The sequence below is a fragment of the Arvicanthis niloticus genome, chromosome 3 (assembly GCF_011762505.2).
Source record: "Arvicanthis niloticus isolate mArvNil1 chromosome 3, mArvNil1.pat.X, whole genome shotgun sequence".
NCBI lineage: Eukaryota > Metazoa > Chordata > Mammalia > Rodentia > Muridae > Arvicanthis > Arvicanthis niloticus.
In genome coordinates, this window is record NC_047660.1 from 67531151 (window position 1) to 67601642 (window position 70492).

The window sequence follows — 70492 nt, forward strand, 5'->3', positions numbered from 1 at the left end:
GCTCCCAGAGTCTAAACCACCAGTCTGGCAAGGGAGCAATCCATGGCTCCAGCTCTCTATATAGTGGAGGATGGCCTTTTTGGGTATAGGTGGGAGAGGAGGTTCTTGGTCCCTTGTAGGCCGGATCCCCCAGTGTGGAGGAATTCAAGGACGGGGAGGTGGGAGCAGTTGGGTGGGTTGGGGCATATCCTCATAAAATCAGGATGAGGCAGGATGGGATAGGGAGTTTCTGGATGGGTGGGGAAATGTGGAAAGGGGATAACATCTGAAATGTAAATAAAATGTCCAAAAAAAGAAAACAATGGAATTTTAACATCAATTCATTAGGGACAGAAGCTATGCAATAATACTTCTTTTTTTTCATTTTATTTTATTTACATTTAAGATGCCATCCCCTTTCCCCATTTCCACTCCCTAGAAAACCCCTGTCCCATGCCCCCCTTTCCTTTTTGCTTTTATACAATTTTTTTAAATGTTAACCAAAGGATTTATAAGTTTGGTAATGCTCAATCAGAAGGGTAATCCAATACCCAACCTAGATATAAAGACTATGTTTGACTGGTAGAGACCTGTGAACATCTGCCTCCATGCCCCCTCTCTCTTTCTCTCTCTCATCACCTAGCTTCTCCTCTCCTTCATCTTCTCTCCTTACTCCATCTCTTCCTCTCAGTACTCCTTCCCACTTAGCTCCTCCTACATATCACTCTTCCTGTTAAAGTAAAACTTTTCTCTCAAAATACAGTTAGAGCATACTTATTCCTAATTGTACCAGTGAGGTATAAGATAGTTCTAATACCCAGTCCATCATTTTGTTGACTAACCAGAACCTCTGTCATCTCTTCTAACTAAAACACTTACTCTTAATTTTGATCCTGGCTTTTTTTTTTTTTTTTTTTTTTTTTTTTTTTTTTTTTTTTTTTTTTTGGCTTTATAATGAATGTCAGCTGAAAACTATCTACTCAGATCTTTTCTCTCAAAGTAAATAGCCAGGATTGGCTATGAGACTATGGGTCTTCAACCCTGTCAGAAATCCAGAATGACTGAGTTAACTAAAGTTATGGGAAGCACTAAACATAGCTTCTAAAACTTAGCCAATTTATAGAGACCTCTGAACACCTGAGAAGCCCCTATACTACCGAACATTGGAGCATCAAATCTTCAGCCTTCTGGCCCAGAGTCATCTGACAGACCTTAGTGATGCAGGATTATTAGGGGCTGATTACTCTGGGCAGATATAATCAGTCGACTATTCTGCATGTGTGTCCTCTTCAGGACAGTAGTTAGTCTGTAGATGGAAAGAGGCAATTCTTGCCTAGTGGCTGTCACCACACAACTGGCATAACTCCAAGGATGCTCAATTTCTTCTTAGAATCCACAACAGGAAGCTGTCAGGAGCAGACAGGTCTCTAATCAGAATGGACATTTATATAAATTTTTGTAGCGTCAATTCTATGGACTTCTGACGTTTTGAAAACCAACTATCCATGTAAGGTCACCTGGACTGTTGTCTGTTCACTCCTCTTGGCTATTTCTAAATAAAATATGGTTAACCTCCTAACAATTAACTCAAAGCCATAAATTTGCTATAGTCCCTTAACTCATAGGTTAACCATCCCAAATCAGTTAAAAAAGTTAAGGAAGGACTGGGTCTAGGCCTTGTATTCCTAAATGTGTTATACAAGCACATTGCCCATGAGAGTATCAATATTCATCTCACTTTTATATTAATAAGGAGCTCATACCAATGAAAACCTTAAATTTGAAATCAAAGTAAATTTTGTACCATTTAAGAAATTATAACTTCATCTTGATAATAATTATACAGATTTCTACCAATAGGTTATGGCTGTGCAATAAGTCCTAGCTAATCCTTCCTGTTCCAAAACCACTACTTTTCCCTAGAAAGACAGACCACTATTAACCACATTAGTCCCCAAGCCCAGGGAATAGGGGCGCTGACTCTTCTGTAACTTCTTCAGGCTGATTACGGGCGTTGAGATATTAGAAGAGGGGAGGGGGGAAGAGTAAGTTGATAATCCTCTGATGCTGTGTCTTCACTGAATCCAGATGGAATTCCAGGACATCGGAGGTTTGGGCAGGTCTGCTCAGTATGCTTGATGAGTAGATAAACCAAGGCTGTGTATTCTGCAATATACAATTCTCAGAACAAGTTTTAGTATCAGGGAAAAAAAAGAAAAAAAATTCCCCCCCCCGGGGGCTGACATTTTTTTAAAAGATGTTGGTTCTAACAACTTTTCTTCCCCCCCCTTTTTAAAATTGGTTGTAATATTTACATTTCAGGTTTTATCCCCTAACCCCACTTCCTCCCACCACCCAGAAACCCCCCATCCCATCCCCCTCCTCATGTTTCTATGAGGCAGTGACCGCACCTATCCCCCCAACTATCCCCTCCCCACCCTCACATTCCCCCTCACTCTGTGTTTATTTTTTTAATGGGACCAAGAAACTCCTCTTCCACCTATGCCCGACAAGGCCATCCTCCCCTGCATATACCTCTGGAGTCTTGGGTCCCTCCCTATGTGTTCCCTGGCTGGTGGTTTAGACCCTGGGGGGGGCTCTGGTTTTTGTTGCTTTCCTCCTGGTGTCTCGAACCCTTTCTGCTCCTTCAGTTCTCTCTCTAAGTTCTCTATTGGGAAACCCCTGATCATATCAGTGGTTAACTGTGAGCATCGTCCTCTGAGTGTGTTAGTCTTTGGCAGACCTCTAAAGGAGACAGCTATATCATGTTCCTCAGATTATGCACTTCCAGCCATCCACAACAGTGTTTAGCTTAGGTGGCTGTACATGGGATGAATACCGAGGCGGAGTGGTCTCCTGATAGCCCCTCCTTCAGTTTCTGTCCCATATTTTGTTTCTGTATTTGCTCCCTTGAGCATTTTTGTTCTCGTTCTAAGTAGTACTGAGGCATCCCCTCTTTGTCTTCCTTCTTCATGAGATTCATGTGGTCTGCTGGTTGGGTCTTCGCTAATCCTAGCTTTGGGGCTAACATCCGCTTAACAGTGAGTAAATACCCTGTGTGTTCTTTTGGGATTGGGTTAACTCACTCAAGATGATAATTTCCTAGATACATCCATTTACCTAAAAATTTCTCGAATTCATTATTTTTAATAGCTGAGTAATACTCCTTTGTGTAGATGTACCACATTTTTTGTATCCATTCCTCTGTTGAGGGACATCTTGGTTCTTTCCAGCTTCTGGCTATTATAAATAAGGTTGCTATGAACATAGTGGAGCATGTGTCTTTATTACATGTTGGAGCATCTTCTGGGTATATGCCCAGGAGTGCTATAGCTGGATCCTCAGGTAATGCTATGTCCAGCTTTCTGAGGAACCGCCAGACTGATTTCCAGAGTGGTTGTACCAGCTTGCAATCCCACCAACAATGGAGGAGTGTTCCTCTTTCTCTGCATCCTCGCCAGCATCTACTATCACCTGAGTTTTTGATCTTATCCATTCTGATTGGTGTGAGGTGGTATCTCAGGGTTGTTTTGATTTGCATTTCCCTGATGACTAAGGATGTGGAGCATTTCTTATGGTGTTTCTCAGCCATTCGAGTTTCCTCTGTTGAGAATTCTTTGTTTAGATCTGTACCCCATTTTTTAATAGGGTTATATGGTTGTCTGGAGTATAATTTCTTGAGTTCTTTGTATATTTTGGATATTAGCCCTCTATCGGATGTAGGATTGGTTAAGATTTTTCCCAATCTGTTGGTTGCCGATTTGTCTTATTGACAATGTCCTTTGCCCTACAGAAGCTTTGCAATTTGATGAGGTCCCATTTGTCAATTTTTGATCTTAGAGCATAAGCCATTGGTGTTCTGTTCAGGAACTTTTCCCCTGTGCCTAGGTATTCAAGGGTCTTTCCCACCTTCTCTTCTATTAGTTTCAGTGTATCTGGTTTTAAGTGAAGGTCTTTTATCCACTTGGATTTGAGCTTTGTACAAGGAGATATGAATGGATCGATTTGCATCCTTTTACATGTTGACCTCCAGATGAACCAACACCATTTGCTGAAAATGCTGTCCGTTTTCCACTGGATGGTTTTAGCTCCTTTGTCAAAGATCAAGTGACCATAGGTATGTGGGCTCATTTCTGGATCCTCAGTTCTATTCCATTGATCTTCATGTCTGTCTCTGTAACAATACCATGCAGTTTTTATTACTATTGCCCTGTAGTATAGTTTGAGGTCAGGGATGGTGATTCCCCCAGAAGTTCTTTTGTTGTTGAGAATAGTTCTCGCTATCCTGGGTTTTTTGTTGTTCCAAATAAATTTGCAAATTGCTCTTTCTATCTCTATGAAGAATTGATTTGGAATTTTGATGGGGATTGCATTGAATCTATAGATTGCTTTTGGCAAGATGGCCATTTTTACTATATTAATCCTGCCAATCCAGGAGCATGGGAGGTCTTTTCATCTTCTGAGATCTTCTTCAATTTCTTTCTTCAGAGACTTGAAGTTCTTGTCATACAGATCTTTCACTTGCTTAGTTAGATTCACTCCAAGATATTTTATATTATTTGTGGCTATTGTGAAGGGTGTCATTTCCCTAATTTCTTTCTCAGCCTGTTTATCTTTTGAGTATAGGAAGGCTACTGATTTGTTTGAGTTGATTTTATATCCAGCCACTTTACTGAAGTTGTTTATTAGGTTTAGGAGTTCTCTGGTGGAAGTTTTAGGTTCACTTAAGTATACTATAATATCATCTGCAAATAGTGAAATTTTGACTTCTTCCTTTCCTATTTGTATCCCTTTGACTTCCTTTTGTTGTCTAATTGCTCTAGCTAGGACTTCCAGTACTATATTAAATAGGTAGGGTGAGAGTGGGCAGCCTTGTCTGGTCCCTGAGCAATAATACTTCTTAAACTTCAGTGTGTACAGCATCCAACTGGGAATCATAATATTTCAGTTTCTTGATCATCAACTTTTGAGGCAGTGTTGGCATTTCTAAAACACACTCAAGTGTGCCAGTTCTTAAGGTTTAATGAACAGTGTGTTGTGCATACAGGACTTCTCAATAGGGAATGAAGATGAGGGAAGCTTGAAAATGAATTTTCTGGCTCACTTCTTCATGCTCCATTCTTATTCATATACACAGACACATCAAACCTTTTTAGAAAAGAAACTAGGAGCCTGTGGTTTATCCTTTTGAAATATTCAACAGAACACAAAAGCAAAATGATGACTGTTACATTTTTTACTAAGTTTTGTGCTAACTTTGGATTCACCATCGATTAATTCAAGGACTATGTGTCTAATCTTCTTACCATAGCCAGTCAACAAATATACCAGCATGAGTCTATTGAGAAAAGATAAATATATCTGATCATATCACTCAGGTTCCATCACAAAATTCAATAGTAATTGAATAAAAACAGTGTTTTAAATTGGGAATGCACTCAGACTAATTTTTTTCTAGTTGAGCTCAGAAATTATCATATTTACTTAAAATGCTACAACTTTGGACAGGCCATTTACTTTACTGAGTTCAAACTATGCTAAAGCTTTTAATAAATCTCTTGGGGAAATTGTATTGCCTTATAATGAAATGCCATTATGTATGGTTGGTTTTGTCAATAAAACATAGCAAATAACATTTCTTTTCAGTTTGTTATTGAGGCTTGGCTATGACATGACTGTTTATGTGCTTTTTCAAGGATAATAACGCCACTTAAAATATTTTTAATTTTGTTATTCTAGAAGTCCTACAAAAAGTAAACTCTTATTGTTATTATCTCATTGTGTGTTAAAATTAATTAATAGCAATTATCCTGGTTAACAGTATTCATAGATATTTTGCATTTATGGTGTTTAAATACCAAAAAACAATCTTTTGGCAGAAAATTTTGTTTTTTTTTTTTTCTGAAGTCCTGCATGAGGTTAGACTTGCAGTAATATTTCTGTGAGAACCAAAATCTGTCATATCAGCAGTATTTTAGCATTTCTTAATTGTATAAAACAATACACACCAAAATTAACCAGGCCTAAAGTCAATATAACTCAACAAAGATCTATAAAGTTATAATAGACATTTAAAACAGTAGCCGTGGAGCTTTGCAGTCAATTTTATACTTTCAGCACCAAATATGTTTTATGCACCTATCTACTGACAAAGGCCAAAAAGATTCCATGATAGAATTTGAACCAGAAAAGCAATTGGCTGAAAATCCTGATTCAAAATTCATGTAGAGCAGACATATGACAGCATTCCTTTACCAGCTGCTACTAGTTCCAGTTCTATTGCCCCCTAGAATGGGAAGTCTTTAACATTTCCACACAGGCACTTTTATAAGTGTGAATAGATTTGAACACATGGTATGCTCAATCAAGCTGAAGGCCAGTCACGACTAAAACAGGGTTGTCCTTACCAGAGACATTACAACTGGTAAGGAGTTTTGAAAATCCAAGCAATGGTTCTACTTAATTTAATCAATACTTGATAGCACATATTTCCAAAAAATGAGGGAAAAGGGAATTTTTGATTTTTGCAATAAGTGAAGTAAGATTTGATCTATTTTGACAAATATAAAAGAATATCTCTTAGTCTCTTTTAAAAGATTTTGAAGTGAATGAATGAAGAAATTAAGAGGCAGAAAAGTATAGGTAAGACTAAGCATGAAATCAATGTAGAATGTGTCTACTAATTTACAGCAGACAATTTAGGAGACAGTAGGATATATCAGTTAGGTTCTAGTTGCTTGAATACTACTATACCAAACAATTTAATGCTCAAACAAAAGTTCAATATCACTCATAAACATTTTTCACCATGTCAAAATAAGATTCATAAAAGGCCTTTTCTTATGAATGCATCATATTGTACAAAAGGATTATTATTTGGTATAAAAAAGATATTTCCATTTGCAGAATCCCTGAAGTCATGGATGGCATGAAGAGACCCTGGAAAGAGATAAAAGAGCAGTAGATTGATATTGATACTGCAAGTTGGAGGAGGAAGCAGTTGGTAAATCATGCGTCTAAGACAGATAGGAAGTATAGACAATCTCCTTGTGATTTTGATCAGCACTCAATTGAATTTTAGGCCTACCAAATAGAAGGGAACTCATGCCTGGTATTATAAACCTACCCAACTAACTATGGTTGGTGAGGCCATGTACCTGAAAGAAAATTTAATATTACCACTTTGTTAAAGCATTATAATTCTCAGTTGCTTTTGAAATACCTATCCATATGTTCAGAGATAAGCATAGCTCTTAACACACATATATATGTATAAGTATGTATGCATGTGTAACAATAACAGTTAAGGCATAATAGGTTTCAGACTTCTGAGGGCATGTGAGACATCATAGTAGTTGCAAAGGGGAGAGGATAGGATGGAAATTATATAAATACAGTCTGCATGTACAACATTCCAAAAAAGAAAAATGAAAAAGAAGCATGCAATTGATTGTAGATTTTGCAGGGTATCACCATGAAGAGTATTTGAATATTTTAAAGAGGCACTCAACTTTTAAAAAGTTGAAAAGTTTAATATAATATGGAAACCAGATCTGGTACTGGGTGAGGGAAAAGGACTGAAGCCCCGAGGACCAGCAGAAAGAATGGAAACAGGCAACCTAGGGAGGTAGGAGGTTGGGGGGGGACCCCAGAATGCAACAGAGATCTGGGAGGTGAGAGACTCTCAGGACTCAAAGGAAGGAACCTTAGATGAAATGCTGGGCAGTCTGGAGAGGGAACTTATAGAGTCCACCTCCAGAAGGAAGACAGGGCATCAAATGAGGGAGGATGTTGCCATCCCACAGTCAAAACTCTGACCCATAATTGTTCCTGTTTGAAAGAACTGCAGGGATGGAAATGGAGAGAAGCCTGAGGAAAAGAAGGTCCAGTGACAGGTCCAAAGTGGGATCCAACTCAAGGAGAGGTCCCAAGACCTGACACTATTACTAAGGCTATGGAACACTCAAAAAACGGGACCTATCATGACTGCACTCCAGAAGACCCAAGCAGCTGAAAGTCAGATTCAGATATTTGCACCCAACCAATGGACAGAAGCTGCTGACCCCTGTGATTAATTAGGGAAAGGCTGGAAGAAGCTGAGGAGGAGGGTGACCCTGTTGGAGGACCAGCAGTCTTAATTAATCTGGACCCCTGAGATCCCTCAAACACTGGACCACCAAAAAGGCAGCATACATCAGTTGATATGAGGCCCCCAACACATATACTGCAGAGGACTACTGGGTCTGTGTTCAGTCAGAGATGATGAACCTACCCCTCAAGAGACCAGAAGCCCCCAGGTCAAGTGGGGTGGGGGTTGTGAAATGGGAACAGCCCTGTGGAGACAGAGGGTAGGTTGGAGGTATGGGATGTGAAACAATCAGAAGGTGGATGACGGGGGCGGGTGATAAAATCTGGAGTGTAAAATAAATAAATAAATAAATAAATAAACAGACTGTTTTATATCACTATATTAACACGAGGGTCTAAGAATAAACAAAGGAAATGCTATTCAATAGCAATGTATTTATAGGTCAAGCTGACAAGTGATCATATATGTATTGGTTATGCTTTGTCTACTTGACATAAATTATAGTCTACTAGAATTAGCCTCAAGTGGATTGGCCTATGGCCATATCTATGTGGCATGTTCTTGATTAATGATAACTGATGGCTGTGGGAGGGTTCATCCCCCTGTGGGTGATACTATTTCTGGGCAGGTGGTCCTGAGTTGTAGAAGACAGCAAGTTAAGAAAGCCATGGAAAGCAAGTCAGTAAAGTATGCTCCCTCATGGTCTCTGATTCAGTGCCTGCCTCCAGTTTCCTACTTTAATATCTTGTCTTGGTTCTACAGAATGATGAATTATAATCTGTATATAAAGTAATTCTTCTCTTTCCTAAATTGCTTTTGGTCATGGGGCTTACTATAGTAACATGAAATATAAGTATCACAGGCATGGACCACCATGCTCTTATATTTTGTTTTATGAAACATCATCTTGCTATGTATCCAAGCTCCCTTTAAATTTTGATCCTCCAGTACCACCTTTCAAGCTCTGAGATTATAGACATGTTTTAAGGTGTGTAGTCCAGTATTTTTATTTTTAATTTACATAATAATTATATGTATTAGTGAGGTACAGAATGATATTCAGTATATGAATACAGTAGATATAATCACAAGGTAATTGGGATAAATATTATTTGAAATGTTTATCACATTTTTATGTTCAGGACAATTAAAGTCTGAGTCCTTTTGTTTGAAACAGAATTAATGCTTGTCAGACATATTTATTTTATTTACACAATCAAAGGAATATGTTGAATAACTATCCAACTGAACCCCACAAACACTAACCATATTGCTTCTCCTTAAACTTCTTAGTCTCTGATAACCATTATCTAATTCACTTTTAAAGAATTTTCTACACATAAGTGAGAACATGAAGTATTTGACTTCATATATATATATATATATATATATATATATATATATATATATATGTGTGTGTGTATATATATATATACACATATATGTATATATGTATATGTATTATCTTAGATAGGGTTTTACTGCTGTGAACAGATACCATGACTAAGGCAACTCCTATAAGGAAAAACATTTAATTGGGCCTGGCTCACATGATCAGAGGTTTAGTCTATTATAATCAAGGGGGTGAGCATGACAACATTCAGGCAGGCATGGTGCAGGAGGAGGTGAGAGTTCTACATCTTCATCTGAAAGTCAGTAGGAGAAGACTGACTTCCAGGCAGGGTCTTAAAGCCCACACCCACAGTGACACACCTACTCCAACAATGCCACACATCCTGATTGTGCCACTCCCTGGTCCATACATATGCAAACCATTTTTTGTTTGCTTAAAATTCCAACTTTTAAGGTTTTAAAATCTTCTGCAGGGCATGTTTCATATCTTTGTTCCTCAGACTGTATATTACAGGATTAATGAGTGGAGTAACCACAGAATAAAATAGAGTCACAAGCTTCTGCATTCCAGCTTCATGCTCAGATGTTGGGCTCAGATACATTATCATCACTGAGCCATAAAAGAGTGAAACTACTGTGAGATGAGACCCACAAGTGGAGAAGGCCTTTTTTTGTCCATCTCTTGAAGGAACTTTGAATACAGCTCTCAGGACCAATATATATGATCCCATGATGCAGAAAAAAGGAATAAACAGGAGCATAGAACTTATAATTGCCCAGAAAAACTCCATCAGTGGGGCTCTGGAACAGGCAAGGGCCAACAAAGGGCCTGGGTCACACAGGAAGTGGTCTATAATTCTGGACCCACAGAAGGACATCTGGGAGATGATGATGATGGGAACAGGGAACCAGAGGAAACCAAGCACCCAGCAACTGATCACAAGGGTGTTGCAGAGGCGCCCAGTCATGAGAGCAGGATAATGTAATGGTCTGCAGATGGCAAGGTAGCGATCAAATGCCATGACTGCCAGGAAAAAGCATTCTGTAGAACCCAAGGAGAAAAAGAAATAGAACTGCAGGAAGCATCCAGAGAAGGAAATGACCTTGGTGTCAGAGAGGAAGTTGGCCAACATGTTGGGGACTGTGGAGGTGACATACCAGATCTCCAGGAAGGAGAAGTTGGCCAGCAGGAGGTACATGGGGGTGTGTAGTCTCTGATCACAGCACACAGCACAGATGATGGAAGCATTGCCCATGAGGGTAAGGAGGTAGACAATGAAGAAGAGGACAAAGAGGAGGATCTGCCCCTCCCTGGGGCAGGGGAAGCCCAGGAGGATGAAGCCAGTGATGGTGCTGGAGTTGCTGGGGCTGCTGAGGACTTTCATTTGTCTGTGCTCTGTGAAAGTACCAGAAATTGTTGAATATTCTAGAAAGAGCTAAGGGAGTTTAAGTTTTGCCAAAACAAAACCAGAATAACTTGCTCACCATCAACTCGATACTTATTGTAATTTTACTGTTTTCTAGGTACTTTTTTCTCTAAGCACTGGATATTCATCAACTAGTAGAACAAGTTTAAGTCCCTATTCTCTGCTGCATAACAGACACTTCTTTTTTCTCTTCCATTAGCATAAATAGACTAGATTGACTATTTCCTCATCAAATGCCGTTGCAAGCATAAACTGATATAAATGATACAGCAAAGAATATTGTTTTGGGTGTGATGGAAAACACACATGATCCTTATTTTTAGAAATACCTCATAGTTAAGAAATATGAATGAAAGCTACTAATGTTTGTACTTACCTGTAGCCCCAGCACTTGAGATGTGGAAGCAAGAGTGTTAGGAGTTCAAGGCCAACAACTGTGTACTAAGTTTGAGGTGAGCCTGGGCTTAAGATTCTGTTTCAATCAAACGAACAAACAAAAAACAGAAGACAAAGAAAAAATAAGTAAGTACATTGTAAAGTGAATTATTTTAAATGTAAATTATGAATTAATATTGCTTTATTTCTTTACCTTTGCTAGTCCCCCAAAACTAGACAGAGAAACCAAGATTTGTTTCAAGCTGCACCTCAATAATTGGACAGTTAAATAGATTAAATCTCTATGCTGATCCAGCTACTTCCCAGACATTACTCTTCAGGATGCTTGTGTATTATTGTTGGTCTGGCTCTTTGGGTTTCAGGTGTGTTCCATGATCTCTCTCTGGATCCCTTCCTCATGGTTCTCATTGCAATTTCTTCTCACCAATGAATCTTCCTCCCTCTCTCTCTCTCTCTCTTTCTCTTGACTGGTGGATGTTCTGCCATATTCTCCTTTCTACACAGCCATTGCATGATCATCAATCACACATGAATGGACATAAATCATTAAGTGTTTGTATTTGTGGTTTAACTTAAAAAAATGACAACTTAAAAAACCATCTCATATAATCTATTGCTTAACAGTGGCTGTGTGGTTTGGTATAAGTAATTTTTTTAAACCAAATTTTCTAAATTTTCAATGTATGGACCATCATCTATTTTGACTATTTATTTTTGAAAGCATAGTTTACTGAGTAAATATCTGAGGACTGTCTTTTTCTCCTGTGTAGCATCTTACTTCTATTTCTCTTGAGCTTCATATACAACAACATAGATGTCACTCTCACAGTCTCTGTTTCCAACCTGTGCCTAGATTCCATGGCTGGTCTCTCTATGACACTCTGTACACCTCAGGTTTAAGCCTCTATTACTGCACCTCTGGATTGTTACAAATTCTTCCTGAATGATCCCTCTGGTTTTTCATAGTCATGCTACAGTCATACTGACTTTTCATAATTTGATCAGAAAACATCATTTCTTAGGATTTAGTAACTTTCCTTCCCTAGTGTAAAATCTAAGCACTAATTTATAGTGCATAGGCCCCTACATAATCTTGTGTTTGCCTAGTTTATTGATTTTCTCATTTTTATTTTTCTGGTCTACTTCCCCATTTCCCAATTATTTTCAGCTCCATAGGACTTCCTTCTCTAGAAGATTCCTATTTCTTTCCTGTTTAGGTTTTTTTTTTTTTTTTTTTTTTAAAGGTTTTCTCTTTGCCTGGAAATCTCACCTAATCTGCTTGTTTATTTTTATTTTTTATTTGTTTGGTTTCCCAGTTAGTATCTTCTGAAGGCTTTCTTTGTATTTCATTTCTGTTGCAGTGACAAAAGATTCTGAGAAAAGAACCTCATAGTTGGATGTTAGAGTTGATCACAGTGGAGGTGTCAGGGCACCAGCAACTTGAGGCTGCTGGTTCTATTACTTCCACAGTACAGAAGAATGCTATGAATGCATTGATGTCAGTGTTTAGCTCACTTTTTCCAGTTATACACAGTTTAGAATTCCTTGTCTATGCAGTGGAACCACCCACAGTGGCATAATCAAGACCCCACACACTAGACATAGACAGCACATTATTGAGACTCTCTTCCCAGATAATTCTTATCAAGTTAACAATTAAAGGTAGCCAGTTCTAAACAAAATTCTCAATAGAGAAATTATAAATGGCTAGGAAACACTTCAAGAAATCTTCAATGTACTTAGCCACCAGAAAAATGCAAATCAAAACTATTTTTGAGATTCTACCCTACATTTGTCACAATAGCTATAATCAATGGCATGGGTGACATCATCATGGCAAAAATGTGTAGCAGGGGGAATACTCCTCCATTCTTGGTAGGAGTTCAAAATTGTACAAGCATTATGGAAATAAAAATGCTGTTTCCTTAGAAAATTGGAAATCAATCTACTCAAGACTTATGTATACCAGTATTGGGCACATACCCAAAGGACACTATATCCTACCACAAGAACCATTGCTTATATATATTCATTATAGCTTTATTCATATTAGCCAGAAATTGCAAATAACCTAGACATACATCAAATGAAGAATGGAAAGAGAAAACGTGGTATGTTTATACAATGAAGTATTACTCAGCTATTAAAAACATGACAGCATGAAATTTGCAGGCAAATGTATAGAACTAGAGAAAATCATCCTGAGTGAGGTAACCCAGACCCAGAAAGACACATATAGTATGTGTTCACTTATGAGTGGTTATTAGCTGTTAAGTAAATTATGATTAAGCTACAATCTACAGACTGAGAGATGTTAGGGAAAGAAGTGGGCTTTAGGGGAGACCCATGGATCTCCCTGGGAAGGATAAATAGACCAGATTTTGTGGGTGGAATGAGGGTAGGTGGAGATGGGAGCAGGAGGGATGATGTGGGAGGAAGAAATGGAGGGGGAGATTGAGGGGAGATACAGCTGGAATTGGGGAACGTTGTAATGTGGGGGTAAAAACATAGAGTCGTGGAAAGTTCCTGGAATCTATGAGGTTTACTGTAATAAAGATTTCTAGTAATGAAGAATATGGAGCCTGAATTGGACATTTTTTCTGGCTTGACAAGGCTTCCAGTGGTGAGACTGGGTTGTATTTTGTTGACTTTTTGCCTGAGAGGGTTCCAGTGGAAATCCCTAAACAACTCAGGCTGATGCCAGAACACAAAGTTATTCCATGATAACTGACAGTAGGACCCCACTTCCAAGGACAACATCCACCCAGCACATTGAATGTAGAGAGGTTGAGCTGGTTCCTGCATAGAACAATCACTGTAAGGTTCTAGTCTCTTTGGAGTGAGAAGATACTCTGTAGGCTATAGAAAGAGAGGTCTGATACCAACCCAGCCACAAAACCCTTGATTTACAATCTGTCCTGACTGTTAGATATGCTGGGCCAGTGGTGGCACAGAACTTGTGGAAAAGGACTACCAATGTTTGGTTTAATTTGAGACCTATGCTAAAGACCTATGCTAAAACTAAACATGACTGGAAGACAATCAATCATTCAATGAAATGATTCCTAACGATGTTCTGCCAACTCACTGGTGCCATGTCCACTTGTAGTCAGAGAGGCTTCCTCCAACAGCAGCTAGGTGTGGGTGCAGAGATGGGCAGACACCATGCAGAGAGAGTCTAGAATGGAGGTGTCCACAGGGTCTATCACTTCGGAGCTTGGAGAATCCCACAAGGGAGAAGAGGAAAAAAGTTATAGGAGTCAAAGGGGATGGAGGCCACCAGGAGAATCTTGGTGACCCTGGTTAAATCCAGTGGGCCATACAGCATAAGAATGTGGCAGGAGGACTTGTTCATAAGAAGGAGTTTGTTGAGAAAGAAAGGGGATAAAAGAAGGGGGGGAGTTTAATGTGAACAGAGTGCATTATATACAAGTATGGAATTGAAAATAATAAAATAATTAAAAACTCTAAATATTTAAATATATTTGTAAAAATTTGCATATTACACAAAATTTCAGTGTGTCTCTGATCATCAAAGATCTTTCTGATCTACCTTTTTTTTTGTTTGTTTTTGTTTTTTTGAGACAGGGTTTCTTAGTGTAGCCCTGGCTGTCCTGGAACTAACTCTGTAGACCAGGCTGGCCTCGAACTCAGAAATCCGCCTGCCTCTGCCTCCCAAGTGCTGGGATTAAAGGCGTGCACCACCACCACCCGGCCTGATCTACCTTTCTAAACTTCTAGATTGATGGTTAAATAATTAAATGATCCCACTTTTCAAAACTGACTTAACTTATACATCTTTAGCAAAAAAAAATTCCCATAATTTGTCTCAATCAAAGATCTGTCTCTTTGGGAAAATGTTGGATGTTTACTCATAAAACAACCACATGGTGTTTTATAAAAATAAAATATATACATATAAAGGACCTAGCATTGCTATTACAGGGAGACATGCACTATTATAAGAGGCCTTAAATCATTATTAAAAGTTCAGAATTGGTTACAGAATTTCCACCACAAGTTCCTGGGAAACAAATAACTACATGAATAAGAATTAACATAAGGTGACTTCATGGATCGGAGAATACTCCACAACAAAGACTTCCTTCAATATACAGGAAACAATCTTGTAAGGTACATGTAACCACTTCCTATGCTACAACATTTCAGGAGAAAATCCCTTAGGTTTGGATTTATTTCCTTAAACTTGTATCAGTGTCTTCATTCTTCATTTCAAATCCACATAAACTTCAGAAAACCTGGGTGATATTCATCTTCAACGACATTAACAGTTGAGTAGCCCAAGTAACCAAAGTAAAAGCCCCTCCTCTTGCAACACTTCTGCTCGATCTTATTTTGCTATTGTTCTTTAACCCTTTAATATTTAGGTTTTCAAAAACTTGTCTAAGATATTTGAATTTCATTTGGTGTTGAGGCCCACACTGCCTGGCTTGGGGGCCACTGTGTCCCACCTGAGCTACTTCTCCGGTCTTCGGGTCAGGGTCTAGCGAGAGAGAGAGTGGGGATGAAGGGGAAGAGACTCGAAGAATGGAGACAAGACAAAGGTTCTGATCAAATCTCAAGTCTCCTTTATTGAAGGAAAGTCTGGGGTATTCATATGCTTTGCCATGTGCCCTGTAGGTTTGGATACCTCGTGCGCCTAGCAGGTATGTATGGCGTGGATAGCACGTGGGCCTTGCAGCTGGGGCCACTAAACAGCAAAAACAAGATATGTGGGAAAAACAACATGTTTATCAGAGTGTGCTCAGCTGTTGTAGGCTGTTGAAAAACAAGTCAGGGTATATGGCTCGAGATGGCTGCAAAGATGATAGCTGCTTTTTGCTATGAGTTGGCTCCCAACAATTTGGCATGCTCCTAACTAATAAAAATTATGCTAATTTTGTTTTCAAAGTTACATTTATATCTATGTATTTAGTGTATGTATGTGCTTGTATGCACATATATGCACATGCGTCATATATGAGTACATACATGCCACAGTGCACATGTGCAGATGAGAGGACATCTTACAGGTGTTGATTCTCTCCTTCCACTGTTTAGGTTCTCAGAGATCAGACTCAGGTCACAGAGTATGGAGTCAAGGTTCTGAGAAACACTAGGACACATTCAAACTTTTGTCACCTTAGAATTACTTTAGACCCCTTTAGAAATGCTCTAAGATTTGGTTGATCTTTTCTACCCAAATGGTACAAAACAGTCTCCAGTAACAATGTTCATGGTATTTTATAACTTGAGAGCCCATGCCTGTATTTATTGATTAGGTGATAGTTAATACTTTTAATTGTTATTAATAAGTTTAATAATAATATTTGCTAGTAAGGGTAAATGTGAAATAGTACAAAGAGACTCCTATTGTAGTACAATTTCCCTTTCCAACTACACAATAAGATGTGGTTAAGCCACAAAAGCCTGTGAAATCTTGATTTATAAGACTGGCTTTTTGTTTCTATTCTTGTTTTATGACATAAGACAATTTTGTTAACAAGTATTTTAAAGTATTACCTTTTGTTATTTGAATTTTTCTGAAATATACACAAATTAAAACCTAATGTATTACTAACATAACAAGATACTTAAAATTATCAATCACAAATAAGAATTATAATAACTTAGATATTATGGTAAATCTCCCTTAGAATTAGAACTAATTATTCCTCATGAGTTCATAAATATGGAATCAAACTTCCCAGAATGCAAACTAGAACTAAAAGACAACAAATTATTTCACATACTCTAAACATCAATAAAAATATTTCATGAATTACAAATTACTGTAGGCAAAGGGGAAATGTACAATCTAATCAAAAACTATGATTGGCCAGCCAAACTATCTGTTTTCCTCAACTAAAATCCTTACTTCTTTAGGTCATCTCATGTTCTTGGCTATCTCAACTTTAGACATAATATTTCCATTTTGCCATTGGGAAGTGTTATGTCAGACTAAAAGTGTGGAATAAAAGAAAATTCAGACACAGACCATGAGGCTGATGAATTTGATATGATTCAAGGATTAATTTCTTAGTGGATTTAATATTTCTCTTTCCTGAAGATTACTTTCCTGGCTTATCAGCCCCTCTGTACCAGACAATAGGAATGAGCTTTTCTAATGCTATGGGACAAAAAATATTAACTTCTCCATGCCTGGAGAGTCTGATAAAGGTGTGTTTGATAAATGACTCAATTTATAATTTTTTTTATCATGCAATCAATGAAACATCAAGTAAGCATTTTCAAAGTGTAACGTGTATTTTTAAGCAATCTGCATTTGTGTTTCTACGTTATGGGTATTTATGTAGAGTAGAATAGTTTTTATCTGTATTGAAGTGGCAGCTGTGGGTTTTTCAAATTAATACCATGCCCTGTGTTGTTTTGAGCAGCTCCCTCTCAGTATAGTTTGTCAAGCATAAGCTTTAAGAAACTCTTCTGGGAAATAGGAAATTTGTGGAAGATTTGAATGTTAATAAAATTAGATATGAGTTGAGAGAAAGGTGTTTTCACTAGACTATTGTTATTCAACTTTTGTCAGTTGGTGCTTAAATATGAAATATTTTTTTCTGCTAACACATTGTTGTGAATTGACATGTTCTTTCTAGTGTTGACCACTTTATGTTGAGTCCTAGGAAGTGGGACATAAAATAGGGTTTCAGGGCTCTGTGTAATTCTGAACAATAATTTAATGCCCTGGGTCTTCTTCATGGTTACTCTCTTTTCCCTTAAAGCTAAGTCCCAGAAACAGAGTAGGGCCCAAGCTTTATATTTTCACTAGTTAACTTCTGACCAGTCCAGACAATAAATATAGTATATTCTATGACTTCACTGGTCTGAAAAGAATGTGTGGAAGGGCACATTTTTTTAAAGCTAGACCATTGTGGTTCAAGGGCAGCCTCTGTGCTGTCTCTTTTAGACAAGTTACAACTTCTTTATATGTTGGATTCCCCTTTAGAAAATGTAGAGTGACAGTTTTGCCCATGTCATTTGTTTTGAGAATTAGATAAATAGTATTTTAAGTGTCTGGCAGCCAGTTAGTGCTCTCTTTTGTACATATAAAGTTAAACTCTCAAGAGTATCCATCTGTATAGAAATCAGAGTTGCTTTGGAAAATGAGACCCCAGCATGGATTATGGCAGTTAAATACATAATAGTGAAAATCTACAAGCAAATACTTATTTTCTCTTAATTTCCTCTACTATCAAGTATATATAACTGTATTTTAGTATTTTCCTCAGTTAACCACTACATTACCTTCTTTTTTGAATTGGAACAGAGAACATCAAGAGAAGCATCTTCCATAGCCTCTTCTAGGATTTTTTTAAAGGCAGAGGTAGCTGATTCTGCAATAGCCAGCTTGAAGATAAGGTGCAAAACTATATCATGAAGATAAGGGGTGTATTTTCTTTAAGATTCTGGGATTTTAAATAGGGAAGGCTCTTTGCTTGAGTATTCTTTTATTCTAGAGAACAGTATCAGGACACAGCTCTGTAACACTTATTCCCTCGCTCACTCCAATCCTCTGGGCATTGTGCCTTAATTTCTAATTCCTATTTTCACCCAAGGGTAAAAAAGTACTTCATTTTGTTTGGTCTTAATCTCTCAGAGGTCTTAGATATGAGATTATTAAATTCATCAACCATCCACCAAACCTTTCCTGAACACTGTCATATTCTTGCTAAGATCAGGATATTGTGGTATTGGTGCTACAGAAGTTTGTTAATCTTATAATAAGTTAACTTCTATTGTGGCTTTTGATGGCAGATCTTCCTTCATCCTCAGAAGAGATTCACTGGGGGACAACTGGATGGGTCTGTGAAGTTTAATAAAAAAAAATCCCACACTCTGTATATCATTAGAGGGACTTCTCCCTCCTTGCAACCAAAGCTCCTGAATTACAATATTCCCACTGGAGAATTCTCCCTCTTGTGGGAAATTTAGCAGATCCAAGGATGCTCACAGGATCATACTAGGGTCATTCTGCCACAATGTGCACAGAAGCTTTAATTTGGGGTAACTGAGTTTCAAGACTTCTAAATTCCAAGTAAATTTAAATTTTCCTTTTTTAATGCTTAAAACATTTTATTTTTAATTTGATTTTATTTTTGTTTACTTATTTACTTTTTCATTATTTTCATATGCTTTTATTAGTTCTTTGAGAATTTGTGTAATATATTTTGATCATAATCAACAATATAACTACTACCAGATGTATCTACATCTCTATTCACACATCTTTGTGTCCTATTTTTTGAACACATTAATGCCATTTATTTATTTATTTATTTAATTTATTTATTTATTACTTATTCACTTTACATCCTGCTTACTGCCTCACTCCCTGTCACCCCTTCTACAGTCATTCCCCCATTCCTTCCTCCCCTTCTCCACTGAGCTGGTGGGGACCTGTTGGTATCCCCCAACCCTGGCATATCAAGTCACTGCAAGGCTAGTTGCATCTTCTCTCAGGAAGGCCAGACAAGGCATCTCAGCCTTGTGGAATTTTGAACAATAATTTTCAAGACCAGAAGAACATACCTTACATACAGGTAATAGCTTTTGAACTAGGCCCCTACTCCAGTTGTTCGGGACCCACATGAAGACCAAGTTGTGCTACATATGAGTGGGAAGGCCTAGGTCTAGCCTGTGAATTTGGGTTGGTGGTTTAGTCTCTGAAAAACTCAGGGTTCAAGGTCAGTTGACCCTGTTGGTTTTCTTGTGTAGTTTCTGTGTCTCCAGGGCACAATCTTACCTCTTTTTCTTCCACAGGAGTCCCCAAGCTCCAGTCACTGTTTGGCTGTAGGTGTCTGCATTAGCTTGAGTCAGCTGCTAGGTGGAGCCTCTCAGAGGACAAGCATGCCAGACTCCTGTTTGTAAGTATAACAGAGTATCATTAAAAGTGTAAGAACTTAGTGTTTATGCATGGGATGGGTCTCAATTTGGGTCTGTCATTGGTTAGCCAATCCCTTAATCTCAAGTTCCATCTGCAGTCCCTGTATTTCTTGTAGACAGAATAAATTTTGGGTTGAAAGTTTTTTGGGTGGGTTTGTGTCCCTATTGCTCCACTGGGGTTCCTGCCTGGCTACAGGAGGTGGCCTCCTCAGGTTACATATCTGCAATGCTGTGAGTCACATTTAAGGTCACCCCCATTGATTTTTGGGCACTTCCTTTATATCAGGTCTCTGTCTAGTCTTGGAGACGGCCCCTTCTCCTCAACTCCGTAAGTTATGCATTTCCATTCATTCTTGTGGCTATCTGGCCATACCTCCTCTCTCTTCCCACAACCAGTCCCTACTCCCCCATTCCCTTCCCCATCTCCTCTCCTCCCTAGTTCCGTCTCTCCATCTGCCTTCTTTTTAAAAAAATTGGGTATTTTATTTATTTACATTTCAGATGTTATCCCCTTTCCCCATGCCCCCCCCAAGGCCCCCTATCCCACCCCACCTCACCTTCTGTGAGGGTGTGTGCCCACACACTCCCACTTCCTTGCCCTCGAATTCCCCCACATTGGGGCATCAAACCTTCACTGGACCAAGGATCTCTTCTCCCACCAATGCCCTATTACTATTTTATTCCTCGTCTCAATGAGATTCAAACATCCTCACTTGTGCCTTCCTTCTTTTTTAGTTTCTTTGAGTCTGTGAAGTGTAGCTAGCATGGATATCCTATATTTTATGGCTAATATCCACTTATAAGTGAGTACATATAATGTGTGCCCTTTGGGGAATGGGTTACCTCACTTGGGATAATATTCTCAAGATCCATCCATTTGCCTGAAAAATTCATGATGTCTTTGTTTTTAATAGCTGAATAATATTCCATTGTGTAGATGTACCACATTTTTTAATCCATTCTTCAGTGTCTTTCTAGTTTCTGGCCATTACAAATAAAGCTGTTATGAACACAGCTGAGCAAATATCTTTGTTCTATGGTGGAGCAATTTATGGTATATGCCAAAAAATGGTATAGCTGGATCTTGAGGTAGTTTTTGAGAAGCTGTACAAAGTGGTTGTACAAGTTTACACTCACACCAGATGGAGTGTGTAGGACTGTGAAAGACAGCCTGGTTCCTGGTTGAGCAAAGGTTAGAAACCAGGTTATCCTGAAGGGATGGAAAGCATTTTGGCCCGCTCTTGGGTACCTGGCTCCTGTCACGTAGCTACAGTCCCATCACAGCCCTCCATAAACTTGTGGCCATCAGTCATGTAAGGGCAATGCCCCAAGCCCCTCCACAGGTAGAGGACATGACCTGTGGTTATGTAGTCTCAAGACAGATCTCCATTTTAAGGAGGTATCTGAAGGCCTGAAGGACTTAGCCAATAAAATCTTCTTCCCAGACATTCCTCCCTGCAAGGCATTTAGCCTCAGGCCTGCCCTGAGAAGTGGGGTACTGTTTTACTCATCCACTTTCCACCATGACAATAAATGTCTTAAAACCATGGACTGTTTCTTCTCATTGGGATCTGCTGTGGGGAGCCACGGAGAAGGCCTTCGCCTATAGAGCTGCTGTCTAATCTCCTGTACAAGGCCTCTCTGTGCTCCCAGCCATGGCTGCAACCAAGACAAAACAAAACCCAAACCCACTGCCAATGACAAGCCAAGAACTCTCCCCCAAGGAACCAGCCAGAGCTCCCCTCTTTTCCTCCGTGGTCCTGGGCTAGATCTAGCCAGCGGGTCCCCACTCCATTCTCGGCCCTTTCGTGGTTCCCAGTGGTATCTGGGTGCCCAAGAGCCTGAGACCCAGATGGTTCTGGCCTCCTTGCAGGCCTGGAGACCTCTGAGCCAGTTCCCGCTGTCCTGCGCCTCGGACTGCACTCTCCCAACCGCAGAGCAGTGTCCTGCTACCTACAACCCAACACCCACCCAGTTACAGGATGGGGTAAGCGCAGCCAAAACTCCCGAGTCCTGTCTCCCTGAGTGACCTGAGCCCTCTGGTGGACACGGGACCCCCACTAACCCTCCAGGAGTGCTCCACATCTTAGCCAGCATGTATTATTTCTTGAGTTTTTGATTTTAACTTATTCTGACCAGTTTAAGATGGTACGTCAGAGTTGTTTTAATTTGAATTTCCCCGATGATTAATTTCCCTGATGACTTTGAACATTTCTTTAAATGCTTCTCATCTATTTGAGATTTTTCTGTTGAGAAGTCTCTGTTAAGGTCAGTTAACCCCATTTTTAATTGGGTTGCTTAGGTTGTTGCTTCTTTTCATTCTAGAGCTTTCAGGTGCCTTTAAATTACCAGTGTGAGAACTTTCTAATTTCTTCATGGGGGCACTTATTGCTCTGAATTTCCTCTTAGCACTGCTTTGATTGTTTCCCATAACTTTGGGTATGTCGTGCCTTCATTTTCATTGAATTCTAGAAAGCCTTTAATTTTTTCCCTGATGCAGAGATCATTGAGTAGAGAGTTGTTCAATTTCAAGGAGTATGTAGGCGTTCCAGTGTTTCTGCTGTTGTTGAAGTCCATCTTTAATCTATGGTGGTCTGATAAGATTCAAGGCATTATTTCAATTTTCTTGTATTTGTTGAGCTTGCTTTGTGGCAGAGTATATGGTCAATTTTGGAGAAGATCCATGAAGTACTGAGAAGAAGGTACATTTTTTGTGTGTTTGTGAAATATTCTATAGATATCTGATAGGTTTATTTGATTCATAATGGGGGCGGAGGTGCAGGGGAGAACCTCTAGAAAGTCACAGAGACCTTGCATGTGAGAAGCACCCAAGACTAAAAGGGGATGATCTTTGCTGAAATGTTCAACAATGGGGAGATGGAACCTGAAGAGACTACCTCCAGTAGATAAACAGGGCCCCCAGTGGAAGGATAGAGTCACTAACCCATCTTCAAAATTTTTGACCCAGAATTGTTCCTGTCTAAAAGAAATGCAGGGACAAAAGTGGAGCATAGACTGAAGGAAAGGCCATCCAGTGACCAGCCCAAATTCAGATCCATCCCATGGGTGGGCACCAAACCCTGACACTATTACTGATGCTATGTTGTGCTTGCAGACAGGAGCCTACTATGGCTGTCCTCTGAGAGGGTCTACCAGCAACTGAGACAGATGCAGATACTTACAGCCAACCATTGGAGTGAGGTCAGGGACACCTATGGAAGAGTTAGGGGAAGAACTGAAGGAACTAAAGGGGATGGCAACCCCACAGGAAGACTAACCATGTCAACTAACCCAGACCCCCGGGAGCTCCCAGAGACTACATCACCAACCAAGGAGCATATATGGGCTGGTCTGTGCCCCCCCCATCCCCCCTTCCCTGCCGCACATATGTAGCAGAGGATTGCCTTGTCTGACCTCAGTGGGAGAGGTTTTTCCTAATCCTGTAGAGACTTGATGCACCAGGGAAGGAGAATGCTGAGGGAATGGGTTGGGGTGGGGGGTGGGTGGCAGATCACCCTCTCAGTGGCAAAGGGGAGAGGAGTGGGGTGAAGGACTCTGAGAAGGGGGACGGAGAGATGGGAGGGCAACATTTGAAATGTAAATAAATAATTTTTTTAAAAAAGAAAGAATCCCCCTTTCTCTCCGCTTCATAAAAGAGCAGGCTTCCAAGAGATGACAGCCTAATAGGAAAAAACAAAATACAATTATTTTTGATTGAATTTATACCCAATTTTTGTTCTTTATTTTTATTTATTTTTTGAGTTTTATATATGTTCTGGACAATAAGCGTTTGTTAAACAAATGCTTATACAGGATTTTCTTCACTTCTGTAGAATGTTTCGTTCTATTGATTGCTTTTGTTCCAGTGCAAACTTTTTAAATTCAATGTATCCAATTTGCGAATTCTTGATATTTTTCTTGAGCTATCAGATTTCTTTTTAGAAAGCTAATTCCCATGACTATACATTGAAATATTTTCCTTATTTTTTTCTATAGTTGTCTCAAAAATTTCAATCTCTAACCTACCTTGAGTTTTTAGTAAATAACGAGAAATGGGAATTTAGTTCCTTTTGTCTATATACACATGTCCAGCTCACTTGGCATCATTAGTGCTTTTGTAGCATAATTTTTGGGCTGTTGTGTTGAGAATCAGATAGATAAAGCTGCTAACATTTATTTTTGTGCCTTCTAGTCTATTCCAATGGCGTCTTTACTTTGTGCAATTTCCATACTATTTTTGTTATTGTAGCTTTGCAGTATAACTTTAAGTCAAGCAATGTGGTATCTTCAGAATTGCTCTTTTTACTCACAATTGCTTGGGTAACTCAAGTTTTTGTATTACCATATGAATTTTGGGATTAGATTTGATATTGATTTGAAAAATGTCATTATAATTTTGGTGGAAATTTCATAGATCATGTAGATAACATTTTATAATATGACCATTCGAATAATATTAATTCTGCCTATTCACAAAGAGAACATTTTTCTTCATACAATGTTCTCTTCAAATTTTTTTCATTATTTTATAATTTTTAATAGTGAGGTCTCTCACCTCTTTGGCATTTTTGAGGGAGAATATTGTGAATGAAGTGATTACTTTTTGTTTTCTTTCTCATCAAATTTGTTGGTATGTAGAAAAGATACTAATCTCTGAATATTCATTTTGTTCCTTGATACTGTGCATTCACTCTTTCTTAGATTTAAAATCTTTCTACTAGAATCTTTGACTTATAGGATTCTATTTGGAGGTGGATGTGTTTATGATCAGTAAGGAAATTCACCTGTGTTTTTCTTTATTTCTTCTGTTTTTATCCATCTTGTTTTGGTATCAGACATCATAGCGTGAACTTAGAGATGTTCTGTTAGAAACTCTGCATGCCAAGCTTTATTGTATTGCACTTGTTGTTATTGTATAGTGACATTTTCATCTCTTCTGATTAATGCTGGCTTAATATCTGCTTTATCACATATCTCACTAGATAGAGACGTTGGGACATGACGTGTGAGGGGCCTGTAGTTTGAATGCAGACAAAGTAGGTTATGGCTAGACCCTGGAGGTTGGTGGTTCACACAAGCAAAGGTGGAAAGACTAGTACAAATCAAATTCTGATACAAAACATCATACTAAGATTTTTTTTAAGAAGAAAATTTTAATTTTTAGTGAAGCCTGTGTACATAAATATCACTGAACTTTGTTTTTGTCTGTTCCCCACTACTATCTCTCCTCCTCCTTGTTGGTCCCTTTCAGAGTTCCTATTCCATGCTCCCTTACATTCTCTTATTCTTCCTTTAGTTTCCATTTTGATTGCTTCCTTCCCTCTTGTACCATTCATTTAAATATTTTACACCACACACACACACACACACACACACACACACACACACACACACACACACACACACACACTCTCTTCTGTCTTTGTGAGTCTGGCTTATTTTGCTTAACAATATGATCTCCAGTTCTATCGGTTTTCCTGAAAATGACACAATTTTATTCTTCCTTATAACTGAATAAGATTCCATCATATTAAACTGTACCACAGTTTTAAACCCAGCAGTCTGTTGATGGACACATAGGCTAATTTTATAACTTGGCTACAATGCATAATGCTATAATGAACATGCATATAATTACTTTCTTTCCTGGGAAGCCTTTTTCATGCAATCTCACTTGTGAGCTCTTGACTTTATCTCTGAGCTCTTGGCATACTATCCACAAAGTTCTTTCTATTTCTGTACTGTGAAGAGTTTCCTTGTGTTTTCTTCTGAAAGAAGAAACAGAGTGTTAGGTCATACACTAAGATGTTTGATTAATTCTGACTTGATTTTTAGGTTTTTATACTATTTTCAAAACAGGATTAAAATTTTATTCTCTTACATAGAAATTCAGTTTTTCCAGCATTATTTTGTTGAAGAGACTTTATTTTCTAACTTCTTTGAAAAAAATCAAGTCACTTTTGGTCAACGGTTCTAAACCTGGATTCTATTTCGTACCACTCAGCTATCTGCCTATATTTATGCCAATGCTACATTTTTACTCTAACTCTGTGGTAAATTTACTGGTTTTATTTTTATTCTTCTTCTTCTTCTTTTTTTTTTTTTAACTAAAATAGGATATCCTTTGAGATTTCTAAATATTCTCTGTTGTACTTAATATTTCACATTCTAACACTGGCATTTTATTTGTCTGATCTGGACATTTACATATTTCAAAGATATTAATCTTTTGTTTATTATTTAGTGTTATTGTGATAGATTTTTTTGGAGGACAGAAATATAAGTTTGACTAAAGGCATAAAGGTAACTTTTGGAGTAATGTTAGTAGAAAACTTTAGGTTTTGTCTGAAAGTTATGATCTACTGTTACTTAAAAAGGCAAATACTAGAAAAGATAATACACTTAATTGTCTTTATTGAAAACAACAACAAAAGAGGTTTTCTTATCTTATCTTTCTTTTTCTTTTTTCTTTCTCTTCTCTTAGAACATTTATACTTTAGAGAACTTGTAAACTCCCTCTAGGGGGTGGGAGTATGTCTTTGAGATATAACCATCAAAGAGCATTGTGCTCACTTCTCAGCTTCTGTACATACAAGATCTTAACTTGTCACAGATAGCTTTATGTTTCCTTTGTATAAAGTCAATTAGTAAATACAGATGTAATCCTACCTACTAGCTAAATATAGGTTGATCTCTGCTCACACACTTTGCTGTCAGAGCACTTAGAGGAATATACATTTTTTTATTGATAAAATGTATGAAATTTATTGTAGTCTTAGTATATAAAAGTACAGAACTTTTTCAATGTTTATAATCATTTAGTGAATTCTTTGTGATACACATTATGGTTTAACGCTTATTCAGAAACAAAATTATTTTATTTCTCTTCTGCCTAAAGGGAGAGATTTTCTGTGTCAGCAGATTTGCTTTTAGATACATTTTTATTTTCTCAACAAATCAAGCTTCTAAAAGTTGACAGTTCTATCATTAATATTTAGTGGTTCCTAATACTTCTACATATTCTAGGAAATGATAAAAAAGAATAAAATCCCAAGTGAAATCACTTGGCTTCTTTTCATTTTTGAGACAAGCTCACGTTTCAGACCTTAGACTGGCCTCAAACTGACAATCTTCCTGTGTTAGCCTCTGGAGGTCTAGAATTACAGATCCATATCATCATGACTCATTAGTTTTCCTTAAATAAGTAAGGCAAAATGAGATTCTCTTTTAAAACAAGAGTTCAAGTTTTACATTTTTAGTAATTTCTTCATTGCATGTTTCATATCTCTGTTCCTCAGACTGTATATCACAGGATTAAGGAGTGGAGTAACCACAGAATAAAACAGAGTCACAAGTTTCTGGACTCCAGCTGCGTGTTCAGATGTTGGGCTCACATACATGACCATCACTGAGCCATAGAAAAGAGAAACCACAGTCAAGTGTGACCCACAGGTGGAGAAGGCCTTTCTTCGTCCAGCTGCTGAAGGGACCCTCAGCACAGCCCTCATTACTAGAGCATACGACCCCATGATAAAGAAAAATGGAACAAATAAAAGCAGGGAACTTAAAGTAGAGCTAGTCAGCTCAATTAAAGAATCCCTCACACAGGTGAGGGCCAACAAAGGGCCTGGGTCACACAGGAAGTGGTCTATAATTCTGGACCCACAGAAGGACATCTGGGAGATGATGATGATGGGAACAGGGAACCAGAGGAAACCAAGCACCCAGCAACTGATCACAAGGATGTTGCAGAGGCGCCCAGTCATGAGAGCAGGATAATGTAATGGTCTGCAGATGGCAAGGTAGCGATCAAATGCCATGACTGCCAGGAAAAAGCATTCTGTAGAACCCAAGGAGAAGAAGAAATAGAACTGCAGGAAGCATCCAGAGAAGGAAATGACCTTGGTGTTAGAGAGGAAGTTGGCCAACATGTTGGGGACTGTGGAGGTGACATACCAGATCTCCAGGAAGGAGAAGTTGGCCAGCAGGAGGTACATGGGGGTGTGTAGTCTCTGATCACAGCACACAGCACAGATGATGGAAGCATTGCCCATGAGGGTAAGGAGGTAGACAATGAAGAAGAGGACAAAGAGGAGGATCTGCCCCTCCCTGGGGCAGGGGAAGCCCAGGAGGATGAAGCCAGTGATGGTGCTGGAGTTGCTGGGGCTGCTGAAGGCTTTCATCTGTCTGTGCCTTGTGAAAGCATCAGAAATGATCAAATGTCAGTTCAAAGAGAAATTACAACCAGGAAATGTTTTTAGGTAATTTTCTAGGAATTCAAACATTTATATATCAAATGTCACTATTTTGTTTAATCTTAAATCCTCATTATGGACATAGTTTTGGTCTGTAAAACACAATATCAACACAAAGACACAGAAATTTTCTTTTTGTTCAGTGAGTGACACTGTGTATAATATGTAAGTGCATAGTTTACTTAACCATGAAAACACCATCCTTAGTACCTAGAGTATCCCAACCTGTTGTCTCATCACTCATTTTTATTTATAAGAATTGCTTCCTCTTTCCTTATAACTTCATGTCACTTCAAACCAAGTATATACTTCTAAATAATCTTTTTTGTTTTTTTCTGTTTTTGTATTTTCTACAAATGAAAGTGTCCTGTTGGTATTTTGGGTGGTATCTTTTGTTCAGTAGTAACTTTATGATATTTTTATGGCTCTATGTATGTCTTACAGAAAGAAAACACTTTTTTCATTCTTTTATCATTCTATTGTGGATGAATATTTTGGTTTATTTCCAGGATCAATGACTCTTTTATCATTTATCTAAAAAGCATTCATCACTGAACTGATATTTTATCACTCCCATTGGCATATGTGAATTCTGTTAATGGCTTTACCCCATTCTGAGCAATGACAGAAGTTGTATTTTAACAGCTTTCCTTCCTATCTTTGTCATATTGAATGAAGCTCTCATACAGATTTTCAATGAAACTTTGTCATGGGTTTATTAGTTTCCTTGAGAAGTTACTTTTTTTTAAGTCATTGGGAATCATCTTCATTTTGCTTATAGAAATCTTCCAACAAGATTAAGAAAATGAATCAATGAGAGAGAGAGAGAGAGAGAGAGAGAGAGAGAGAGAGAGAGAGAGAGAGAGAACACAGCTCACAGGTGACTGAGGTGAAGCAATAGAACAGATTTTAGGAGAAATATTTTTGTGATATATTTATTCATGTTATCTGATATGCAATATGTCAGTTTTGGTAGAAAGACATTTAGATTATTTAATTAATTTAGATTAATAGTTGTATTTTACTTCTGTTAAAGTATTTTTCCAAGCATCAAGTGTAGATATAGCTGAGGTATAGAATAAACAATTATATTTTCTAAAGTATATATTTGACTGTTTACATTATGAATATAATCACCAAAGTTCTGGCTCCCAATCCAGTTACATGAAAGGTGGATTCTGTAATTGCTGGTAGAATATTAAATTAAGTACTCTTGGAAAGAAACTTAAAACGGGTTCTCCTCCTTCTTTTCTCTTCCTGTTCTTCCTCCTTCTCCTTCTTTCTATTCCAAACAGTGCTTGGGAATACCTCAAAGTAGAATGACTATGGACAGTTATATTTCCACAAAATGGTTTTATGTTTTTCTAAATTAAATTACTCTATGTATGGTTAACAATACTACACTTAGATATTTAACTTGTTTTTTTCTGTTTTTTATTGCTTTTATTAATTTACATTTTAAATGTTGTTCCCCTTCCCCCTTTCCCCTCTGCAAGCCCCCATTCCTTTCCTTTTGCCTCTATGATGGTGCTCCGTCAACCCCCCCCCCCCCCCATTCCTGCCCCACAGCTCTAGCATTCCCTTACGCAGGGGCTTTAAAAACCTTTGTAAATGGGACATGCATAAGGAATTTGAAAAATATTGCTTTCATTGTTTGCCATTTGATATCAATCAATCTTAACTTTTCTTTTTAATGTTGTCATAATTATGCAAGGAGTCTGACAATGATCTATATGAAAAATTCAAAGCAGTAAGACATCATATGAAAGGCAGATTATCAGAAGAAAGGCAAGTCAATGTAATTTTTAAAAAATGGCATTAATAGATTCTTTAATACGTTGGAACTCATAAATTTTGTATAAAAGATTTTCTTTGAGTCTTTGTTCCATGCTGTTATTTAAAAGAATGACTACCCCTGAGTCTTCTACGTGTGTTCCTGCTGGCCCAGTGCTGCCTGCCTTACCTAAGTTGCTGTATGCTATCTTTACTTAATCAAACTCTTCTATTCCCATCTACAGGAATACAGAAACATTGGTTTCCCTGGGCTCCAAACCTGCTGTGTGCATTTGCTGAGTACCTTGTCTGCAGGGTATCCTCAGCACTCTGCCTGCAGTAAGGTTTTTAGAGCTTTAAGCTGTTAATTATTATATTTGCAAATGAATGATCTAATGTACTTTCATTTGTGTTTGTTAATTAGAGAACCAGTTAATAGTGTTCTTTGTTACTATTTTTTTCCCAAAATTCTCATTAAAAGTAGCAAATCTTCTCGCCAAATAATAATCTTTTAATTTGTTTTAAAAATAAAAAATGCTTGTCTTAACTATAAAAAGATTCTTTCTGATCTTTATCTACATTTAGATTTTTTTCTGACTTCAGTGACAATAGGAACATGAAGCTAAGAAAATTTCCCAATATTTTATTAATTTATATATTAATTCATGACCTTAATCATTTTAGTGCTTCTGTTGTCTTAAGAAGAGACTCTGTTCCTTATGTCATAAAGCTATATTTCCTAAATATCTTTTCCACTCAGATTCTAAGGTCCTATAACTAGACACTGAGATAATGCTTCAGCTAGAAAGATTGATTGCATTTGAAGGTAAATTTTAAAACAGGTATAAGAATTCTAATGTATATTGTATTATACTTTTCTCATGCAGGATGAAAAATATTAAAACTGTACCTATTTCTGAAGAAATCTTCCAACCATACTCAGCCTCTGTTGGAGATCTTCTAATGTTAATGAATGGAGAACTGATTCAAGGGGAAACTTGCTCTAATATATGAAGAGAACTCCCTGACTCTACATTTCATTCGGTTAAAGCAAAGATCTTCTTAAGCTTAAAGGTTTAACAACAAGTTGGAGACAAATCATTCAATATTTTGAAAGCCAAATGATTGGATATTTGCAGCATATTCTAAAAAGCTGTAGTTTGAAGAATTGTTATGCTAGTAATTTAAAAATATTTCCAGTATTTCATTGACTAGCTTAATTGTCAAGAACTGATTTCCATGCTTATTTTAATGTTATATATCTTTATCTATTTTGACTCTAATAGCAAATCTATCAATGCCCTGCTGTTTCTATTGTGAAAACAGGAACCATGTACTTCTCCCATGCCCTACCCTGCTGTCATCTCCTAAACTTACATTCTTACATTTCCACTCATGTTTCTTCAGACACATCCTTACTTATGTGCGTGCCTTTCTATGTTTTATTTTTCTAAATAGCATCATATTATTTAAAAACCCCAAACTCAAGCACATTAGACATTTGAATAAAATCTTTCTTTTTTAGAAGAAGACCGTTCTCATAGAGTTCTCATATAGCTTCCTTAGAAATGGGATGTGAAAATAATTTTGGGTTAGCCAACGCTGACTTTGTGCAGAGTAACATACTCAGGAAGACTGCATTGTTACTCACCCTTTGTTGCTTAGCTTTTCTGTGCAGAGGATGTTTACTCACCACAGATCTGAGCTGGAACAATCAAATATATGCCTCATTTATTAAACAAAAATAACAAAAATCCTAGGGCTGGGAAAAGTTAGCTTGGTGGAGGGTACTTGCTTAGCTTATGCAAGGCATTGGTCTGCACCCTTACCAACACAGACACACACACACACACACACACACACACACACACACACACACACACACAGTCTCATATAGAGACACACAGAGATATACACACAGATGCTCCTTCACTCTTTCCAGAAGTCTAACAGATTCAGCTTCCATCAACTGTAGGTCCTGTGAGCATACATATAACATAATGCTTAAAAACCCAGGGTATTTGTAATATTAGTTATCTCTTTGGGGGATTTATTTCTTTGTTAATTAGTCAACCATGGAAAACTTGTAAAGTCTGTATGAATAAGGCAGGCTGTCACATAATGTAAAGGAAAGGCATTGCCTGAATATTTTAATTTTGCTTCAGAGTCATGTCACGGAATAATTTTGTTATCTTGTTCATCTGTGCAGATACAGAGAGGAGACACCATGTCTTTAATGCTGAATAGCTATTTGTAAAGATGTTTAAAAGGGACAATTGCCCATATTGTAACAAACACTGTAAAGTTGTGTTTAGTAGCAAAATCCCCTGAATTTAGAGCTAAGCATTTTTTTAATTAGCCATAAGAAACTAATATTGTCAGTGTCTTTAGCTATAACATAAGCATAATTATGCCAATTTAAAGGGATATGGCAGTATCTTGACCAGGCTCCTGGCGAGGAGTATAAGGAACATTGGTTTTATGTCAGAAATTCAGAAAGCTGTGGCGGTTATTAGATTCTACACGTATATGATTACAAGTGTATTATCCTAAGCCTATATTATCTTATTACCTGTGTTAGAAAAGGAAATCCAAGATGAAGTATCTTAGAAGTTTGCCTTTTTATTCTTACTTTCTTAGAGTAAGACAGTTTTTCTAAATTCTTGACAATAACCAGAGAGGAGGAAGGTATGAAGGCAATGATAAAGAGGACACTTAAGCGTCTCCACTGAGAATGTAGAATTATAAGCAGAACCTGTCTGAAAATTAGTTGATCATTTCCCCAGGTCCTTGAGGATCCATTTACTGATTCTGGAAGAGCAGCATCAGGGGACAGCTCTGTGCTTGTTATTCACTTTACTCAGGGTTGTGCCTTAATTTCTGCTTCTGTGTGCATGTGTGCATGTGTGCATGCATGTGTGCGTGTGTGTATGTGTGTGTGTGTAAGGTGATATATTTTGTGTGTTTCAAGCATCTCACAGAAGTTTAATTTAAAACTTAATAACCTAACTTATTGATTTCTTAATCATTCAAGAACACTGTTTCTAATTCCTGTAAGTGTACTTAGCATACAGTCAATTAAAAAAAAAACTTTACAGCCTGAAAGTAAGGGATTACTATCATGTACCACTCAGGCCCCTGATCTTTCCGTGCTTGTCTGACACTTGGCTAAGTTATATCTTTTTTGAAAGAATGTAATAGTCACACTAATTATTTGAGAATGTGATTATTTTATCATATTCACCCCTGCACCATTCTCTCCCTTAATTCTTCCCAGATCTATCTCTATCCACCCATCTTTTCATTTAATTAGCATTGTTACCTGCATGCATATATATTAATGTATAAATACAACCTGCTGAGTTTATTTAGTGTCACTCCTAAGTATATGTTTTTATTATGATCACATAGTTTTGGAAAACCAATTGGAGCTCATCTTTGAGGGTGCCTGACTCATCTAGGGGGGATGCTTTGTAAATATTTTACTCATGCACATTGATATGTGAAGTGGCATTTACATTCTGCAGGTCTTGTTTGGGTTGACCATATAGCTAAGATTTTATGGGTGTAGATTTCCTGTCTAAAATAGAAGATATAACCTAACAACAGATATACTAGTCTTCTGACTTTTACAGTCTTTCTTTTCCCTCTTCTGGGATGTCCCCGGAGCCTTAGGTCATACCTTAAGGGATTTTTTTAAATAAAGTTAAAAAATAAGAAACCTTTTTATATACCAACAACACACATGTTGAAAAAGAGAGCCTGTACATATGCTCATTCACAAACATCTCAAAAACCAAACCAAATCAAAACCAAAACAACCAAAACCAAACCAACAATGTCTACAAAAATACCTAAATAAGGGTGAAAGACCTTACAATGAAAACTTTAACTCTCTAAAGACAGAGATTGAGGACATATATTCTTTTTGTCATTTATAACAATATAAATTGAAGAGCAGATAATTCTTTTAAGTGAATTGAACCAGGAACAAAGAAACAATCAGAGGATACTATGTGGAATATTAAAAACCCAAATTCATAGAGGTTCAGAGCAAATTGGTGGTTACCCAAGACTAGGAAGAGACCTGGAGAGGCAGAGATGGGTAACCATTGATCACTGGACATTAAGCTATAGGAAGAGGGGGGTAGGACATTTTCTTGTTGTATTCTACAATAGTCATTACAAATTTTGGTACTACGCTGTATAATTTAAAAAGATATAAGTAAGAATTTTGAATTTTACCACTCTAAAAAAATATCAGAAATGACATGCCAGACTGGACCTGATGAAATGTTACAAGATAAACAGATGAATTATCACATTCTGTTGCCAGATGCTGTTCTATTGAAATATAATTTTTTATGTATCAGCTTAAATAAATTTAATTATAAAAAGTTTTAAATACTTTTGGTATTTAAATGGGTGGCTGGTTTCATAGAAACAAAGCTGCTTGAAGTAACCCTTCAAAATGAGCTTTATTAGTAGGTATACAGGTTCATGACTACATCTAGTCAGGAATCCTATAAAATGAGACAGTGTAGAAGAGTTATAGAATCATACCAGAAGAAGCATCATGAAGACATGAAGGCAGAGGAAAGTTTCCATTCTGTAGGAGAAAAAGAAGTTTCTACCTCTTTTAGGTTTTGAAGGGTCAAGTCTGTCTCAACTCACATGACAGAAGTCAAAGAGCAGGAATATAATAATAAGTGGGTTACATTTCAAAGTTGCCTTAGTCTTGGAAACCAGATGAGAAGCTGGCCTTGCTTTCCTGCTTTATCTGTGAGTGCTAACAAATACAGTAGCTTTTGTTGGGTTTTTGTCTTACCGGGGAGAGTGCAGGGTATGTGGCCTGCTGGCACCAAGAAATACCAAGTAAGACCTTGACTCAAGCCCTTGCTTGCCTCCCCATATTTTCTTTAAGCACACTCAAAAAACTTAAACTTCACCTCATCCCCTGGACTCCATTTTTCAGTATACAACTCTGCCTGCTTTTGTGGAGGCCTGCTGACACCAAGGACCACAGACCATGCTGATTCTAGGGATCCCAGAGACAAGATTAGCATCCAAAACCCCAGAGGTGATGGAGGCCACAAAACCATAGGGGAGACAGTCTACTAGATGTGAAAGCTCACTAGTTACCAGAAACTCAGACCACTCAGGCCAAAAGACAGAGAAGAAACAGAAATCAAGGGAAAACAACCTGAAAACACCCATCCAAAAAAGATAATCTCAGAAATCAGCATCCAAACCTATACTAACTACAAATCCCAGATGCTAAATGACACAATCAACAACAGTCAGGGCAACATGGCACCAGTGGAGCCAATTTATCCTACTCCAGCAAGCCGTAGATATCCTAACACAGATGAAGCACAAGAAAATGACCTGAAATCTAGTCTTATGAAAATGATTGAGGCCTTTAAAGAGGAAATGAATAAATCCCTTAAAGAAATAAAAAAAATTTACAGTTAAACAGGTGAAGGAAGTGATTAATTTATTCAAGACCTGAAACTGGAAATAGAAGTAATAAAGAAAACACAAACTAGGGGAATCCGGGGGATGGAAAAAAAAAAACTAGGTAAGAGAACAGGAACTACAAACATAAGTATCACCAACAGAATACAAAGGATGGAAGAAAGAATCTTAGGTGTAGAAGATATGATAGAGGAAATGGTTAAATCTAAAAAGTTCCTGACAATACCGGACATTGTGGAAAGACAAAACCTGAGAATAATAGGAATAGAAGAATGAGAAGATTCCCAGATCAAAGGTTCAAAAAATATTTTCAACAAAATCATAGAAGAAAATTTTCTTATAAAGTTTCCATACAAGAAAGAGATGCCTACAAACATACAAGAAGCCTACAGAACACTGAACAGATAAAACTGGAAAAGAAAAACCTCCTGCTACATAATAATCAGAACCCCAAAGATACAGAACAAAGAAAGAAAATTAAAAGCTGCAGAGAAAAAGGCCAAATAACATATAGAGACAGACATATTTAATCCACCTAACTTCTCAGTTGAGATTCTAAAAGCCAGAAGGGCTTGAATAGATATTTTTCAGTCTCTTAGAGACCACAGAGGTCAGCCTAGATTACTATATACAGCAAAACTTTCAATTGGCATAGATGGAGAAAGCAAGATACTCCATGACAAAACCAAATTTAAAAAGCATCTTTCCACTAATCCTGCCATACAGAGGGTACTCAAAAGAAAGTTCCAACACAAGGAGGTTAACTACACCCAAGAAAAAACAGAAAATAAATCATTACTCATCAGCAAAGCCAAAAGAAAAGAAACACTCTAGTGGACATGTATACACACACACATACCTCCACTACCACCACTGCTACCACAAACATCAAAGTAACAGAAATTCAAAATCATTACTTATTAATATTTCTCAAAACCAATGTACTCAATTGCCCAAAAGAAAGACACAGACTAATGGATGTAAAAACAGGATCCACCATTCTGCTGCATTTGAGAAACACACCTCAGCATTAAAGAGAGACATTAATTAGACTTAAGGATGGAAAAATAATTTTTCAACAAAATACACCCAAGAAACATGCTATTATAACCATTCTAATACTTAATAAGATAGACTTTCAACAAAAGGTAATTAAAAAAGATGGAAAAGAACACTCCATACACATCTAAGGAAAAATCTATGAAGATGACATCTCATTTCTGAATATCTATGCCCCAAATGCAAGGGTACTCATATTTGTAAAGAAATTTACTAAAGCTTAAATCAATGTCAAACCTCATACATTAATAGTGAGTAACTTCAACACCCCATTCTCACCAATGGACAGGTCATCCAGTCAAAAACTAAACAGAGAAAAAATGAAACTATCAGAGGTTATGATTCAAATAGACTTAATAGATATCTACAAAACATTTCAACCAAACACAAAAAAAATATACCTCCTTCTCAACACATCATGGAACCTTCTCCTAAACTGACCATATACTTGGTCACAAAGCAAGTCTCAACAGATATGAAAAAATTAAAATAACCATTTGTATTCTATCAGACCACTATGTATTAAAGCTGTAGTTCAACAACAATAGAAAAAACAGAAAGCCTGCAAACTCATGGAAATTAAACAAGCCTACTCAGTGTTCACTGTATCAAGGAAGAAATAAAGAAATTAAAATCTGTCTAGAATTCAATAAAAATACAGGCAGAAAATACCCAAACTTATGAAAGCAGTGCTAATAGAAAGTTCATAGAACTAAGAGCATTCATAGCTCTAAGTGCCTCCTTCCCTGTTCTAGCTCAAAGTCATTTTCATGCCTGAAGCCTTTTTTGTTCTAGCCTAAGATGCATATTTGTTGCAACCCGTACTGCCCGTTCCGGTCTGAGGGTCAGGGTCTAGCGAGAGAGAGAGTGGGGATAAAGGGGAAGAGACACAAAGAATGGAGACAAGACAGAGATTTTGATTAAGTCTTATTTATTGAAGGGAATTTTGAGCTATTTATAGGCTTTTGCCACGTGCCTTGTAGGCGCGTGGATACCACGTGCCTTACAGGTGTCTATAGCATGGACAGCACGTGTACCGCAATGCCTTGCAGGCTTGGATAGCACATGCGCCTTATAAGCATGTATGGCGTAGATAGCACGTGGACAGCATGTGAACTGCATGCCTTGCAGGCGTGACTACCACGTGCACCTTGCAGCTGGGGCAGTAAACAGCAACACAAAATATGTGGGATATCAGAGTGTGCTTCAGCTGTTGTAGGCTATTGAAAACCAAATCTTTCGTCAGGGTATATGGTTCCAGATGGCTGCAAAGTTGATCTAGCCGCTTTCTGCTAAAGTCGGCTCCCAACACATATTTATGCCTGAAATTATTTCTTTGTTCTAGCCTAATATTAAGATTCCTGCCTAAAAATACTTCTTTGTTCTAGCCTAAGATTTAGATTCCTGCCTGAAATTACTTCTTTGTTCTAGCCTAATGTCAGATTCCTGCCAAGAAGCCCATTTTCTTGTCCTTGATCAATGTCAGATTCCTGCCAAGCAGTCCCAAAAGCTCTCTGCCTCTACCCCCCTTTTTAAAATGTTATAAACAAGACTGAGCCTGTCTTAGGTCACTCTGACAAGAATGCCTTCCTTACCTGTCATGGGATATGCATTATCAAAAGCAATACACTTCTGTCTTAGGTTGATAAGGCTCTGTGCAGAATCTTACCCATCCTTGGCTTGCCAGCCTGTTAAACTAATAACTCTGTTTGGGGGTCCATTTTCAGTTTCAAGTCATGTACTTTGGCTGCTAACATGCTGATGTTGTTAAAGACAAACTTTCACATTATGGGAAGGAATAAAATATTCCCAGGACAAAAAGGGCTAGCATGAACAAGCTATAGATGCCATTCTTGATGTTTAACCAAAATGGAAATACTGACCTCAGGCCATGGAAAATTTTATCAGCAGTATCTGCTGCATCAAAGCTCAGCAGAGCAGCATTCTTTAAATTAATAATCTTACTGTGCAATGCTAAAGCATCAAGAGATATGTTAGAATTATGCCAAATATCCTGCAAGTGTCTTTAAGCTTTTTCTGAATTATAATGACTATCATTGTAAATTTTAGAAGTAACACAACTCCATTCATATTTGGCATGCCACTCAAGACGGTTCCTTACTCTTAAACTCTGAACTGCCTTCCAATAATTTGAACAGGATAAAGAGCATCAATCCAATGTTCCAAATGCCTATTTAAATCCTCTTGTATATTCAACATATTAGTAACATTTTTTTGCTAAGTAATTAACAAAAGTAGCTGTAATTAAAGCTGTTATATCAGCAATAATCAAACCCAGTACCCTCTTGCTTCTGCTTAAAGCCCAATTCACGTCTTTTAGTACTTGCAAGCTTTTTTCTGAAAACCAAGGTTCTGTAATACTCAAGGCAATAAGACAAAAGCTATTTGATTGTGGGGAGACGACAGAAGGCGACTATCATCCTTGCAGCCATCTTGAGCTATATACCCTGACAAGAGACTTGATTACATCAGCCTACAACAGCTGAGCACACTCTGATAACATCTTGGTTTATATACCCAGGATCTTCCCTTGGGTGTGTGAGACTTAAAGCTGTGATTTAGAGCTGAGACTTAAAGGCATGACTTAGAGATCAGATTTAGAGACAAGGCCTAAGGGCATGACTTAAAGGTGTGACTTAGAGGCGTGGCTTAGATGTGAGACATATAAAAGGCAAGAGGCAGACAGAAGAAATTATTATCAGTATAACTTGGAACTAGGAATTAGGTTAGAAAGTACAACTTGGAGTACAACTTGGAGTAGGAATTAGGCATTGAGGAAGAAGAATTATTAGGTATTAGGCACTTGGCACTTGGAGGAAGAACTTGAAATTAGACATAAGGCACTTAGCACTTAGAAGAAGTAACTTGGAACTTGGAGGCACTAGGGATTAGGTGCTAGGAACTAGGAACTCAAGACTTGGGACTTGGACTAGGAAGAGAGACTAAAGAATAAACAGGATTGAATCACACTCTGTCTGGTCTCCATTCTTCGAGTCCATCCTCAGTCTCTCTCTTGCAGTGTGGGCTAACAAGTTAGTCCCCAAGGCTTTTTGGCAGTGCAGGTCCAACATTGACAGAATGGTCTGAGACATTTTGGCCCCCAAGTGTGGGGCAGAGTGGCTCTCAACATTTCTGGCCCCCAAGCATGGGGTAGCTCGGGCCACAACAGTTGATAGACCCCCATAACAGACATGCTAGGTTTCAACACACTAACACAATTAGAAAGTGTACAATCAATGCAACTTACAATAAATACTGTAGAAGAAACAAAAGTAATTTTAGCTTGACAATTAAGGGAGTTTTAACACATGCACCAACACTTATTTAAAATCCCCATCCTGTCCCAACTTTATCTCTTGCTAACATAATATCATAAAGAACTGCAGCTAACTTCTAAATATGTCTTTAAAGATGTCTAGCCTTCCAAATGAAGACTGTTATTTTTAATATTGGATTGATTTCTAGACCAGCCTATGATTGAGTCCGAATAACTGGAAACCTTTAAGAAAAATACAAGAGTCATTGTAATTTCTCTTTTTGATTCTCTGTTCCACAAGGTCTAAAAGCTTGAAGCAAGGCAGCTTGTCCCATCTGAGACAAAGGAAACCAAATGTGGGTCAGGAACCTATGTTCAATACATCCTCCCAGTCACCATTGTCAGGGTACTCTGCAAGCTCACAGGACAGCATCATTCTTTGTCCCAGTATTAGCATGTCTCACCAATCACTTTGGCAGCCACCATGCTCCATCAGCATCCTACAGAAAAAACACAAACATGCCCTCTTCCACATATTAGATACCTGATCGGGGTCATGCCATATGCCAGTAAGTGGAGCCTTCCTTTTCACCTAGGCATAAGTATGCCTAGTTGTAGGGTGCTATAGACACTCAGTAGAACATTCCTTAGCATATAAATTTTTTTAAAAATTTAAAGTAAAAAGAGCATGATTTAAATAAATTTGTGGTGTACCGTGATATATCTCCCCCCTCCTTTTTTTAAATTTTATGAAGATATTGTTTATAGTTCCATGGGCCCCTTCCATACTTCCTTGTTCTTGGGGATTATAAGGAATTCCAGTAATATGGGTAATATTAAATTATTGACAAAAAGTCTCAAATGCTCAACTGCAATAGCCAGTTTCATTATCTGTTTTTTAAAAATTATTGGACATTTTATTTATTTACTTTTCAGATGTTATTCACTTTCCCCATTCTCTACCAAAACTCCTTATTCCATACCCCCTCCTCCTACTTCTGTGTGAATGTACTTTTACCCATCCACCCATTCCTGCTACCTTACCCTCAAATTCCCCAACACTGGGATATCCAGACTTCACTGGACTAAGGGTCTCCTCTTTCACCCATGCCCAACAAGGCCATTTTCAACTACACATATAGCTGGAGCCATGGAACACTCCATGAGAGTTCCCAGACTGGCTGTTTAGACCCTGGGAGCTCTGGTTGGTTGGTATTGTTGGTCTCCACATGGGACCACAAACCCCTTTAGCTCCTTCAGTCCTCTCTCTAACTCCTCCACTGGGGACATGGTGCTCAGTTCAGTGGTTAGCAAAGAGCATCCACCTGTAAATATGTTATACTGTGGCAGAGCCTCTCAGGAGACACATATATCAGGCTCCTGTCATCATGCACTTTCTGACATCCACAACAGTGTCTACATTTGGTGACTGCACATGGGATGGATTCCCCAAATGGGATATTTTCCAGGCGGTCCCTCCTCAAGTCTCTGTTTCATACTTTGTCTCTATACTTGCTCCCGTGAGTGTTTTGTTTCTCCTTCTAAGAAGGACCAAAGCACCCAAACTTTGGTCTTTCTTTTTCTTGAGCTTCATGTGGTCTGTAGGTTGTATCTTACATATTGTGAGCTTTTGGGCTAATATCTACTTATCAGTGAGTGTATACTTTTTGTGTTCTTTTGAGATTGAGTTACATCATACAAGATGACATTTTTCAGTTCCATCCATTTACCTAAGAATTTCATGAATTCATTGTTTTTAATAGCGGAGTAATACTCCATTGTGTAAATCTACTACATTTTCTGTATCCATTCCTCTGTTGAAGGACATCTAGGTTCTTTCCAGCTTCTGGCTATTATAAATAAGGTTGCTATAGACATAGGGGAGCATGTGTCCTTGTTATATGTTGGAGCATCTTCTGGGTATATGCCCAGGAGTGGTATATCTGGGTCCTCAGGTAATGCTATTTCTAATTTTCTGAGGAACCATCAGACTGATTTTCAGAGTGATTGTATCAGCTTGCAATTCCATCAACAATGGAGGAGTGTTCCTCTTTATATCCTTGCCAGCATCTGCTGTCACCTGAGTTTTTGATCTTAGCCATTCTGACTGGTGTGAGGTGGAATCTCAGGGTTGTTTGGATTTGCATTTTCCTGATGAGTAAGGATGCTGAACATTTCTTTAGGTGCTTCTCAGCCATTTGAGTTTCCTCAGTTGAGAATTCTTTGTTTAGCTCTCTACCCTATTTTTAAAATATGGTTATTTGGTTGTCTGAAGTCTAATTTCTTGAGTTCTTTATATATATATTGGATATTAGCCCTTTATCAGATGTAGAATTGGTAAAGATCTTTTCCCATTCTGTTGGTTTTTGTTTTGTCTTATTGACAGTGTCCTTTGCCTTACAGAAGCTTTGCAATTTTAAAAGGTCCCATTTGTCAATTCTTGGTCTTAGAGCATAAGCCATTGGTTTTATGTTCAGGAACTTTCCCCCACTTTCTCTTCTATTAGTTTAGGTGTATCTGGTTTTATGTGGAGGTTTTTGATCCACTTGGACTTGAGCTTTGTACATGGAGATATGAATGGATCAATTTGTATTCTTCTACATGCTGACATCCAGTTGAGCAAGCACCATTTGTTAAAAATCCTGTCTTTTTTCCACTGAATGCTTTTGGCTCCTTCATCACAGATCAAGTGACCATAGGTATGTGGGTTCATTTTTAGGTCTTCGATTCTATTCCATTGATCTTCCTGCCTGTCTCTACCAATACAATGCAGTTTTTATCACTATTGTTTTGTAGTACAGCTTGAGATCTGGGATGGTGTTTCTCCCACAAAATCTTTTAATTTTGAGAAAAGTTTTAGCTATCCTTTTTTGTTGTTGTTATTCCAAATGAATTTGCAAATTTCTCATTCTATTTCAATGAATAATTGAGTTGGAATTTTGATGGGGATTGCATTTAATCTTAGATTGCTTTTGGCAAGATGACTCATGGATTGGCAGGATAATATACTAACCAGCTCCTGGTTTTGCTGATATTTTGTATACTTCTTTTTGTTTCTACTTGGTTGATTTCAGTCCTGAGTTTGATTATTTCCTGCCATCTCCTCCTCTTGGGTATATGTGGGGAGCCGACAGAAGGCGGCTATCATCCTTGCAGCCATCTTGAGCCATATACCCTGACAAGAGACTTGATTACAATAGCCTACAAGAGCTGAGCACACTCTGATAACATTTTGGTTTAGATACCCAGGATCTTCCCTTGGGTGTGTGAGACTTAAAGCTGTGATTTAGAGCAGAGACTTAAGGGTATGACTTAGAGATCAGATTTAGAGACAAGGCCTAAGGGCATGACTTAAAGGTGTGACTTAGAGGCATGGCTTAGAAGTGAGACATATAAAAGGAGTACAACTTGGAACTAGGAATTAGGTTAGAGAGTACAACTTGGAGTTCAACTTGGAGTAGGAATTAGGCACTCGGAAGAGAACTCAGAAAAATTATTATTAAGTATTAGGCACTTGAGACTCGAGACAGGCAACTAGGTATTAGGCACTTGGCACTTGGAGGAAGAACTTGGAATTAGACATTAGGCACTTAGCACTTGCAAGAAGAACTTGGAACTTGGAGGCACTAGGGACTAGGAACTAGGGACTAGGAACTCAAAACTTGGGAATTGGACTAGGAAGAGAGACTGAAGAATAAACGGGATTGAATCACACTCTGTCTGGTCTCCATTCCTCGAGTCTATCCTCACAGACTGGAGTCCAGACCCACAGACTGGAGCAGCTTGAGGCAGTGAGAGCTCTAACAGTTTAACCCCCCAAGGCTTTCGGCAGTGCGGGCTCCAACATTGATAGAGTGGCTCGCGACACTTGGGCCCCCAAACGTGGGCCAGATAGGGCCGCAACAGGTGTATTTGCTTCTTTTTGTTCTAGAGCTTTCAGGTGTGCTGTCAAGTTGCTTGTATATGCTCTCTCCAGTTTCTTTTTGTAGACACTTAGAGCTATGAGATTTCCTCTTAGCACTGCTTTCACTGTGTCCCATAAGTTTTGGTATAAAGAGCCTTTATTTTCATTAAATTCTTAGGTGCCTCGTTAGCGCAGTAGGTAATGTGTCAGTTTCATATTTTCATTAAATTCTAAGAAGTCTTTCATTTCTTTCTTTATTTCCTCCCTGACCAAATTATCATTAAGTAGAGAGTTCTTCAGTTTCCATGTGTATGTGGGCTTTTATTTGTTTTTGTTATTATTGAAGACCAGCCTTAGTCCATGGTGATCTGATAGGATGCATGGGATTATTTCAATCTTTTTGTATCTGTTGAGACCTGCTTTGTGACCAATTATATGGCCAATTTTGGAGAAGGTACCATGAGGTGCTGAGAAGAAGGTATATTCTTTTGGTTTTGGATGAAATACTTTATAGATATCTGTTAAATCCATTTGGCTCATGAATTCTCTTAGTTTCACTGTGTCTCTGTTTAGTTTGTGTTTCCATGATCTGTTCATTGCTGAGAGTGGGGTGTTGAAGTCCCCCACTATTATTGTGTGAGGTTCAATGAATGTGGGTGCCCTTGCATTTGGAGCGTAGATGTTCAGAATTGAGACATCATCTTGGTAGATTTTTCCTTTGATGAGTATGAAGTGTCCTTCCTTATCTTTTTTGATGACTTTTGGTTGAAAGACAGTTTTATTCAATATTAGAATGGGTACTCCAGCTTATTTCTTGGGACCATCTGCTTGGAAAATATTTTCCAGCCTTTTACTCTGAGGTAGTGTCTGTCTTTGTTGCTGAGGTGTGTTTCCTGTATGCAGCAAAATTCTGGGTCCTGTTTACATATCCAGTCTATTAGTCTATGTCTTTTTATTGGGGACTTGAGACTATTGATGTTTAGAGATATTAAGATAAAATGATTGTAGCTTTCTGTTGTTATTAGAATTAGATTTTTTTGTAGCTATTTTTTTGTACCTTTATAGGCTTTTAGGTAAAAAAAAAAAAAATCCTCCTATGATTTGGTTGGAAATGTTTTTCTGGGCTTTTGAGCTGGGATTCTTCCTCTATTGCTAGTATTGTTTTGATATCTTCATAGAGTCCCAGATTTTCTTGATGTTTGTATCAGGAAATTTTTTACATTTAATACTTTTAATAGATGTATTATAGCTGCTCTTATTCTAATACTAATTGTGTCCCCTAAAAGTGTTTGCATGACAGGGTCTGCATGTAGCTCCTGAGAACCTGCCCCTAATTAATTCTGACTGGTAAATAAAATGCCAGCAGTCAGTAACTGGAGAGAAGAGGAGGAAAAGTTTTCGGTCTGCTTGTATTGGGACAGTAAGGAGCAAGAGAAAGGAAGAGAGACACCATGCCTGAGAGGAGTGCAGGACAGAGAGGCAAAACCAGAATGTAAAGGGGCTGTGAGAGGCCCAGAGGGCTGGTCATTCTGGTCAGGAGTGGACAAGATGGAATATAGATATTAGTAAATAGTAATTAGGAATTATTAGCAGGAGGTAGATTTTAGCAGCATGGAAACTAGCTATTAGTTTATTATTACCCAGCTATTGCACTGCTTATGGCATAATAAAATATAAAGGCTGTGTGTATGTGTGTGTGTGTGTGTGTGTGTGTGTGTGTGTGTGTGTGTTTCATTCTGGAACATAAACCATCAAGGCGGGAAGTAATAGAATTTATTAAATGATTAATATAATGCATATATTTCTTTTATTGTAGTTTCAGTGACTAAGATTCTCTGCTCCATGTCTTGTATTCTGTTGGTGAAGGTTGTTTCTGTAGTCCCTGTTTTCCTTCCTAAAATTTTCACTTTGCGAATTCTTTCAGTTTGTGTTTTCTTTATTGCTTCTAGTTTTATTTTTGATCTTGAACAATTTTCTTAATATTCTTCAAAACTTTTTTGTTGTTCTGTTTGTTTCTTTGATTTTGTTAAGGGATTTACTCATTTTCTCCAACTGTTTGTTTGTGTTTCACTAGATTTCTTTAAGAGATTTATTCATTTCATCTTTAAGGACCTCTATAATGTTTATATAGTTGGTTTTAAGGTCTTTTTCTTGTACTTCATCTATGTAGGAATATTCAGGGCCTGCTTTGGTAGGACAGCTGGGCTCTTGTGGAGACATATTACCTAGGCTATTATTAATTGTGTTCTTATTGTCAGAGTCTAGGCATCTGAGTTTGGGGTAATTATAGGTGTAGTTACTGATTTGGAGCTTAGTCTTTGTATAGTGGGTGTTTTGTTCTTTTGTTCTTTAGTTTCTGTTTTCTCTCTGAATTTTTGAAAGTGTGTTGGTTGTGTTTTGTTTGTTTTATTGACCTGCTTGACTGGTATGTTCATGGGGAATGCTTGTGGTGTTGGAGGCTACGGGAAGGGGAGGCCAGAGGGAGATTTATGCATGTATGTATGTATGTATGTATGTATGTATGTATGTATTTCAGTGCTAAGGTCTAAAGGAAACCCTGAGGATTGGGTCTGGGTAACAGAAAGAATATAAAGGAACCACAGCCACCTACCTGTCTTCTGGCAAGCATGGCTTATAGTTGAGCAAGGGGTGTCTACTTAATTGAAGGGTAGGACATAACAATAAGTTGGGATGGGCAGGCTGCTCAGAGATGACCAATGGGACCCATAGGAGGCATGGATGGAGGGTAGAGAGAGCTGCAGCTCTTATCCTGTTGCAATACTGGGGTGACTCTGATAATTGGGTCTGGGTCAAGAGAGAGAGTAGAGAAAGTTCACAGGCAGTCTGCCTTGTCTTCTGGCTTTTTATTTATTTTTATTTAAATTTACATTAGTGATAATTATGTGCTGTGTTGTTTTCTGAATTGACAGCAACTAATGCAATGCAGTTCTTATTCTCAAGAAAATTTCAATTTAATAAGGATGGAAAAGCATGAAGAAATAGACTCTGGGCAGCTAATTATAACACTAGGAATAAAGAAAGACATACTACAAGCAACACACTATAGAAGATACAGTGAATTCTTCTGGTAAGAGTCTATACTGATGGCATGGTACTTATAATTTTGAACTGTCTTTCTGTGAAAAGTTCCCATCTACTTGAAAGTCACTCAGTTAATTAACAACCTGTGATTTAATGCTTCTGACATTGCCATATAAGTTTATGGTCTACAAATATATTGGACCACACTAATTGTTGTTCTGCAATGTACAAAACCAGTGGTCACATGTTGAACATGTCTGGGACTCAAAACTTATTCTAAATAATTTTCTATATCTAAAACCTCCTAAGAACCTCCTACTACTTTTTTCAAAGCATCTTTCATTTCTTTATTTCTCAGGCTGTAGATCATGGGGTTGAAGAAAGGAGTCAAAACTGAATAGAACAAAGTTGTGAACTTCTGCATGCCCTTTGCTTGTCCTGATCCTGGGCTTACGTATGTTATCATTACTGAACCATAAAATAGAAATACAACAGCCAGGTGTGATGAACAGGTAGAGAATGCCTTCTTTGACCCAGCAGAAGAAGGCATTCGTATCACGGCTCTCAGCACTAAGGTATATGAGCCAATAATATAAAAAAATGTGCCAAAGATGAGGAGGGAACTCATAGTGCCACAGATGAGAACAGTGCCTGGAATTGGGACACAGACTGAAGCTAGAGCCAGCAAAGGACCAAGGTCACAAAGAAAGTCATCTATCACATTTGGTCCACAAAATGGCAGCTGAGTAATGAGTATCACTGGGATAAGAAACCAGAGGAACCCATAAACCCAGCAAAATATGACAAGATTGCCACAGCACCTAGTAGTCATGACAGTGGGGTAGTGCAATGGGCGACAGATTGCCAGGAACCTGTCATAGGCCATGATGGAAAGAAATAGACATTCAGTTGTGCCCAGGGAGAAGAAGAAATACAACTGGAGTAGGCATCGAGTGAAGGAGATGGTTTTGGTCATGGAGAGGAAGTTGACCAGCATGTTTGGCACATCAGAGTTGACGTAGCATATCTCTAGGAAGGAGAAGTTGGCCAGCAGAATGTACATAGGTGTATGAAGACGATGATCCCAGTGCACTGCATACACAATTGCCATATTTCCAAGCAAAGTCAAAATGTAAATCATAAAGAATACGGAGAAAAGGAAGATCTGTATTTCTCTTCGGCAAGGGAAGCCTAAGAGGATGAAATGACTCACAGTATGGGAGGCATTTCTGGCTGAGGTCATTGTCTTCTATTCTGTGAAGATTACAGATCCAGAAATTATGATTTTCTGACTCTTCTCTAAGAGAACACATACATATATATTCCAGTCTATAGGTCAATGAATTCCGAAAAGTGTTTCCTATGTGTCGTTTCATTGAACACTCCAATAATATTATTGTTGAGAAAACCTATAAAGTTATATTCATAATTAGAAACCATTGACAAGTCAACATAATGGTTATTAACAGTCTTGTGAAAACATTTTAACATTTTTCTTGGAATTAAAATAAATGTGAAAACAGACATATTCCTCTCTCATTTCTCAACATGTAGTCAGAGAAATGTCTGGCAAAGGTAAACTGGTATTTCAAATTGTACTTAATTCACTTATACAGGTTAGAATTGAAGCAAGGGACCCTGAGCTGATCCAGTGCCACAATGCTCTATACCCAAGTACCACCGGGAGAGAGCTGGTATCCCAGGGTTGCTGGCACACCTGTGAGCACAGGTAACACCACCACTTCTGCTCAGATTCCTGGCCCAAGAGGGACCAGCCCAGAGACATCAGGACACAGGAACCAAGGAACGTCCAGAAACAGAGTCCTTCAGATTTCTGTGTTCACCCCAGGGCTGACCCTGTGCCACAGCTCTCCATACCCAAATTCCTCCCAGAGAGAACTGGTCTCCCAGGAGTACTGTCGCAGAGGCTTGCAGGAGAGACAAGCCACTGTCAGAGACAGCAAGATCGGCTAACACCAGAGATATCCAGATAGAGAGTGGCAAGGGCAAGAACATAAGCAACAGAAACCAAGGCTATTTTGTTATCATCAGAACTCAATTCTCTTAACTCATTGAGCCCTGAATATCCCTACACACCTGAAAAGCAAGACTCTGATTTAAAGTCACAACTCATGTTGATGATAGAGGACTTTAAGAAGGACGTAAACAACTTTATTAAAGAAATACAGGAGAACACAGGTAAACAGGTAGACGCCCCTAAAAAGGAAACACAAAAATCCTTTAAAAAATTACAGGAAAACATAACCAAACAGGTGAAGAAATTGAACAAAATCATCCACAATCTAAAAATGGAAATAGAATTAATAAAGAAATCACAAAGGGAGACAACCACAAAGATAGAAAACATAGGAATGAGATCAGGAGTCATAGACACAAGCATCACCAACAGAATACAAGAGATAAAAGAGAGAATGTCAGGTGCAGAAGATACCATAGAAAACATTGTCAAAACAGTCAAAAATGCAAAATGCAAAAGTTTTTAACCCAAAACATCCAGGAAATTCAGGACACAATGTGAAGACCAAACCTAAGGATAATAGGTATAGAAGAGAGTGAAGATTCCCAACTTAAAGGGCCAGTAAATATCTTCAACAAAATTACAGAAGAAAACTTCCCTAACATAAATATATAATAAGCCTACAGAACTCCAAATAGACTGGATCAGAGAAGAAATTCCTTACATCACATATTAGTTAAAACACCAAATGGACAAAACAAAGAAAGAATATTAAAAGCAGTAAGGGAAAAAGGCCAAGTAACATAGAAAGGCAGACCTACCAGAATTACACCATACTTCTCACCAGATACTATAAAAGCTAGAAGATCCTGGGCAGATGTCATATAGACCCTAAGAGAACACAAATGCCAGCCCAGGCTACTATACGCAGCAAAACCCTTAATTAACATAGATGGAGAAACCAAGATATTCCATGACAAAACCAAATTTACACAATATCTTTCCACAAATCCAGCATTACAAAGGATAATAGACAGAAAACTCCAATACAAGGAGGGAAACTACAACCTAGAAAAAGCAAGAAAGTAATCTTTCAACAATACTAATAAAAGATAGCCACACAAACATAATTTCACCTCTAACAACAAAAATAACAGGAAGCAACAATCACTATTGTTTAACATCTATTAACATCAATAGACTCAATTACCCATAAAAAGAAATAGACTAACACACTGGATATGTAAACAGGACCCAGCATTTTGCTGCATACAGGAAACACACATCAGCGACAAAGACAGACACTACCTCAGAGTAAAAGGCTGGAAAACAATTTTCCAAGCAAGTGTTCCAAGAAACAAGCTGGATTAGCCATTCTAATATCGAATAAAATCGACTTTCAACCAAAATATCAAAAAAGATAAGGAAGGACACTTCATATTCATCAAAGGAAAAATCTACCATGAAGAATTCTCAATTCTGACCATCTATTCTCCAAATGCAAGGGCACCCACATTCATAAAAGAAACTTTAATAAAGGTCAAAGCAGACATTATACCCCACACAATAATAGTGGGAGACTTCAACACCTCACACTCATCAATGGGTAGGTCATGGAAACAAAAAATAAACAGAGACACAGTAAAACTACAGAAGTGATAGACCAAATGGTTTTAACAGATATTTATTGAACATTTTATCCTAAAACAAAAGAATATACCTTCTCCTCAGCATTTCATGATACCTTCTCCAAAATTGACCATATAATCGGTCATAAAACTGTCCTCAACTGATACAAGTAGATTGAAATAATCTCATGGATCCTATCAGATTACCACAAACTAAGGCTGGTCTTCAACAACAGCAACAGCAACAGCAACAGCAACAGCAACAGCAACAGCAACAGCAACAGCAACAGCAACAGCAACAGCAACAGCAACAGCAACAGCAACAGCAACAGCAACAACAACAACAACAACAGAAAGCCCACATATACATGAAAGCTTAACAATGCCCTACTCAATAATAACTTGGTTAAGGAAGAAATAAAGTACAGGCTTTAGAATTTAATGAAAATGAAGGCATAACATACCGAAACTTATGGGACATAATGAAAGCAGTGCTAAGAGGAAAACTCAGCTCTGAGTGCCTCCAAAAAGAAATTAGAAAGAGCATACACTAGTTGCTGTGTGTTCTAGAGCACACCTGAAAGCTCTAGAACAAAAAGAAGCAAATACACCCAAGGTGAGTAGATGGCAGAAAATAATCAAACTCAGGGCTGAAAGTAGAAACAAAAAGACTATGCAAAGAATCAGCAAAACCAGGAGCTGGTTCTTTGAGAAAATCTTCCTTCCTTCCTTCCTTCCTTCCTTCCTTCCTTCCTTCCTTCCTTCCTTCCTTCCTTTGTTCTTTCATTCTTTCATTCCTTCGTTCTTCCTTTTTTAAATCAAATATAGTCTAACGGGAGTCACACTGAAAAAGGAAACTTCAGTTGAGAAAATGTCTCCATCAGATTGTCTAGTAGGCAGAAGATCATCGAGTATTTTCTTGACTGATGATTTACTGTTGCAAGTGCCATCCCTGAACAGGAATAAGAAATCAGTCTGCACAAGATAGTAATTCTATTCCTTCATTACCTCTTCTTCAGTGCCTGCCTCCAAGCTCATGTTTGATTTTCTGTCCTTACAGTACAGATCATTCATATTGTACTGTAAGACATAAGATGAAATAACTCTTTCCTCTCCAAAAAAGCAATTTTATAATTTAAACAATGCAGAAGAGAGAAAATGAGGTTTAAGATTCGATATATGCCACTAGTTCCTCCAGAGTCTAGCCTAGTGATTCATATGATCTATCCATCCATGCCTTCTTCCATACCTACCAGATACAACCCAGATCTTACATCACTAATCAGGCCTAGTTGGTCACCCCATTCAGTGCATCACTCTTTCTGTTGGTTTCAGCCAGGAGCCACCCTACCTGCTATTACAAGCAGGTGCCTTCTACAATGCATTCATCCTTTTTGCCCATTCATATCTCCCTCCTCCTCCTACTCCTCCTTCTCCTTTTCCCCCTCCTCCTTCTTCTAGCCTGAGGAGTTGCCCTGATCTCCTGATTCACATATTCTCTCCAAAATGCCATGCCTTGCCCAGGTTCCACATTTAGTGTTCTGTTTTAGTCTAGTCACACATATCAGCACTGATAGACTCTCCCTAAATGCTGCCAAACATCACCTCATTCTATGGCATATCTAACCTTCCTACATAGTCAAATATGCTCTCATATTCCAGGCTTAGACCAGAAAGTACATCATGCCCATCAGCTGAGTTCCCTCTGTCCATCTGGCTGTATTCCACCCAAACTATTCTCAACATTTAGGCCCAACTGCCAGCCCATCTTCTCTTCTGCCCCAACCTGCTTTGTCCACGTCAGACTTAGAACTAATGAAAGAAGGCCACATGCTAAGATCAGATCATAAAAATACCAACAATATAAAATAACAAGTTAGGACATTTTATCTCAAACCCACCAGTCTTGTAGAGATGCTTGCCAATGAGAATTTCCTGGATGAATCTCAGGACAAAAACTTTCAAAGAAAAATGACAAACTTCATCAAAGTATTCAAGGAGTTTATGGAAGACCCAATGAAACAGCTCAGTGAACTTATGGAAAAAGAACTTAAGGAGAATAAGTGCTTAAGTGATGTCCCCAAAGAAAAAAAAAAGTAAGATGATGGAAGAGACGATGGCAATCTAGGATTTGCGAACGTAGTTAGAAACATTGATGAGAACTCAATCTGAAATGAAGATTGAATTGAAAAGCCTAATAACTAAACTAGAAAATTCAAGGAAAGCCTTAGAAGTATAGTGAATCAAACAGTAGTAGAACAACAGGTATTTAAAATAGAGTAGTTAATATCTAGACCAAAAAAGTAAGGAACCTGAAAAAAGCAAAACACACACACACACACACACACACACACACACACACACACACACAACATAAGGGAAAAAACAGGAAAATATTTACAGGAAATGTGGAATACTATGAATAAAAACCAAACATTAGAATTAGAATTATGAATATAAATGAGGGAGATTTCCAAGTGATTCCAATGACATAGACCAGACCTGCAACAAGATCATAGAACTTCTTCAAAAAAGAAATAAAAATAACCATATTGATACAAAAAGCACACCAAGACTAGTAAAGAAAATCCTCACAGAACATCATAATTAAAACACGAAACATCTGTAACAAAGATGTATTAAAATTATAAGAAACCCCCCCTAAGTCATATATTAAAGAAAACTCATCAGAATAGCAATTGATTTAAAATCTAGAAGAGCCTGGAGCAATGTGTTTCAAGTCCTAAGAGACCATGATGGCCATAGTAGACTAATATACCCAACATAATTATCTGTTATAATTGAATGATAAAGAAAAATTTAGCATAATATAAACAGACTAGAAAGTGTGTCCAATAAATCAAATCTGAGAAAAAAGACCACAGTTATCAAAATACAAAATAACACTGAGAACAGTAACAAAATTCAACAACCAACTGCCTGCAATTAACCCACACATTTCAATAATAACTTTATCAATGGTCTCCATATTCTATCAAAAGACACAGGCTGACTGGATCAAGAAACAAAAACCTACCTGTTGGTTATCTTTGCTTTAAAGATATGAACAATTTTAGAGTATCAGGTTGAAAAAGATATTCCCATCAAATGGAACAAAATGGCAAGCAGGTGTCACTATAATTTTTGACAAATAGACTGCAAATTAAAATTCACCACATAAATAGACATTTTATTCTAATCAATGGAACAGTTAACAAAGAAGACATAAATATCTTAAACATTTGCACTAAATCCAGAAATATCTGACTTTATAAAATATATACTACTGGATTTTAATATACACAGATATATTACTAGTATGTGATTTCAATACCATATTTTCATTGATAGACAGGACATCTACATAAACAGAAAAAATAGAAATATCAGAATTAACTGATATAACAGATAAAATGGACTTAACAGATATCTACAAAATATTTACCAAAACCCAAAGAATATACATCCTACTCAGGATCACATGGAAGCTTTTTGAAAATAGACCATATTCTTGAACACAAAACTAATTTTTGAAAATTCAAAAACATTTAAAATTACTCTTTGTATCCTATCTGACCACATGCAAAAAACTTAAAATTGACTGAAAAGAAAACTCTAGAAGATACACAGACTCATAGATTAAAATCTAGAAGATTAAAGAACTCATTACTGAATGATGAATTGGTCAAAGAAAAAAAAAAAACAAAAAGAAAAAAAATAAAAATTCCTGGAAATAAATGAAAATGAAAACACAACATGCCAAAACCTCTGAGACATATTGAAAACTACCCTACCAGGAATATTTATACCTCTAAGTGCCTACACTAAAAAAGTAGAACAAAAGAAAACATAAATAACTTAATGATGTAAGTTAAGATGTTGAAAAAACAAATCACAGCCTAGTAAATGGCAAGAAACAATAATTTAAAAAACCAGAAATCAATGAAATAAATACAAAGAATAGAACTCAAATAGCCAACAAGCAAGATTGTAAATCAGAAGTGAACAGAAACACATTTTAATGAACAGCAAAGAAATTAAAAATATTATGAGGATATATTTCAAAAAGCAATACTCCATTAAACTGGAAAACCTAAATGAAATGGATAAATTTCTACATGCATCCACACCAGAAAAAGTAAACCAAGAAAAAAATCAACAACATAAATAGATAAGATTGAAATAATAAAATACAAATGAAAAATAAATAAACAAAACATTCAAAGAGATCTACATCTTATCCTTCACAAGCTTTTAAAAAATAAAAACACAAGGATATCCCTACCCCCACTCTCCACCCTACCAGACCTCTAAACTCCCTGGGGCCCTATAGGGGGTTGGGGAGGAGGTATGGGATGTGGAACAGTCTGAAGGTGGACTGGGTGGGGAAGGGGGAATAAAATCTGGAGTATAAATAAATAAATAAATAAACAAACAAAAAATTAGAAACAGAAAGAGTACTCCAAAATTCTTTCTATGAAATCAGTACCACTCTAATAACAGAAGTAGATAAAAATATAAAACCAAAGAATTATAGGCCAATATCCCTGATGAACATAGTCTGAAAAACTTAAAAATACTTGATAGCAGCCTAAATACATACATCAAAAAATTATTCATCAGGACTAACTTGGCTTTATACCTGAATTGATGTTATGGTTCAACATTTGCAAGTCAATAAATGTAAAGACAATCTCCAAAAATGCAGAAAAATCTTTGACAAAATACCCATTCTTTCATGATAAAATACATAGAAAATTTTTGTCTAGAGGAAACATCTCCAAATAACAAAAAGTATGTATGAGAAACTCACATCTAATGTCATTTTAAATGAATAAAAATTTTAAACTATTCCACTGATGTCATTAATGAACAGGGATGTCCACTCTCCTTACTACTTTTGAATATTGTGCTTAAAATACCAGCTGGAGGAATAAGACAAGAGAAGCAAATTAAAGGGTTAAAAATAGGAAAAGAAGAAGCAAAGCTATACCTATCTGCATGTCACAAGATACTATATACTGATGACCTCTAAAATTTTATCATAAAACTCTAGAAATGATAAACAAATTCAGCAATGTGGCAGGATACAGAAGCAATTTGCACAAATCAATAGCTTTTCGATATACTACCAACAAGTATACAAATATGAAGATCATGAACAGATTCCCATTCATGGTGGCCTCAAAGAAAATAAAATACTAGGAATAACTGAACCAAGGCAGGGAAGGACTTCTACAATGAAAACATTAGACCACAGAGCACAAAGACAGCAGTAGAAAACGTAAAAGTATTCCATGGTCACAGATATTAAATCATGGATGTTGTAGGTAAATAGATAGAACTAGAAAAGATCTTATTGAGTAAGATAACCTGGACTCAGAAAAATGTCTAATGTTCTTTCAAATCAGTTTCCTAGCTCCATACTCATATGTAAGATCACAGCCTGTGGTAGTATCTGCAGAAACCAGGTGATTAAAATGGGACCATTGTAGGGGTGGGGTATGGAGAGAAATAGAGAGGAAAGAGCAGGGTACAAGTGATGTGAAAAGTGAAGTAGGAAAGGGGGTCCTCATAGGAAAGGGTGAGGAAGATAAAATAACGGTAAGGATGTCTGTAAAGGGCCTAAGGAATCATATCATTAACTACCTATAAAACGTTCTAATAGATATAAGTGTGTGACCATACATATATAGATTTAATGAACTTTTCTCCTCTGGGCTAACAATGCTTCTTCCAAGAGCCAAATACCTTAAGAACTTCAACAACAGGCATGAGAAGCCTTCTTGATTTGTTGGTCAAAGTTGTCCAAGAGATACCTAAGACACACAGCCTTCTGCTATTACCCTTGTTTTCCACCAGGAGGTAGTAGGTGAGTCCCTATTGTGGAAGAAGCATTTCAGACACAGGCATCAGAGAGCCCTGGCTGTAATTGACCTGAATTTTTCCCCTCAGAAAGCTCCATGCAAGCTTCCAAAGAACAGAAGCAAACAACAGCCTTACCCAGGTATGATGCCAATAACCACATTCTATAATCTCTGTACTTGGGAGCCTGAGGTAGAAGGATTGCCATGAGTTTGAGGATAGTCTGAGCTACATCATGAATTCTAGGGAAGCCTAAACTACAGATTGACACATTCTCTTCAAAAAAAACAAACAACAACCAACAAAAGCAAACAACCCTAGCTAATTAACTCCAAACAGATTACACTAAACCAAACTGAACAAGGCTCTTGATTTGACCTTGAAGCAAGCACACACACACACACACACACACACACACACACACACACTGAACAACAATACCACCATCATCATAAAAACATAAAGCAAAACAAAAATTGTTTTTTTTTTCTTCCCTTTTTCCACTACCAAAATAACCAGGGCTACCAGTTTCTTTCTTGTCAGATGTCTCTGATCTCTCTGGCAGATACCACTGTTGTCTTAGCTCAGAGCACCATTTCCTGGTTGCTGCTCTTGTGATTTGTCTAAAGGTCACCTAGGTTTCAACCTGGAAAACCTGCTGGCTGACTCTTTCCATAGGCTCCCTCCTCACCTCACTTCCCTGTGGACCACTGCACTGAGAGCAGAGGAGGAGGCAGCCTGGGGAAGCTGTGTTTTGATGGATCCTTTTCTTGGTTATTATTTAACTTAATGTTTTGTTCAGCTCAGTAAAATCTGTTTTTTTTTTTTTTTTTTAATTTTTAAATTCAAAGGAAAGTAGGAAGCTTATCTAAAACGTAGGCTGCAACCTAGCTCAAACTTTAACTCAGAAAATATTTTGTGAATTAATCTATCATCTCTGATCTATTTATATTTGTTTTTTTCATTTTATAAGCCCAAAGCTCTCAAATTGTCTATTAACCATTTCTTAACAACATGCATTCTCTAGAAAAAAAAATTCAATGAACCCATGAATAAATTTAACCTAATCTGTGCAAACTTTGACAGTTTTCATGTTATGTGTTAACACGTATGGCCAGATGTCACACGAAAGTGTATTGGAGCAGCATTGATCCAGGTGTAGTCATAGATGTGCAAGTCTCTTTGCTAATTATAATGATACACAGAAATTAGGATCTTAGATTCCCCAATAAAGACAGTCAAGCATTGGACTGCAGGATTTTTAGCTCTGCGATTGACCATGCATGTGTTACTCTGCACCATGCTTTCGATATAAGAGCAAAGAGAACAAACATGACCCTAGTTTTATTTCCAGTTGATTATTTGTGGCTGCAGGAGAGGAGCTACCAGCATTTCCCTGATGTAATGGGGGAGGGGGTGTAGCTTAAACTTTGGAGTTTCATTCGTAGCAAATGATCAGGTGCTATCAGAGTGTTCACACCAGCCAAATGACACAAAAAGCTATGATATTGCCATATATCTGGGTGACTGCTGTTCTCAGGTCCTAGGGGCTTCCCAGGAGACAACTTAGCTTTGGAAGGGATTAGTGGTTTTGAAAGTTCTTCTCCCCTTTTTATTATTGTATTAAAGCCTCTAGAGCTTGTTCACAGAATTTTTTGAAAACTAGACTGGTCCCACCCGATGCTTTCTTTGCTGAGTTTTTGAAGTGAATGACGCTCATCACTTTATTCTGTCAATTTATTAAGAGTGTTAAGATTTTAATTGGCTGTCAAAAATTAAATTCACCTTCTCTTTTTATTGTGTATACTTAATATATATTATGTGCTCCATGTGTGTGATTAAATATCTATAAAATGCTAAACTATTTCAACTCCAAAAACCATCTGTTCATCAATATTTAAAAACAGTGCTTGTGTGCAGCTAAAGTAAGAATAAATGTTTTTTTTTAAGGTATTGAAAAAACCTACATGTCTTGGGAAATGTTTTGGTATATCAGACCACTTATTGAAAGTTTTATAGAAGCAACTTTTAAATTTTATATTTGTGGCATTTGTATCTTACGTTCCATTCATTTCAGTTTTTAAACATTCTTTTTCATTCTTTAAGTTTCTTTAGATAAGTCAATAATGAATTTGAATTCACATTTGTAAATTCTCTTGGCATCTTGGAATATAATATATTTAGATTTGAGAGGTTAAGGTTTTTAAAAAACAGAACACTTTATTTTTATGTCAGTTCTGTTATTTATTTTGTTTCTTTCCTTCCTTCCTTCCTTCCTTCCTTCCTTCCTTCCTTCCTTCCTTTCTTTCTCTCTCCCTTCCTTCCTTCCTTCCTTCCTTCCTTTCTTTCTTTCTTTCTTTCTTTCTTTCTTTCTTTCTTTCTTTCTTTCTTTCTTTCTTTCTTTCCTCCCTTCCTTCTTTCCTTCTGAGGTGAGACTTGATGAGTGAGTAGGCTGACCTTGAACTTGCTACAGTCCCATGCCTCTGTTTCTTCCTGAGTTATGCAGTTACATACAGATGCACATCCTAGATTTCTTTCTAGTATCTCTTGTTTTGTTCTTCCTTCTTTGGAGTGCTGATCATCCTTTGTCTCTGATTTAATCACAGGCATCTTTGACCTTGTCTTTATGTTTCATCTTGCTCTCTAGGTGTTTATTGGCTTGGACTAATTCAAATCTCCAGCTAAGTTTTTAGAGAGCATACTATATTCTGGTATGTTTTTCAATACAATGAATGTCTTGTAACACATATTTATACATGTGCATGGTAAAAGATCTTTAAAATAAAAAATATTATTCTTTTTAAATAAAATTGAGGGACATTTTAAGAAGTGAAATTTCACTAAATATTGTGGGTACTATATCACTAATCTAGTTTATACATGAAGCTTACTAATTTAAGTATAAAAATATAATTTTCTCCCATTTTTAAATTAGGAAGACAAATAATTAGGAAATCAGGAGTTGTTATATTTGCAATGAAATGGTATTCAGGAAAACAGTTGGCGTGAAATGTCAACTTAAAAAACTTTCTGGCAGTCAGTTTAAAGCAAACAGAGATTTTAAATCATTTAGTCTCAATGAATAAAATTAGAGATGGAGAAATAGTGAATAAACACATTTAAAAAGCATATCAGAACTTCCTGGCAAACCTGTTAACATGCAGACTCTGACTTAAAACAAGAAAGTAGAAAATACTGGTTCTTTGTGTGGCAAAGGTTTATGTAGTTCTTCATATTTATAGAGTTCTTCACCCATTAAGAGTTTATTTAGTTTAATAAATACCTTTTTTTGCTAGAAAAAGGAAATGTTACCAAGTTATAAAATATGAAAAGAAACAAAACTGAATGTTAATAGCATTAAGTGTTATGATTAAAATGACAGACTGCTTTTTCTTTCTTCATGTCTATGCTTAAAAAGAGTTAATGTATATTACTTTTATAATATGAGAAAAATATGCAATACTGATTTTGAAAGAACTTACCATTTCCAAGTACATTGTGATCTTTGCTGTCTCTGGCATATGGAAAGCTGCTAGGAAGACTTTGAGTCACACTTGACTTACCATGGGGGAATCCTATTGCCCCTTCATTTGCGGCTTTGATTGACACAGAAGGGTCTGAGCAGAATACCCTAAGTGCTGTATTTTACTTTCCGGTGAGCAATATCTTTTCATAAACACAAGAAATAGAGGTCAAGTTTTAAAACATCACTCTAACACTATAGGGAGTAATACCTACTAATTTATGAGTTAAATTTGTAAAGGCATTAGTTCACAGGTGGTGTTTTACTGAAACTCAATACATTTAATTTTGAGGAGAATCCTGAAGTTAAAAAAGCTCACAAAGCCACAATAACAGGGAAGACTGAGTGACACAATAAACTAGTTTTAATTTGGCTTTTTGCCTTTTTAGTTGATGCAGTCTGTGAGAAATGGCTCATTTTAAAGCCAGAACTGGTCGATAGAAACATGCTTTCTTCAACTCACATTTTCATGCTGAAATTATAACATGGATTTTCCACGTTCCATTCGTGGAATGGAAACATCTGTTCTTTGTTGAGGCCGCGGGGGCTCAGGCACAGACTGAGAATAGGAAAGTGTCTTCAGATGAGCAGGTCTCTTCTCTTAATCCTCCCTGATCTCAGAGCTCTGTCCCTTGTGTTTACTTTTGGAATGCATTTGAGGATTTTTGTTTCCAGTTGGAGAATATGTTCTCTCACCTCTGACAAGCAAAGATAACAATGAAAACTTGGGTTATTTGCCTGTCCCTGGTGACCCTTTAGCTGGACCAAAGCCAGTTTACTTAATTTAGAGCTCCTTGCTAAAATTCCCTTAGGGGAGTGGACACTATCACAGTGATCCATCTCTTGATAAATTTATTTCAAATATCTCATACACTTATTCTCATATTGGAGCAAGAATTCTCTTCTGAACCACAGTCTCTGATCAAAGGAAAGCATACCTTGTTTACTTATTTTTAAATTTATTATAGGAGTCCAAAACTCTCTGTCCACAATTCACCTGTGTGCCATATGCACATAAGCAATCAATATTTATCAAAAGACTATCACATGCCATACATTGAGAAAAAGAATATCTAAGAATAAAAATGTTTAATTACAATAATAATAATCCACGATCTAGTTTTAAACTCTTACTTTATTTTGTAGATGAAGTCATTGAAGCTTAGATAAGTTAAATAATTTGCTGATGATGTTATATCTCACACATGGAAGGACAAAATCTGAATTTGGTTCCTTCTGCTAGAAGAGCTTAAATTCTTAAACATTAAGCTATGCATAATGGATTATATTTGGAGGAGAAAGAAATCAATATTTATTTACTTTTCCCCCTCTTTTTGAAATAGGATTGTGATAGTTAATCTTGATTCTGAACCTGACTGGATCTGGAATAAACTACTCATTCATCTTTTCTAGCCTTTTAGAGACACTCCAAATTTAACACACAAGCCTAAAAATATGAAGCTAGAATATATATACATATACATATGAAAAAAACATGCAGTATTTGATTTTCTGGACTGGTATTATCTCATTCAGGATTGTATTTCCCAGATCATCTAGTTTTGCTGCAAATAGTATAATTTCACTTTTCTATATAGTGGAATAAAATTCTATTACATACAAAACACATATTCATTAGTTAGTAGGCATATAGGCTGTTTTTGTTTCTTAGCTATTGTAAACACAGCAGCAATCAAAAATATCAACCACACTTTAGAGCAGGCTTTATGGCTAAGAATAGTTGACCACTACAAAACAAATTCTATGGTTTGTGTGTGTGTTTGCATGCATGCATTTGTGCCTCTGTGTGTGTGTGTGTGTGTTAGCCTTTTATTTCTTTTGTTTTGGCATTTTTTTTCTTTTTATTTATTCTTCTTTCAAACAATGCATCTGGACCACAGCCTCCCCTCCCTGCACTCCTCCCAGTTTCCCTTCACCTCTTCTCCCCCAGATTCACTGCTCCTCTGTTTTCCTTCAGAAAAGAGCAGATCTGTCAGGGATATCAACTAAATACTGCATAACAAGATGCAATTAAACAATGTGCAAACACTCAATATCAAAGCTGGACAGGGTAACACAGTAGGAGGAAAAGTGTGCCAATACCATGCAAAAGAGTCAGAGATACCCCCACTCCCATTGTTAGGAGTCCTATAAAACCTCCAAGCTACACAACTCTAACATATATGCAGAGGACCAAGCATAGACCCTTTTAGACTCTGTGACTACCACTTCAGTCTATAAGTCCTTATGAGCTCTGCCTAGTTCTGTGGGCTGTGTTCTCCCTCCTAGTGTCCTAGAACCCTCTGTCTCCTACAATCCTTCCTCTACCTTTTCCATGGGTTTTTCTCAACTCTGCCTAATGTTTGGCTGTGGGTTTCTGCATATGTTCCCTTGAGCTGTTGGAGAAAGCCTCTCTAATGACAATTAAGTTAGGCACCGACCCTTGGTCTCTGAGACATACAGCTTCAGGTTCTTGGCTATCCAGGCAGTGCTGGGCATGGGTTCTGTCTTATTACCATGGCCCTCAAGTTAGACTAGTAATTGGTTGGCCACTGCCACAAACTCTGAACCCCCACTGCCACAGCACATCTTTCAAGCAGGACAGGTGGTGGGTAGAAGGTTTTGCATCTGGGGTAGTGTCTTAGTTCCACCACTGGATGCCTTGCTTGATTACAGAAGATAGCTGGTTCAGACTCCATGTCTTCCATCAAAATAGATTTCTTTGTTCATACAATATATTCTGATTTCCTCACAGATCTTTCCCATTCCACCACCAAATCTATAGTGTTTCTTTCTCTGGCTCATTGGAATATAAACAAGAGTCTTAAGAAATATAATTATAAAATAGGCTAAAATAAAAAAAAGAATAGAACAAAACAAACAGAAGAGGAAAAAGACAAAGAAAAGCAAAAGAAACACACATAAACACAAAGACACACATGTTCTCACACAGAACTCCCATAAAAACACAAAACTAGAAAGTATAATATATATGAAAAGCACATGTAAAACAAAAACAAACAAAAGTAACTACAAAGCATTTTGAGACAATATAAATCTCTAAAAATGCTTTTCAGTTGGGACCTGGCCTTAATTGTGGTTTGTATATCCAATAAGAAACTCTTCAATATCTGATTAGATTTCAGGTCCACCTGAGACTAGACAGGACTGGGACCTAGGGGAAAACCAAATTCTACTCTTCTGTTAAGGAAATGTATTGATTAATGTCTCCTAATAGCATTCTGTTATACTCATAGATGAGTGACTTGCTCATCCATCAGCACAGACATCTCCTTCTTCAGTAGATGGGAACAAATGCAGAGACCTTGAGGTGGACAAAGTGCACAGAGTGAAAGACCTTGGAACCCTCAGCCCTAAATGGAATGTCTCCATCAAATCTAACCCTTTAGGGCCCATAATACTGTAGAAAAGGAAGCCTGAGAGGCGTGTGTGTGTGTGTGTGTACAATTTTGACTGTCTTTCACACATAGTAATGTTTTATGGTTCTCAGAGATGGGAAACAACTTAAAGTAGCTCTAGGAAGTTCCTGAAACTGACTATAGTCAATAGGCCCTTCCCTTCCAGAGGAAACAGTAAAGACTATTGAGAGTCAATATTGGTCAAGCCAAGTTGCAAAGAAGTCTCTCAGACCAAAACATCTACCTGGAAGAAGCAGAAATAAGTTGAGCTTTCAGGACGAGGTTCAGATCTGTTGAGTCATTTGGAGAGGATACTCTCAAGTCAAGCACATTCAAACCACCACAGCACTGTAGGAATTTCATGATGTCAATTTTTATTTGTACAATGAATGCCCTAGTTAGTGACCAGAGGGCTATGAAAAAAATGCAATTTTGTATTATGAGAGCATGGAGAATTGTAATTTATAGTGTTTCTTCTTGAACTTGCCTTGGCTAACTTAGTCTTGAAGTATTACTTCAGCATATGCTTTGACGCTCTAAATGTTCAGAAAGGTGTTCAATATTATGTTTTGTATGGCTTCTAAAAGATGAAGTCTTATGGATCTAGGGCTGTTAGAAATTCATCAGTTTGACAAATAAATTTTAACAGATTTATTCATTCAGATGCTGTCACCAGGTCTATACCATAAACTCAGGATTTCCCAAGTGTAGGGCTAAGCCACATTAATCAGGAGTTTATAAAGGCACAGAATACAATGTTACATGCTGCTTTGCAAAAAAAAAAAAAAAAAAAAAAAAACAAAAATGCCTCGCAGGTTTCCTGGTTATTTCCAGCAAAACAAGATTTTGTTTGCAGAAGCAGAAACAATGGTTAACCTTGTTATCTATTATTGTGCATAAACAACAGTTTTGTTCAAGTTAAGACCAGGAAATGACAAAAGTTACAAAAACCCTTATCAGCCCTGAATATTTGGACTTCTCATTTTGATTTATAGTTTCCTTAAGCAGAGTAACATTTAAACATAGAGTTAACCATCACAGTAATTGTAAACATGCAGTCACACAGTAAAATGTAGCCACCAAGGAATGAATTGCAATAACAAAACAAATCACAAAATTATTTCTTTGTAGATATAAAATTAAAAAATGCCAACTACTCATTAGCAGTTCAGTCACACAACACGGTCTTCTATATCTTTATGACTGTTGAATGTGAGGAGTACCTAGGTAGCCCTCCATACATTGGCTGGCTCAGTCAGTGCCACACAGTGGCTGCCTCAGATCCCCTTTTAAAGAGTCCACTGAATCTTTCAGTCATTTCATATGAGTGATTTCTGTTTTAGCCCTTTGTGTTTCCCCCTTGTACTGAGCTCTTGGTTGACTTGGAGGAGACCTCACCAGTATCATCCTCTGGATGGGACAAGAGGAGACATTTCCTGTTGTCACTCAAAGAGTTGTCATTTATCTGTTGGGATTGAGTTAGTACAGTAGTATGGCTTATTAAAGTATATATTTCACTACTCACCAGAAAATGATTGGTGAGAAAAGTTCATGCATTCATCATTTCAAACGAGTTTAAGCCAAATCTTAGAGGTTTGTTTCTGATGTGAAGAAGACAACACTGATAAAATGGATGGCCAAAAAAGGTATCCTAGTTAGTTTTAGCTGTCAACTTGACACCACTGAGAGTCTTTTGAGGGAGTCTTAATTGGGGATTGATCTGGGCAATATCTATGATAAGTTGTTATGATCGATGATTGATGTGGGAGGTTCCAGATCATTGTGGGTGTCACTATCTCTAACAAGGTAAATCTGGGCTGTGTAAGAAAGCTAGCTAAACACATGCCAGTAAGAAAGCCCACTACAAGTCATTCTTGTGTGCATGCTTTATCTACCTTAGTTCCTGCCCTGACCTTCCTCACTGATGGACTGTGACATAAAAGAGTAAGCTAAATAAATATTTTCTTACCTGAGTTGTTTTGATCAGAATGTTTTTATCACAACAATAAAAAACTAAATTAAAACAGAGGATGAATCTCTGGGAATAATTTAAATTAAAAAAAAAAAAGAAGATCTCTTTGACAACTTCATGCAATGTATTTGGATCATGCTGAGTCGCCCAAACTTCTCCCAGTTCAACCCCTATCTACTCACTCACCTAAGGTGTTCTAGCATCCTCTATTTCTCTCTCTCTCTCTCTCTCTCTCTCTCTCTCTCTCTCTTTCTCTCTCTCTCTCTCTCTTTCATCCTCACTCTCTCTCATTTCACCAAATGTAGTTTGTGTTGATCAATTACTCTTGGGTGTGGCATCTACCTTGACATGTTGTAGATATACCAGAAGTCACCCATTAAAAAGAATTGACTTTGCCTTTCTTAGCAGCTAGTAAATACTGGGTCAACTTTTAATAGTATCATTTATTTTTTTTTTTCTATTTTTTCCTGAAAAGTGTGTCGTCTAGGTACAATGTGAGTGATTATGTGTTCAGTGCCTTGAAAGCACCTTAAGTGACAAATGCTTTACAAGGAATCTCGGCTTTTCTGCAGATTTTTTGAGGGAATGGAGCAATGCCTGAATCAGGGAATTTCTTTTGAGATTAACATTTTTATTTCTTCAGAGACCTTTTAGCTGTGTAGGGTAAGGCCTTAACCCAGTTAGGGAAAAGTGTCTACTAACAGATAGTGAATGCCCTAGTCTTGGAATATGACTTGAGACTGTAAGCCTTTGCTGGCATAGTGTCCTGTTCTATTTTAGAAGGGAGAGTCCCTGGTTAAGAAGGTTTAAGATACTGTCCTGATTAAACTGGTTTTTCAGTTTGACACAGAATAGGTCAATTGAGAAGAGGTAACCTCAAATAAGAAACTGACTCTATAAAGGGAGCCCCTAGGTGTGATAGATAACATTACATTTAGACTTACTATGCTTGAAGGACCAAATATCAAAGCCAACCTCTAACATGTGAGCCCCTAGCAGCTCAGCTCTATTTTTTTCCCCAAGATATTGAAGACTAACCTTAAGTTGACTGATCTTTTAAAACTTGCTGTTCTAGTAAGGTAGTAGTTCATAATACTAACAGCTATTTCTGCTTTTGTAATCTAACTTGTTTACTTTGCTCAATGACTAGGATAACTCCGAGACAATATGTTCAAATTAGATCCTGCTGACGCATGCACAGAACACATGTAATCTTGTGAGGTTTGACTGTATAAGACTTGGACTAATAGAACCAGATGCCACACCCAGTGTTCTCTGTTGCAGTCCTGATGCCAGGAGTATCCGGCACTAGTGTTTAAATAAAGATCCTTCTGATTGACACTTATTCATGGTCATGGTGAATCTCTTAGGGATGCCAGACCCACAACAATAGGCAAAATAGTGGCGTTTTTCCTTGATTAATGATTGATGTGGAAATACTAGCCTAATGTGGGTAGTGTCATCTATGGTCGTGGAGTGTATAAAAGAACAAACGGAGCAAACCAGGAGGAGCATGTCTGTAAGCAGTATTCCACCGTGGCTTCTGCTTCAGCTCCTGTTTCCAGGCTCCTACCTTGAGCTCCTTTGATGATAGAATGTATCTGAATTGTAAACTGAAATCAACACTTTCTTCCACAAGTGGCTTTTGTTTCTGATGTTTAACACAGCAGTAGAAACTCTAACAAACACAGACAGACATAGTTTCTGATCAAGTATTCTGCAGTTCTTAAGAACTCTTTTCCTGTAAATAGATGTTTAGGTAACTAACTGGTATTATCTTTTCCCAAGTGGAAGTTCTGGTGACAGGTGTAAAGAACCTTTCATTAGCTAGAAGATGGTAAGTGGAGACTGTTTTGTTTGTTTGTTTGACTGTAGAATCCTGGACAGTAGAAAGCACATTTCTTGGAGAGTTCCCATTTTGTCTTGGCAGATTTCTATCTTAGAATACTGTTGTGGTGCAATATTATTAAAGGTGATTTTATTAGAAATCCGATTTTATTAGAAATCTCTGCCTTCTCTGTTGACCTTCAACAGAGATAGTTCTCTGATCGCCATTTAAGACCTGGAAGTTGCCTTGGAAATGTGACATAGCAGATGAGTCATACGCATTGAGTCAAAGCTTATGTGGCTCCTGGAGCCACCAAACCTCGTTGATGACAGGGCCATCAGATCACCTGATCTTCATCTTTACTTTCAGTGCCTGAGATTCATTGGCTCTCATCAGGCAAAAGGAACAAGACAAAAGAGAGCCAGAAAGGAGCAGAAAGAAAAAGGACACCAGGGAGTCTGTTTTCCATTCTAGGGAATGTCCCTTAAGGGCTGCTAACAAATGCTGTAGGTTTCTCTGTGTTGTATGGCATTTTTCTCCAAAAGGTCATATTGTTAGGATAATAGGATCTTTATTAAGGCCGTCCTCTTCAGTATAAAAATAAACAATAACTGTTACAAAAGGAAATTCTGACCAGCTGAACTGCAAAAAGAAAAGATATTCAGGCAACAGAGTTGCCTGCAAGATATGCAGAGAGCACCAGGGTTGCAGCTTCCAGAGTCCTAAAACAAGCTGGAGTGGTTTTCTTTTGTTTTTGGTTTTGTTGTGGTGGTGGTTTTTGTTTTTATATCTTGGGGATATAGCTGCTTTTGAGTCACCCCTTCTTCTTGTAAGTAATTCCTTATCCTTCCTACTGTTCTAAACTTAATAAAAACTCATTCACTTACCAAATTGTATTTTAGTGCAATTTGGTCTGTCATGGGTTGCTTTTCTGGGGAAAGGACATGTGTGTATATGTAAGGATTTAACTAAATTAATGATGGGACTGTATCCCTCTGTTGGGTGAGAGGTCTATTGTGGTAGGTTTTTCAGCCCCAGGGATTGATTTTCAAGGTGTGTGTGTGTGTGTGTGTGTGTGTGTGTGTGTACATTGAGACAGAAGAGCAGAGTAGTGTATGTTCATGATATAAAAGCTTGTAGGTCATGCATAAGGTAATGGAGTATGGATAATTTTCTGTCAGGGCACCTAGAAATCTTTCAATAATACCCATTTGACATAAGAATGGGGACGGTTCTATTTGAGGAAGTAGAAGTACCATTTTACATTGGTCTGTGTTATGGAATTTTGGCTGATAGAGTCCTGCTGAGTGACTTCATGACATCATCCCACTGGGAAATCCCTCCATTCTTCTCTAGCTACCTATTTTTGGACTCTACCTATTCCTTGTCTCACTTTCATGTTGAGGTCCTTAGTAGTTCACTAGTTTCTGTTCCTGCTTGTGGGGTTCCTCTTTTTCTGCACTGTTATAGCAGCAGTCTTCAGATATTAAAGTTTTGAAGCCCAATTTTGTTCTCCAGGGTAATATCAAAAATGTAAACACCAGGGGCTGGAGACATGGCTCAGCAGTTAAGAGCACTGGTTACTGGCTACTTTTTCATAAGAGTTGGGTTTGATTCCCAGCAGCCACATGATGGCTCACCATTATCTATAACTCTAGTTCCAGGGGATCTGATAACCTCTTCTGGCCTCCATGAGGCACACATTGTAGTACACAGACATACATAAAAGCAAAGTATGTGCACACGTAAACTTAAAACCAAAAGTAGAAATAGAAATATCAGCTTCACTAGTCTATGAATTTTAAATTGTCATATGAAAAGTCGAAGGTACTTGGGCTTTGTTCTAAGTTTCATCTCTAGCCCCGGTTGGAGATTCAAGTAGTATGGCTTTCTCTTTTCCAGTTTCCTATTTCAAACAGCTTTCTCTTATTCTTGTTAGTTTCTTTCTTTTTTCTCTCTCAAACGTCATAAAATTGTTCTCCAAATTCTGTTTGAATCTCTTTCTAATTTCTTTGATTAATGAGACTAAGAACCCAACCCCAAAGGGAATCTGTTTGCTCCCATGAAGTGGTTTAAATAAAAAATTTCCCCCCCTACCCCCAAGTATATTTGAGGACTTGCTCCTCAGTTGGTGACCTTGTGGAAGGGATTAGGAGGTGTGGGCCTGTTAGGAGATGTGTATCACTAGGGGGCAGGATTGAGTTCTTAAAGCCTCCCACCATTCCTAGTGCACTCTCTCTGCCTCCTATTGTGGGTCAAAATGAAAGCTCTTAGCTGCTGCTCAAGCTTCTGGCCACCATGCCTTTGCTCCATCACTATGGATTCTAACCCTCTGAAACCGTAAACCCAATTAAATCTTTCTTTTGTCTGTCTGCTCATCTCATTTACTGATTTGGATAATGGGGTATTTCATATGTAATTTTTACATTATTTCCTCCTACCCAAAGAGTGAAATCTGTTAGTGGAGATGTGTTACCATCAACTCTCTTAAGGGTTAATTCAGTTGGACCAGACAATTATCCCACTAAGGAATCATTCCTAGGAAGACTGATTCTCCCTAAGCCATCCTAAGGAAACGGGAGGGGTAATTATCCCCCTAATGAGACAAAGTACTTTTCCTTCCCAAAGAGCCCTGTCCTCAGTGTAGTCACTTAGCAAGGCATAGCACACAGCTTTATTAAGTCTGCCTGCTTTGCTGAGTTACTCAGAGAAACATAGCTTTGCCTTGCCTTCCTTCTGTCACTGAATCACACTTTCTCTAACACAGTTCCTCACTCTTTCTCTGAAGCTGTCTGTTCTTTTTGCCATGGCCATTTGTCTGAAATTTGACTGTTTGCTTACCCTTACAGCTGAACATGCTGGCCTAAGTAAAGAGGCATTTCCTCCCTGTGTTTCACCCCTCCATCTTCCTCTCAGGCAGCTGCTGAGATTTACTGCTTGCCTTTCCTAGATCTTTTATTTTAAGCTGTAATAGAATTTTCATTTAGCTTCTTTTAATGGTCTGTTCTTAAACTCTTTTTATCAATCAGACTAAGAACCTTAAAAGAGAACCCTGATTTCTTTAGTGATAACATCATCAAATCTGGCGAACTCTTGAGGTTTCTAGTAACAGAATTTCTACAGATCTTGCTGTTTCTTTTTCTTTCTTTCTCTGTAGTTCTTCTCATTTTCTGACTTATGATCATTGGTGATATATTAGTGGATTTTAATTGGTTTTGAGGGTATTTATTGTTTTTTAACATGAATATTTCTTCTTTTCTAGTCGGTAGATTGCATTTCATTTTCAAGTCATTGACTTGTTAACAAATGATGTCATCTGGTTTTATAAATATTTTGAATATGTCAG

At 37.5% G+C, this 70492-nt stretch overlaps 3 protein-coding genes across 8 annotated transcripts; all 3 read right to left on the reverse strand.

Moving 5' to 3' along the window:
• Positions 1–9030: 9030 nt before the first annotated feature.
• On the reverse strand, positions 9031–20122 carry LOC117705924 (olfactory receptor 11G2-like). Of its 3 annotated transcripts, XM_076931099.1 has the most exons (4): positions 18508–19044; positions 14333–14460; positions 11225–11320; positions 9031–10817 (listed from the first exon to the last, which is right to left on the reverse strand). In XM_076931099.1, the coding sequence occupies exon 4, from the start codon at positions 10804–10806 to the stop codon at positions 9871–9873; it is 936 nt and encodes a 311-aa protein (XP_076787214.1). In that variant the 5' UTR covers positions 10807–10817; positions 11225–11320; positions 14333–14460; positions 18508–19044; the 3' UTR covers positions 9031–9870. The 3 variants fall into 3 exon arrangements, with proteins under 3 accessions (XP_076787214.1, XP_076787215.1, XP_034354599.1); XM_076931100.1 differs by lacking the exons at positions 14333–14460; positions 18508–19044 and adding an exon at positions 20006–20122; XM_034498708.2 differs by lacking the exon at positions 14333–14460.
• A 6420-nt stretch (positions 20123–26542) lies between these two features.
• On the reverse strand, positions 26543–32875 carry LOC117705919 (olfactory receptor 11G2-like). Its single transcript, XM_034498702.2, has 2 exons — positions 32746–32875; positions 26543–28338 (listed from the first exon to the last, which is right to left on the reverse strand). Exon 2 carries the CDS (start codon positions 28326–28328, stop codon positions 27393–27395), a length of 936 nt encoding a protein of 311 aa, XP_034354593.1. The 5' UTR covers positions 28329–28338; positions 32746–32875; the 3' UTR covers positions 26543–27392.
• Positions 32876–46720: 13845 nt separating this feature from the next.
• LOC117705915 (olfactory receptor 11H6-like) lies at positions 46721–60599 on the reverse strand. 4 transcript variants are annotated; one of them, XM_076931101.1, is made up of 3 exons: positions 60391–60599; positions 59887–60070; positions 46721–48342 (listed from the first exon to the last, which is right to left on the reverse strand). In XM_076931101.1, the coding sequence occupies exon 3, from the start codon at positions 48174–48176 to the stop codon at positions 47238–47240; it is 939 nt and encodes a 312-aa protein (XP_076787216.1). In that variant the 5' UTR covers positions 48177–48342; positions 59887–60070; positions 60391–60599; the 3' UTR covers positions 46721–47237. The 4 variants fall into 4 exon arrangements, with proteins under 4 accessions (XP_076787216.1, XP_076787217.1, XP_076787218.1 ...); XM_076931102.1 differs by adding an exon at positions 53577–53695 and having other exon boundaries at positions 59887–60599; XM_076931103.1 differs by lacking the exon at positions 59887–60070.
• Positions 60600–70492: the final 9893 nt, after the last annotated feature.

Excerpts from the sequence above, each read along its gene's own strand:
- LOC117705924 (XM_076931100.1), bottom strand. The coding sequence starts at position 10,806 with ATGAAAGTCCTCAGCAGCCCCAGCAACTCCAGCACCATCACTGGCTTC.
- LOC117705915 (XM_076931103.1), bottom strand. The coding sequence starts at position 48,176 with ATGACCTCAGCCAGAAATGCCTCCCATACTGTGAGTCATTTCATCCTC.
- LOC117705919 (XM_034498702.2), bottom strand. The coding sequence starts at position 28,328 with ATGAAAGCCTTCAGCAGCCCCAGCAACTCCAGCACCATCACTGGCTTC.